The sequence below is a fragment of the Vicia villosa genome, unplaced genomic scaffold, assembly GCF_029867415.1.
Source record: "Vicia villosa cultivar HV-30 ecotype Madison, WI unplaced genomic scaffold, Vvil1.0 ctg.000253F_1_1, whole genome shotgun sequence".
NCBI classification, from domain to species: Eukaryota; Viridiplantae; Streptophyta; class Magnoliopsida; order Fabales; family Fabaceae; genus Vicia; species Vicia villosa.
This window is the reverse complement of record NW_026705106.1, coordinates 410,008-482,096: the sequence shown is the minus strand read 5'-3', so window position 1 is coordinate 482,096 and position 72,089 is coordinate 410,008. Positions and strand designations below refer to the sequence as shown.

The 72,089-nt window shown below is 38.2% G+C and overlaps 2 protein-coding genes and 1 non-coding gene across 3 annotated transcripts; 2 read left to right on the top strand and 1 right to left on the bottom strand.

The window, feature by feature from the left end:
* Positions 1-57,226: 57,226 nt before the first annotated feature.
* On the bottom strand, positions 57,227-62,906 carry LOC131625990 (mitochondrial fission protein ELM1-like). The gene is made up of 10 exons (XM_058896819.1): positions 62,530-62,906; positions 60,819-61,051; positions 60,206-60,302; positions 58,736-58,885; positions 58,494-58,620; positions 58,256-58,368; positions 58,098-58,161; positions 57,900-57,993; positions 57,685-57,793; positions 57,227-57,575 (listed from the first exon to the last, which is right to left on the bottom strand). Exons 1-10 carry the CDS (start codon positions 62,716-62,718, stop codon positions 57,474-57,476), a joined length of 1,278 nt encoding a protein of 425 aa, XP_058752802.1. The 5' UTR covers positions 62,719-62,906; the 3' UTR covers positions 57,227-57,473.
* A 359-nt stretch (positions 62,907-63,265) lies between these two features.
* On the top strand, positions 63,266-64,381 carry LOC131626009 (protein MAIN-LIKE 1-like). Its single transcript, XM_058896835.1, has 3 exons — positions 63,266-63,296; positions 63,523-63,719; positions 63,797-64,381. Exons 1-3 carry the CDS (start codon positions 63,266-63,268, stop codon positions 64,379-64,381), a joined length of 813 nt encoding a protein of 270 aa, XP_058752818.1.
* Positions 64,382-71,436: 7,055 nt separating this feature from the next.
* Positions 71,437-71,509, top strand: LOC131626018 (small nucleolar RNA SNORD61). The gene has a single exon (XR_009291011.1). It is a non-coding gene; the product is annotated as a small nucleolar RNA SNORD61 (small nucleolar RNA).
* The last annotated feature ends 580 nt before the right edge of the window (positions 71,510-72,089 follow it).

Sequence of the window (72,089 nt, the reverse complement as noted above, 5' to 3'; positions counted from 1 at the left end):
GGTGTAGACCCTAGTCTGTTTCTTTACTACTTTCCTTAGTGGGAGAGAAGCGAGTGGGGTGTAGACCCTAGTATGTTTCTCTACTACTTATATACTTTTTGTATGATTCAAGTCACAAATCTTTCCCTTAAAAAACAAATAACCAAAAAACACCTGAAACACCTAATAAATACTCAGTGACGCGAGGCTAGTAGTGGGTCTCGTTCATCATTGATTTATATCAAAAAAATACAAACCAATTCATTTTTCTTTTCTTTTAAGAACATACTATTTCCTTTCCAAGAATTAGGCGTATAAGTCTCCCAAGGTTGAGCATCGGTGGAATGCGAACTTAGTATCGTTCACTTAAAAAGCATAAAACAAATGGAAACTATTGAGACGAACTATGGCGCTCTAATTCCTCAAAAGGGATACATAGGCATCAAGTCGTGGGGCTTGAACGAGAAAAATTTTGTAAATATTCCTTCTTTTCCCCGTGTTTTCTTTTCTCTCTTTTTGCATGCATTTCCCTTTGGCAGTATGCTTTAGACATAAGTAGACACCCATTGATTAGAAACAAACATTGGATGATCCCTTCGAGTACGAAGGATGTGAGGGATGCTAATACCTTCCCCTCGCGTAACCGACTCCCGTACCATGTTCTCTGGTCGTAAGACCTTGTTCTTGTTCTTGTTAGGTTTTTTGACATTCCTTTCCCTTTATGGGATAAATATGTTAGTGGCGACTCTGTTATTTTTCGCAGTAGCGACAATCCTTTGAAATATTCCTTGCTTTGCTTTTGCTTTTAGTTTGTTAGTATTAATCCCTATTTAGTTAATTTCTATTGTATTTGATCACGGTATTTTAAAAAACATTAGATTTTAAATTTTTCAATATTAGTGACTTAAAGACAAAAATCAAATACTCGATATATTACATACATTAATACAAAAATACAAAGGATAAAAAGATGTGTAAGTACCAAAACCAAACAAATAAACATACATGGACTTAACCCAAATAATTTTGTATTTGCAAGGTAAAATAACCAAATTAAGTCAATTATTAATTATTAACTCCATGTTACCATCTGAGAAATATTAAATATGTTTAAATTTAAAGTCTAATCCAAATTTGAGTGGTGTTGGTGAGGGCATGTGGGCTCATACCAACAAGTCTAAGGATAAAAAATAGGTTTGACAAAAAAATTATTTATTTTATTTATTTTAAATATATATTACTAAACAAAAATAATCTTACTGGTTGATCAGAATCTGAAGTGGGCCAAAGACTTCGTCTACAATGCTAGAATCAAGGAGGAGGGGTTGTACCTTTAAGGCACTCTGATGCTAAAGTCAATGAAAGTGCAAAGATACGCGAGAGTATTTTTAGGGATAAGATGTTGATTACCTGACCCTCTCAAGAGAGAGGGTATTAATAGTGCCCCCAGTGCATGGCTATTGGTCCCTATTTTGGGTTGAGCATCCAGGATGCAGGCCCAAAATAGGTGACTTCCAGGAATTATATGTGAAAGCAGGGAAGAGAAGCTCGTGCTCGCCATCCTAGAAGGCTTCCCAGTGAAAACTAGAAATTGGTGCGTGCAGGGATGCAGGTAAGGGCATCAGTGATTTAGATAGCCTTGGGACCAACTGACCACTCGTGACCAGCCGAGGAGCAGAAAGAGGAACATTCTTTTCCTTTGTCCCACAGATTAGGCCATGCTCGGCCATTGGACCAGTCCAGAACAAAAAATATTACCAATGCTCTTTACTGAATGTTTTTTTTATAAACATATGTCCAAGTGGACAAAAGAAAAATTGCATAAACATAAACATGGTGAATGCAAAATAAAAAGGCATAAAGTATAAAAATAAAGGCAATATAATAAAGAGAATAAAGTAAAGTTAATTGTTAATTGTTAATTGTTAGTAATTGGTGATCAATGGTGAGTGATTAATGAACTTGGGTTCAAAGTCAATGAAAACTCATCAGAAGATTGATAGAATCAAAACTTCTACACGATAAGTTTCAAAAGTCTTGAACCAATTATCATACAATCTCTGCCATTTGATCTTTTTTCTTATACGAGACATAATGTAGCGCTATGTTAAGCAATCGCCAAGTAACTTATATAGAAGTCACCCTACAACGAGGTCGGTCAATAACAATTTATGTGTTTAACAACAAGTTAGAGAGATGATATAGAAGATCATCCTCCTAAAACTTGCAACACATATAAAATAACAATAAAAAACAAGAATGGGATTTTGATAAAGAGGGAGGGGAATGGATTGAAATTTAAAACCAAAAGTAACTAGATGAATTTCTTTTGATTTTTATGGAGTATCATTTTGATGATTCATTAGAGGATTGATAGAATCAAAACCTCTACACAATAAAGTCAAACAAGACTTACACCCACTAATAAAAAAGAAAGGGAGATGTAGGAGATAAGTATCATAAAAAAACCAACAAAAACTTAGACTATCATTAATATCATTCATCTAATATTATGGATTTGGTTCTTTCAAACCTATCAACATCCTAGATCTAATGATATTAATGAAGTTAAGTCAATATATCACAAAATATTCACAAAGTCAGAAGAAAATATAACGGAAATAAAAGGACTAGTTAAAGCACATAAAAAGGATTTTAAAATGGTCTTAAATAAGAAATTATTGATGAAATACTTAAGTGGTATCCAAACACCAAATAAATTTCTCTCAAGACCATAATAAAATCAAAAAAACTATATATGATTTTTAGAAAAAGGTTTCATAATTTTTCATAAACTTAAAATTATTTAAAAATGACCAAAAATGATTAATTAATGGGAAATTTGGGTGAAATACAAAAATGGTATCATAACATCAAACAAAAATCCCACAAATTAACCATAGGTCAAATACAAGTCAACAAGTGTTGACAAATTTATTTTATAATTTTTAAAAGTCAGAAAACAATTTTTAACCAATTAAAACAAAGCTAACAAAGCAAAAATCAAGAAAAATATCAAATCTCAAAATAAAATTCCACAAAAATATTCATTAAATCAAAAAATAATCAAGGAATTTTAAGAATTTTTTGGGAACTTTTAAATGTGACTTGGTATTTTAAAATGAATTAAAAAGCAAAAGGGATTTTAAAAAAAGTAAATAAAACAAAATATCAGATCCAGTGGACTGAGTCACACCATAAAGAGATGCGCTCATCAATACAAGCCTTCAGATCCATTCATTAATACGCTAGCAAGATCTCAGCATAGGGTGCATCATGGACCCTAGTCAAAACGCGTGCAAAAGCATTAAAAGGGTCATGCCAATAAAAATATTTCAAGTGGCGTGCTATCATTGGCTGGATGATAGGCTATGATACAACCCCGGTAGGACCGACCAAGCACGCACGCCCCCGGTACGAGCGCTGCGTAATGATACGAAACGAAAGGCAAGATAACACTCATATAACGAGCAAGTCCCCTGCCCGGCGGGAAACCCTCAATTGAGCTCCACCGCCGTTGTAACATGCTGGTAGAATCCCCAAGTCATGATGGGCCTTTCATGCCGAGGAACTCGGACCAAGAACGAGGAGTCGAGCACCCCTAACATATCCTAGAAACTTAATTCGGTCACCTTGACTGTTCCCCACACTGTCAAGACAATAAACTAAATCGAGCAAACTTCCAAACATTAAAATGACAGATATGCACAACCCTTCGACGGGCACGAAAAACTCTTAGAAATAATCAAAACATACACGGTCCTCCGGCGGACGAGCAAAACAATAAAAAAGTTAAACATCGGCATAATAAACCGGCCACAAGGGCCATTGTACTTGGTTACACCAAAAGGGGCTGAAGCCCCAGCAGAAATTAAAAAAGTGGTCGCAAAGGCCATAAAAGTAAGAGGATTACATCAACGAACCCCAACAAGATTACAAAATATGACACGCAGGTCGAACAGAAATTGGCAGAGTTATTGGGAAGAAGGTTGGTGCTCCTCGACGATGGGCTAGATGATCTGGTCATTCAGTTCCTCACCGCCTAAACCTTGCTGAGCCACATCCTTGAGCCCAAGGTCTTCGGCAATAGTAGCAAGGGAATCCTCCGCAATTGCTGAGTCCTGGAGATACACGAAGATCACCACTTGTCCCTCGACCACAGTGTAGGCAAAATTACATCCCTCGGTCCGAAAAGTAACCTCAGGGTTTAGGATCCTCAACTTAGAAATCGCATTCAAAAAGATGGCCTCAGTGTTGACCAGGCCATCATCGAAGGCCACCCGATAGCAATGGACCAGATCAGCATGAGCTTATGTTCCTTTGAGATCTTCAGGCTCATCCTCGATAGGAGCAGCATCCGCCTCCTGATTAGCAATCCGCTCCTTGAGGGCCCGCTTCTGAGAACGACAAGTTTTGAGGTCCTCCTCAGATTTGGCAAGAGCCTCCTTTGCCTTGGAGGAACCCTCGAGGTCGGCTTCAACTTTCTTCAGCTTTGCTTCAGCATCACTCAAGGATGACTTAACCCTGCGCAGTTTGAGCTCTAAGGAGGTCTCCCCGTTGGCATAAACGAAGGCGATGCCAATGAGCCTCATTCCAGCAACAGCGTCTAAGGCCAACAAGAGCTTCCTCGACGGCTTGTGCATCTCCTCCTTATGGGGAGACTCTGCCCGAACAAAATCCAGGGAGCAACCTTCAAACAAATTTGGCTAATGAAAGACAAGAGGCACACTAAACTTCGACTTCGGCCGCTTCATGGTCAGGTCGACCAGATCACTGTTAGGACGCGACCTCTTCAACCTCGAGGACGTGGATTGCGGGGAAGGTTGCCCGAGTTGAGGAGCAATGGAAGATCCCCCATAACCACTGTTGGTGACATCCGCTGCCTTGAACTTTATGACCTTCTTCTTGGACTTGGCCGCCAAGTTCCTTTGCATCCTCTCGTGTGGGTTTGACATCTCACCTGAAACACAAAAAGAAAATAAAATCAGTATAAACAAGGAAAAACCGCCCAAATCATCGATCGAATTAAAGAAAACAAATCAGCTACCCAAATAAGCCCGGATCTCCTCGGTCGTCTTGCACTCGAGAAGCTCCTTAACGCTAATCAATACTTTTTCAACCAAGGGGTTCCCATCCTTGTCGAGCAATGGAAGACCCTCATACCAACTCTCTATACGACCCCTAAACTCTCAACAAAAGGTACAAGTTGTTAGAACAAGAATTGTTCTGATCAATAATCTTAGTTTTGATGATAACAATGTATATGAATTTTGCTCAAGATAATGTGGTACTCTAATCCTATGCAATTTCCTTTTCAGGAAATATATAAAGAGTATGCACAAATCAGCGCTAAGAAGCTTTGACTCAGAAGGTTCAGTATGCAACTTCAGCACATGGTCTGGCAAGACATCAGAAGATGGTCAAGCAGAATCAGAACATGGTCTATTAGAAGCATCAGAAGAACTTGAGTTCAGAAGCAGAAGCACTGAAGTCATGGAATCACACTCAGAAGCATATCAAGATCAGAAGATCAGAAGATGCTCTGCACCAAGCTGTTTGTACTCTGATGATTTTCAACGTAGTATTTACAAAGAACAAATCAGAATCAAGTACTAGATGGCAGGCTACGCTGACTGACAAAAGGAACGTTAGAAGCTATTAAAGGCAATGTCAGTGGTCACAGCTAAAGCAAGGCTCGAGGTAGTTGACAAAACAGTGAAACATTAAATGCAATGCTGTACGGAATACGCAAAGCATTAAATGCTCCCAACGGTCATCTTCTCAAACGCCTATATAAATGAAGTTCTGATGAGAAGCAAGGTTACCGATTCTTAACAATTTTTGTGAATATTAACTTGCTGAAACGCTGTTCAACTCAAAGCTCAGAAACTTCATCTTCAACCTCACTACATTACTGTTGTAATACTTTAGTGAGTATAAGCTTAAATCTGTAAGAGAAATATCACAGTTTGTGATTATCGCTTTTAAGAAGCAATTGTAATACTCTTAGAATTTGTTTACATTAATTTGTAAAGGACTAGAGTGATCGGGTTGTGATCAGTATACTCTAGAGAAGTCTTAGAAGGTCTCTAAGCAGTTGTTCCTAGAGTGATCAAGTTGTGATCAGAAGACTCTAGAAGACTTAGAAGTTGTCTAAGTGGAAAACCATTGTAATCTCGTGTGATTAGTGGATTAAATCCTTAGTTGAGGTAAATCACCTTGTATAGGGTGGACTGGAGTAGTTTAGTTAACAACGAACCAGGATAAAAATACTTGTGCAAATTATTTTTATCTTACGAGTTTTGAAACTACACTTATTCAACCCCCCCCCCTTTCTAAGTGTTTTTCTATCCTTCAATTGGTATCAGAGCGCCGGTTCTAAGGTGCAAGCACTTAACCGTGTTTAGAAAAGATTCAGGAAGAGAAAAACGCTTCAGTAAAAGATGGCTGGTGAAATTTCAACAAATACATCTACATCTACATCTGGCTCTGCTGAGCAATACAATGGTAATGGTAACAATGGTTACACTAGACCACCAATATTCGATGGTGAAAACTTTTAATATTGGAGAGATAAATTGGAAAGTTACTTTCTTGGTCTGGATGCTGATCTATGGGATCTTCTGTTGGATGGTTACAAACATCCTGTTAAAACTACTGGTGTACGGCTCACGAGAAGCGAAATGACTGATGATCAAAAGAAAGATTTCAAAAATCATCACAAATGCAGGACTGTTTTGCTGAATGCTATCTCTCATGCTGAGTATGAGAAGATATCTAACAGGGAAACGGCTCATGACATATATGAGTCCTTGAAAATGACTCATGAAGGAAATGCTCAAGTCAAGGAGACCAAAGCTCTTGCACTAATCCAGAAGTACGAAGCCTTCAAGATGGAGGATGATGAAGACATTGAGAAGATGTTTTCAAGATTTCAAACTCTGACTGCTGGATTAAGAGTTCTGGACAAAGGCTACACCAAGGCTGATCATGTAAAGAAGATCATCAGAAGCTTGCCCAGAAGATGGGGCCCAATGGTGACTGCATTCAAGATCGCGAAGAATCTGAATGAAGTTTCGTTGGAAGAGCTTATCAGTGCCTTGAGAAGCCATGAAATAGAGCTGGATGCAATCGAACCTCAGAAGAAAGGTAAGTCTGTTGCATTAAAATCTAATTTTAAAAAATGCACTAACGCTTTTCAGGCTGAAGAAGAAGATTCTGAAGAATCAGAATCAGAAGAAGAAGAAGAAGATGAACTGTCTATGATTTCCAGAAGAGTCAATCAACTCTGGAAAAGCAAGCAAAGGAAGTTCAGGAGCTTCAAAAGCTCAAAGAAGCCTGAAAGAGGAGAATCTTCTGGAGGCAGAAGATATGACAAGAAAAAGGTTGTGTGCTATGAGTGCAATGAGCCAGGACACTTCAAAAGTGAGTGCCCAAAACTTCAGAAGGAAAATCCCAAGAAGAAATTTCATAAGAAGAAAGGTCTTATGGCAACATGGGATGATTCAGAATCAGAATCAGACTCTGAAGATGAGCAGGCAAATCTGGCACTAATGGCCACAATGGATGATGGATCACAATCTACATCAGAATCAGATTCTGAAGAGGTATTTTCTGAACTATCTAGAGAAGAGTTAGTTTCCAGTTTAACAGAACTTCTGGAACTCAAGGCTCATCTTAGTATCAAATACAAAAAGCTGAAGAAGCAGTTTGAATTTGAAACTAAGAAGCTGGAAGTGGAAAATTCTGAACTGAAGGAAAAAGTTTAAAATCTATCCAAAGATAGTGGATCTCCTTCTGAAACAGAAAAATCCATTCCTAGCATGAATCATATTCTGAAAGAATATGACTCGAGCTTCAGAAAGTTCTTATCTAGAAGTATTGGCAGAAGTCATCTTGCTTCTATGATATATGGTGTTTCTGGAAGAAGAAGGTTTGGTTTTGGCTATGAGGGTGATACCTCACATAAATTTGAACCTATTGATGATCTGAAGATCACATACAAGCCATTGTATGATCAGTTCAAATATGGCCATGCACATTGTTTTAGGCTCACTTCACATGCACAGAAGTTTAACACTGTTCACACCAAGAAGCATGTGACACATCCTAAGAAATATCATGCTGACAAACCTAAAGAATATCATGTTGTTCCTCCTGTTAAATATTTTGCTAAACCCAAGTTCAATCAGAACTTGAGGAGAACTAACAAGAAAGGACCCAAGAAATTGTGGGTACCTAAGGAAAAGATTATTCCTATTGCAGATATCCTTGGCTGCAAAGAAGGAAAAGCACAACATGTCATGGTACCTGGACTTTGGATGCTCGCGACACATGACAAGAAGAAGGTCTATGTTCCAAGACCTGGTGCTTAAATCTGTTGGAGAAGTGAAGTTTGGAGGAGATCAGAAGGGCAAAATTATTGGCTCAGGAACTATAAAGTCTGGTAACTCTCCTTCTATTTCTAATGTTCTTCTAAGTAGATGGATTAGCTCATAACCTATTGTCCATAAGTCAATTAAGTGACAATGGTTATGACATGATCTTTAATCAAAAGTCTTGCAAGGCTGTAAGTCAGAAGGATGGCTCAATCCTATTTACATGCAAGAGAAAGAACAACATTTATAAGACAGATCTTCAGGATCTTAAGAATCAGAAGGTGACTTGTCTTATGTCTGTTTCTGAAGAGCAATGGGTCTGGCACAGGAGATTAGGACATGCTAGTTTGAGAAAAATTTCTCAGATTAACAAACTAAATCTTGTCAGAGGACTCCCTAATCTGAAATACAAATCAGATGCTCTTTGTGAAGCATGTCAGAAGGGCAAGTTCTCGAAACCTGCATTCAAGTCTAAGAATGTTGTCTCTTCCTCAAGGCCGTTAGAACTTTTGCACATTGATCTGTTTGGCCCAGTAAAAACAGCATCTGTCAAAGGGAAGAAATATGGATTAGTCATCGTTGATGATTATAGCCGCTGGACATGGGTAAAGTTCTTGAAACACAAGGATGAGTCTCATTCAGTGTTCTTTGAATTCTGCACTCAGATTCAAACTGAGAAGGAGTGTAAAATCATAAAGGTCAGAAGTGATCATGATGGTGAATTTGAGAACAAATTCTTTGAGGAGTTCTTCAAAGAAAATGGTATTGCCCATGATTTCTCTTGTCCTAGAACTCCACAGCAAAATGGAGTTGTAGAACGAAAGAATAGGACTCTACAAGAAATGGCCAGAACCATGATCAACGAAACCAATATGGCTAAGCACTTCTGGGCAGAAGCAATAAACACTGCATGTTATATTCAGAATAGAATCTCTATAAGACCTATTCTAAATAAGACTCCTTATGAATTGTGGAAGAACAGAAAGCCCAATATTTCATATTTTCATCCTTTTGGATGTGTTTGTTTTATTCTGAACACTAAAGATCATCTTGGTAAGTTTGATTCTAAGGCACAAAAATGTTTCCTTCTTGGATATTCTGAACGCTCTAAAGGCTACAGAGTATACAATACTGAAACGTTGATTCTAGAAGAATCAATCAATATCAGGTTTGATGATAAGCTTGGTCTTGAAAAGCCAAAGCAGTTTGAGAATTTTGCAGATATTGATATTGATATTGTTGAAAGTATTTGTGGGTAAATATTTTCGGTAATATATCGTATCCACAGGGATTGGTTAATATCACTGCCGTTCTATAGTTGTTTATTTTGAGTTAAGAAATTTGGTTTGGTTTGTTTTATACTAATAATAATATCAAAAGCAAATAATAAAATAAAAGCAAGTAAAGGACTTTGTGTTGACAATTAAAGAAAGATGTTGAGTCTTTAGGGTTCATCAACCTAATCCTATACAATTATCAATTAATTCTCAATAGAACAATCCTTTGAATCATTATCTTCACTTATCCTCAAATAAGATTCCATGTCTGCAAATCAAATTAGATAACTTTTACCGGTATGAGATTCGATCTCTCCAAATCACAATAACGATAATAGTAATTAAGAACGATAATTATGAAAACCCAATTACAATTCCATCTCTGCAAATTGCAATTGAATCAATATAGTAACCTAGGGCAAAAGTTAAATCCTTTCTTTCGATCAAAGATTCAACAATGATGTAAATTAAAAGCAAGGTTTCTTATTGATAATAAATTCAAACAATTGTTCACAGGAATTAATCAATGGTAATGTATATTCATAGGTTAACTACTACCTTAGACTCAACAAGAGGGATTTAGCTCTCCATAGACATGAAGAACATACAAGAATCAATGGAGGAATTCATCTTCATCAATAGAATGTCTTCGATTGGTAAAGAATCCACCTTCAATTGTTGTTCTCAGCTTCAGAATCAGATAGCTCTCTTAATTTCGCTCCCACAAAGTATATCTCACCACTTGGAAAACTAGGGCTTTAAAACAGAACTTTTGGGCTTTTAACGCCGAGGCCGCGGCGCGGCAACGGGCTGGCGCGGCGCGCCCCTCAAACAGAAGTATTTTCGCGGCGCGCCTAGGAACTCTCGCGGCGCGCCCTTTGTACTTTCCATCTTTTTCTTCAGCCTTTGAGACTTCCAGCTTTCTTTCCTCCTCATGTTCTTCTTAAGTTCTTATTCAGCTCAAAACCTGCAACAATAACACCCACAAGTGATTCGATTTGCTTTACGCACGAACTAAACTTATTCAGTTCAATTCTTAATAAAAACCTATGGATTCATCACATTTTTGCATTGTTTTAGAGAAGAAATCACTTATATTAACACATGAATTTACCATTAATTTACTCCTAACAAACTCTCCCCAACTTAGAGTTTTGTTTGTCCCTAAACAAAATTACTTACCTCCAGCAAAGTTTACCGACAATCAAGCAACAAGTTTTTCAAAAAGTTTTTCTCAAGTGGTTCAATCCAGTAACTAAGTCAAATACTCCTCTTCTACCTGCAAACTCAGAATATACACATGAAACAAACGTTGAAAGCAAATTACCTCCAGAAGTTCAAAACACTACACAATTGTAATTGAATCAGCACTAATCACTCTCATCAAAAAGTATGATGAATAAAAGAGGGGTTAAACACTCATCCAAACAATTAAATCAACAAAGATCCATATCATACGTTCACCAAATTGCTCGCATCAAGTCTTGTGGAATCTGAGAATCAGAAGGTCTTTCTATGGTTGTAATGTGGTTTAGATTCAAAGAAAAGAAGATAATCAAGGGTTGTTCCTAATATAGGGAAGCATCCAATTCATAACTTATTTCTTTTTCTCTAAAACTCTACTTCCTTTACCTGTCCATCTTTTTTCATTCGTAGCTTGGTTTTTCTTTTTCACTTTTTTTCAGCAACCGTTATATTCTAACGTTGTTACTTCTCTTTTTTTTTTTTTTTTTCAAGCTACGACTTCTTTTATCTTTCACCGATTACCATAAGTACTTACTCTTCTTTTGAATGTGACTCTCCCCAACTTGGAGATCAACCTGTATTCAGATTATATGAATGCTCCCCTACTTTCTAAAAAGGTCAAAGAGAAAACGCATCACCAAATTTTATGGTTGATGGTCCAAAACAAAACTTTTTATTGAGATCAAACTCACCAGGTATTTCCTTGGTGCATATTATGATACTTACCTTGACCTCAGGCTCAAAGAATGGTTAGCAAAGGATCACACTCTCACAGAAGCAAATAAGTTTTTTCATTGGAATAGGCTAAAAGAACTCTCAGATTCAAACAAGTGCCTCAATCACTTTCACAGATTTCCACAAACGATGCAACAAACGGTTTAGCATGATACAAACACGTCAAAATAATTGATGGTCTCCTGCATATAGTAAACAATGGAAAGCTTTCCTCACAATGGTTAAGGCTAAGCCGATCCAACAAACAATGTACCATAAAGAACTTCTGTTAAGAATTTACTAACACCTTAAGTTTCATTGCACACATTAAGAGTTTGAGTTCAAAAATTCATACCTGCTTTGTTACTTATTGAAAAAGAAAGTGAAAGTGAAAAATTTTTGAACATTCACTTCCTACCACTTTTCATACATGTTGCTTCCTTGTTGATACTTCGCTTGAGATTCTCGCTTTGTTATGGGACTACTTACTCTAACTGGGAGAAAAAAAAAAACTAAAACTGAAAGAAACAACGAATTGCAAAACTTACCAAAACTTAATTCAAACAAAACAAGTCATAGTGACCACTACGGTTCACTAGAGTCTAGATCAGATAAACAGAAAGCAAAACAGCAGTCTTATCATCAACTCAATTACCAACACAAAACAATTTTTCACTCACTCGTACATCTCCTCTCAACTCTCAAACAAACATGGCATCAATATCATTATCAATATCCACCTCATTATCCTGGCCTTGGTTATTAGCCCCAGCAGTACCACCTGCATCTGCACCTGTACCCGTACCTGCATCCCCCCCAACAGGAAAAGGGTTGGTCTCCGGCCAACCACAGTAAGTGAAGTAGCTTTCCCTGGTTGGGAAAGTTCTCTCTTCAGGAGCTACAGACAGGTTCCTGAATTGTTGCTGCATAGCATCGTGCAGAAAGATCTGGGACCTCTGATTTGCTTCAAACATAGCAGAATAATACTGATGGGCTACCAGAGGGTCAAAAGGGGCTGCACTACCCTGAGGGGGTGCTGCAGAAACAGAAGGTCCAGCTGGAGGAGGATCGGTTGCTTGATCCCTGTAGTATGGCTTTGCACAAAACCTGTCAATATAAACATCATCAATAAAAGTGTTAATAACGTGATGTCCCTGTCCAGGAATTTCCACTCCGGCTTCTTTACAAAGCCCCATAATCAATCCAGGTAGTGGCAACACACATTTGGCATTAATGCCATGTTGTGTGTCACTCAATGCAGCTCGGCGCAGTTCATTCGAAAGAATGAAGGCAACATCAACAGTGTTCTCGGTCATGATGGCGGTTATCAGGAATGCCAAGTCGAGCGGAACCGTGGTGACATGTGTCCTTGGCCTGATGTTGTACAGGATCACTGACAAAATGCCCCTTGCATGAATGCTCAGATCCTTCCTGTTGTAGTGGGTTGGATTTCCTTGCCGGCTAAGCTCTGGTCCTCAAGACATCAGCTCCACAAGATTGACGCAGTTAGTTACATTTTGTCTGTAGAAACACCTCTCATTGTCCGTCAATTGGAGGGGTTCCCCTAAAAATTCATTGATTGAAGCTCTATCAAATGCCACAGTTTTTCCTCTTACATAGGATTGATATGTGTAGGCTACTGATTCATCGGTGGTTTTGATAGCGTTTGCATAGAATTCCTTTACTATGTCATAGTCAATGACGGTGTGTGGTTCGAACACACGTTGCCAGTTCCTATTCTCAAGAAAATCCCACATAGCAGCAAAAGGACCCCCTCCTTGTCCTAGGGGGACAACCACTTTCTCAGTTAAAATGGTGCGGGAACCCAGATTCTTGAACCTGTCTGCTTGGGCCCGACCTAGAAATCTATCAGCTTGGTTTGCAGTAGCACGGGATCCTCTGGGACCAGAGCTTGTGGACTTGGTGCGCACTCTCTTGGCTGGATTCATCTTGCTGTAGATTGAGTAATTATGGGCAAAAATAGCGAACTGGGTGATTGATTGGAGCTCTGAACCGGAGGTTGCGCTTTTGGACTTGGAAGTTGTAAAAGATAGAATGAGGGGGAAGTGAGGGTTTTCAAAATAAAACCTATTTTTAGCCTTGTACCGCGGCGCGCAAGCGTACCTCCGCGGCGCGCAAATACTTCTGTTTTGCGTCGCGGCGCGCGCTTAACGCCCGCGGCGCGATCCTTTTTTAAAAAAAAATTCTTTTGTTCCTTGTTCCCCCACTTCGCTCTTTTGCAACTTCCCTTGTGCTGATGGCACTGATTGATGATAACTGAATAAACTAAAAAGATAAAAGAAAATTACTTAAATTGAAAGATGCTTACTCTGTTGGGTTGCCTCCCAACAAGCGCTTCGTTTAACGTCACATGGCTCGACGGTTAAACCCCTTTGACTAGGAGTTCAACAGGGAGATTGTGCATACTTCTCTATCAAACTCTCTCCCAAGGTAGCTTTTTAACCGTTCTCCATTAACGGTCCAACTGTCTTTGGTCTTACCATCTTCAATAGTAATGGCCCCGTAGGGTTTAATTTCCTTGATTATAAACGGTCCTGACCACTTAGACTTCAATTTGCCTGGGAAGAGCTTGAGTCTGGAGTTGAATAGTAATACAAGGTCGCCTACCTTGAACTCTTTCTTCTTGATTCTCTTATCATGGTACCTTTTCATGTTTTCCTTATACATTTTATTAGACTCATATGCTAGGTACCTGAATTCCTCAAGTTCATGGAGTTGATTCTTTCTCTTCTTATACGCCAAACTATCATCTCTATTGAAGAAACGAAGGGCCCATAGTGCTTTGTGCTCTACCTCCACCGGTAGATGACATGCCTTACCGTAAACCATTTGAAAAGGCGATGCACCCGTTGGTGCTTTGTATGCTGTCCTATATGCCCACAAGGCATCATCTATCCTTACCGACCAGTCTTTACGGGATTCTGACACTGTCTTCTCGAGAATGTTCTTGATTGCTCGATTGGAAATCTCTGCTTGCCCGTTGGTTTGGGGATGATAAGGCGAAGCTATCTTGTGGTTGATATGATATTTGTCCAGCACTTTTGCCACCTGTTCATTAACAAAATGAGATCCACCATCGCTTATGATCACTCTAGGCATGCCAAAACGTGTGAATATGTTACGATTTAAAAATTTTAGCACTGTTTTGGCATCCGCCTTTGGTGTAGCGATGGCTTCAACCCACTTGGAAACATAATCTACTGCAACTAAAATATATTCGTTAGCAAAAGAGGGAAGAAATGGCCCCATAAAATCAATGCCCCAACAATCAAAAACTTCTATTTCAATGATGGTTTGAAGTGGCATCTCATCCCGTTTGCTTATCCCTCCAACTCTTTGGCATTTGTCACAACTCTTTGCATGGTGATGGGCGTCTTTAAAAATTGTTGGCCAGAAAAATCCGGATTGGAGGACCTTTGTTGCTGTCCTCCATCCATTAAAATGACCACCACTTGGTGAATTATGACAATGCCACAAGATTTGTTGGGCTTCTTCTTCAGTCACACATCTTCTTAGAATTCCATCCTTACCTATCTTGAACAAGTATGGGTCGTCCCACACATAGTACTTTGCATCGGCTAACAACTTTTTCTTTTTGTTCCAGTTAAAGTCCTCCGGTATCATACCGGTTGCTTTATGATTAGCCAAATCGGCGAACCATGGTCTTGTTTGTATTTCAAAAAGTTGTTCATCCGGGAATGTCTCATTTATTTCAGCTTCTTGGTTGGTGACATTTACATTGACCAACCGAGATAAATGGTCTGCTACCACATTCTCTGACCCTTTTTTATCCTGGATTTCTATGTCAAATTCTTGTAAGAGAAGGACCCAACGAATGAGTCTTTGCTTCGAATCCGGTTTGGTGAGCAAATATTTTATTGCTGCATGGTCAGTATAAATCACCACTTTTGACCCAATGAGATAGGATCTGAATTTTTCAAGAGCATACACTATAGCTAAAAATTCTTTTTCTGTGGTAGCATAGTTGACTTGAGCGTCATTTAGCACCTTGCTTGCATAGTGTATGACATGAAAAATTTTTCCTTTCCGTTGGCCTAACACCGCACCTATGGCATAGTCGCTAGCATCACACATCAGTTCAAAATGGTTTTTCCAATCTGGTGCTACTATCACAGGTGCGGTGGCTAGCCTTTCTTTCAGGTCATTGAAGGCTTTAACACAAGATTCATCAAAATTAAAACACGTACCTTGGTTGAGTAGATTACTCAAAGGCTTGGCAATCTTGGAAAAATCTTTAACAAACCTTCTGTAGAATCCTGCATGACCTAAAAAGCTTCGTACTCCTTTGACATTGATTGGAGGTGGGAGTTTTGAAATTACCTCCACCTTGGCTTGGTCTACTTCAAGTCCCCTTGAAGATACTTTGTGTCCGAGTACAATTCCTTCTGTTACCATAAAATGGAACTTCTCCCAATTAAGAATCAAGTTGGTCTCAATACACCTTTCAAGTGCCACGTCTAGATTATTCAGGCATGTATCAAATGTCTTTCCGAACACTGAAAAGTCATCCATGAATACCTCAATACTCTTTTCAATAAGGTCAGAGAATATGGCTTGCATGCATCGTTGAAAGGTTGCTGGGGCATTGCATAGTCCAAATGGCATCCTCCTATATGCGAAGATTCCAAATGGACATGTAAATGCTGTCTTCTCATGATCTTCTGGGTTGACTACGATTTGATTGTATCCGGAATATCCATCCAGAAAGCAATAGTAATTCTGCCCCGATAATCTCTCAAGCATTTGATCCATGAATGGTAATGGAAAGTGGTCTTTTCTCGTTGCTTTATTGAGTCTCCGGTAATCTATGCACATGCGCCACCCGGTCACAGTTCTAGATGGTATGAGTTCATTCTTGTCATTCCGGATTACCGTCATGCCTCCCTTCTTTGGAACAACTTGTACCGGACTTACCCATGCACTATCAGAAATTGGGTAAATCATTCCTGCTTCAAGGAGTTTGATTACCTCTTTCCTTACTACCTCTTTCATTGTTGGGTTCAGTCTTCGTTGTGGTTGGGCCACTGGTTTGAAGTCTTCTTCTAACATAATCTTGTGCATGCAATATGCAGGGCTGATACCTTTCAAATCTGCCAATACCCATCCGATTGCTGCTTTATTCTTTTGAAGGATTTGTATGAGTCTTGCCTCTTCGGTCGCATTTAACTTTGAGCTAATAACGACCGGCTTTCTTCCTTCTTCATCTAAAAATACATATTTCAAATGAGTTGGAAGCACTTTTAATTCTAACTTCGACTCTTTCACTTCTTTTTTCAGCTCCAAATCCTCCACTTTGTCTTCTTTGTTGGATGTGTTGCCACCTTTCTCTAATTCTTTTAGAAACAACTCAATTTCTTTTTCTTCTTCTTGAGTGAGTACATTAAATGACTCAACAAGAGACCTCTCTAAAGGGTTAGAAAGATGAATTTGGCTTGCTACTTCTTCGACACTTGTTTCAGTTACATCCATGCGAAAGCAATCATTCTTGTCTTTGGGTTGTTTCATGGCATCAAAGAGGTTAAAACATACCTCTTCATCTTGGACTCTTAGCTTCATTATACCATCATCGATGTCAATCATCATCCGGGCTGTTTTCATGAATGGTCTTCCAAGAATGATAGGTGAGACTTTATCTTCTTCCATATCGATTACCACAAAATCTACCGGAAACAAAAATTTGTCAACTTTCACTAACATGTCTTGTTCAATTCCATATGGGAGAGTGGTAGACTTGTCAGCTAGTTGCAGAGTCATTCTTGTTGCTTTCATCTCAATATTTCCCAGCCGCTTTACTATTGATAAAGGAATTAAATTTATGCTGGATCCGAGATCAATCAATCCATTCCCAATATTTTGATTCCCTATTGTAACCGGTAAAGTGACTCTTCCAGGATCTCTCGCCTTTTGAGGAAGACGCGATATGATAGCACTACATTGTGCATCAAGTATAACAACCTCTTCTTCTTCCGGTCTTTTCTTCTTTGTCAAGATATCTTTCATGAATTTCGCATATTTTGGCATTTGGGCAATAGCTTCAGAGAATGGAATATTAATTTGTAGCTGCTTAAAAATTTCCATAAACCTGGCATATTGTCTAGCGTTGTCTTTCTTTGAAGGAGCATGAGGATATGGCAAATGTTGACTCGGAGTCGTGTTGTTCGCCATCTTATCTTTAGCACTCCTTCTTTTTAATTTCTCCTTCTTGACTTCTCTACTCAAATCTTCCTCTTCATCCCCCTTTCTAATAATTTCATATTCTTCATCTTCTCCATCATGTTTTTCATCTTCTTTTTCTTTATCGTCTTCAACCTCATTAGTTTTCGTTTCATCCTTGCCACCTTTTTGTCCAGACCTTGTTACCACTGCTTTGCAATGTTCTCTTGAGTGTTGGCCGAGAAAGTTGCATTTGATTGATGAGTTGCAATCTGCTTAGCAAGTCGGCCCACTTGAGTTTCTAAACTCTTTATAGCCGCTTCTTGATTCTTCTGATTTATTACTGATGTTTGAATGAACTGATTCACTGTCTCCTCTAACTTGGATTGTCCTCCTTGCTGTTGTTGTGGTGGTTGAGTGTATGGTTGGAATGCTTGTTGTTGATACCCTTGATTCGGTGGCCTTTGTTGGTACCCTTGATTGTTATATCTTGGTGGATAACCTTGTTGGTATGGCTGGTTCTGATATTGATTCTGCCTTTGTCCTTGGTTATTGTTCATGTAATTCACTTCTTCTTCTTGCACTGGTGGACAGAATCCTGTTTGATGATCTCCCTTGCACAATTCGCACTTAGCAACTTGATATGAATTAGATACCCAGTTCAGCTCCTTGATCTGTTGTGGTAATTTAGACATTTGTTGTGTCAAAAGTTCCACTTGTGAAGTTAGCAATTTGTTCTGAGCAAGTAGAGCATCACTGTTGTTCAACTCTAACATTCCGGGTTTCTTATCTCTTACTGTTCGATCATGATTGCCTTGACGATCATTTAGAGCCATTCGCTCTATTATCTGAGTAGCTTCTTCAGGTGTTTTGGACATGAGAGAACCACCAGCTGTGGCGTCCAAAAGTGTCTTGTTTGTAGCTGTGAGACCGTTACGGAACATATGGATTTGGTCAACGTCTGAAAAACCGTGTCCTTTGCACTTTCTCAACATAGCTTTATACCTTTCCCATGCTTCATTCAAAGATTCATTACTACCTTGAGAAAATACTGCTATTGCTGTTTTTGCTTCGAAGAATCGGTTTTGAGAGTAAAACCTTTCCAGAAATTTTTCTTCCAATGTGTTCCAATTTGTCATCACTACCTCGGGTTGATCCAGATACCAATCCTTTGCCTTAGATAGCAAAGAGTGTGGGAACAACCTCTTAAATAATGCTTCCTCATCAGCTTGAGCGACACCCGTAGTACCCGCTAACTCATAGAATCGAGTAAGATGCGTGTACGGGTCTTCATGGTCCAATCCGGCGAAAGGACTTGCACAAATCAATTGTATGATACCGGTCTTCAGTTCTGTCGGTCGCCCGTTGGCGGCAGTTCTCGCGAACTGAGGATTGAGTCTTGGACTATTAGCACATGGACCATTAGCAGCCATGTTGCCAACAGTAGGTTGTATAAAAACTTCCGGTTCTTCCTCCGTGAATAGTTCGTGAAAGAAGAATCCTTCTTGCGACTCGTCAATGGTTTCAAGTTGTTGTGACGATGTCGCGGTTGCGTTGTCTCTTGCTTTTGCTATGTTCGCTCTTTTTCGTGCTTTGCTATTTAACCTCCTAGCGGTCCTTTCGATCTCTGGATCAAAAAGAAGTTGATCGCTAGAAACTTTGCTGCGCATACACAATCTTCTGCAAAACTAGCAAACACGTGAAACAACCAAATAGAGAAAATAAAAATTAAAACTCAAAATAAGAACTATTGCAATGCATGCAATATTGACACCAATCCCCGGCAACGGCGCCAATTTGTTGAAAGTATTTGTGGGTAAATATTTTCGGTAATATATCGTATCCACAGGGATTGGTTAATATCACTGCCGTTCTATAGTTGTTTATTTTGAGTTAAGAAATTTGGTTTGGTTTGTTTTATACTAATAATAATATCAAAAGCAAATAATAAAATAAAAGCAAGTAAAGGACTTTGTGTTGACAATTAAAGAAAGATGTTGAGTCTTTAGGGTTCATCAACCTAATCCTATACAATTATCAATTAATTCTCAATAGAACAATCCTTTGAATCATTATCTTCACTTATCCTCAAATAAGATTCCATGTCTGCAAATCAAATTAGATAACTTTTACCGGTATGAGATTCGATCTCTCCAAATCACAATAACGATAATAGTAATTAAGAACGATAATTATGAAAACCCAATTACAATTCCATCTCTGCAAATTGCAATTGAATCAATATAGTAACCTAGGGCAAAAGTTAAATCCTTTCTTTCGATCAAAGATTCAACAATGATGTAAATTAAAAGCAAGGTTTCTTATTGATAATAAATTCAAACAATTGTTCACAGGAATTAATCAATGGTAATGTATATTCATAGGTTAACTACTACCTTAGACTCAACAAGAGGGATTTAGCTCTCCATAGACATGAAGAACATACAAGAATCAATGGAGGAATTCATCTTCATCAATAGAATGTCTTCGATTGGTAAAGAATCCACCTTCAATTGTTGTTCTCAGCTTCAGAATCAAATAGCTCTCTTAATTTCGCTCCCATAAAGTATATCTCACCACTTGGAAAACTAGGGCTTTAAAACAGAACTTTTGGGCTTTTAACGCCGAGGCCGCGGCGCGGCAACGGGCTGGCGCGGCGCGCCCCTCAAACAGAAGTATTTTCGCGGCGCGCCTAGGAACTCTCGCGGCGCGCCCTTTGTACTTTCCATCTTTTTCTTCAGCCTTTGAGACTTCCAGCTTTCTTTCCTCCTCATGTTCTTCTTAAGTTCTTATTCAGCTCAAAACCTGCAACAATAACACCCACAAGTGATTCGATTTGCTTTACGCACGAACTAAACTTATTCAGTTCAATTCTTAATAAAAACCTATGGATTCATCACATTTTTGCATTGTTTTAGAGAAGAAATCACTTATATTAACACATGAATTTACCATTAATTTACTCCTAACAGATATCTCAGAAGTTGAAGAACCAAGAAGAAAAGTTTCAGAAGCTGAAAACCAAAGCAGCAAAGAATCAGAAGATCAAGTTGCTGCATCCTTGGAAAATCTGAGAATTTCTAAAGAACCAACTATCAGAAGATCACCTAGACTTGCCTCAGCTCACTCAGAAGATGAGATCCTTGGAAAGAAAGATGATCCCATCAGAACAAGGGCATTCCTTAAGAACAATGCAGAATGTCAATTAGGTCTTGTTTCTTTGATCGAGCCAACTTCTGTTGATCAAGCTCTAGAAGATCCAGACTGGATAATTGCCATGCAAGAAGAACTCAATCAGTTTACAAGGAATGATGTATGGGACTTGGTTCCTAGACCAAAAGGATTTAACATCATCGGCACTAAGTGGGTATTCAGAAACAAGCTGAGTGAGAAAGGTGAAGTGGTAAGAAACAAAGCCAGACTGGTGGCTCAGGGCTATAGTCAGCAAGAAGGGATTGACTATACAGAAACCTTTGCACCAGTGGCCAGGTTAGAATCTATTCGTCTATTAATTTCTTTTGCCACTCATCACAACATCACTCTTTATCAGATGGATGTTAAGAGTGCCTTCTTAAATGGTTACATAGATGAAGAAGTTTTTGTCCATCAACCTCCTGGTTTTGAAGACTCCATGTCTCCAAATCATGTTTTTAAATTAAAGAAATCATTATACGGATTGAAACAAGCTCCTAGAGCTTGGTATGAACGTTTGAGTTCTTTCCTTCTGGAAAATGGTTTCACTAGAGGAAAAGTGGACACTACTCTCTTCTGTAAAACATTTAAAAAGGAAATTTTAATTTGTCAAATATATGTTGATGATATTATCTTTGGAACATCTAATGCTACACTTGGAAAGGAGTTTGCTGAGTCTATGCAGGCTGAATTTGAAATGAGCATGATGGGAGAACTCAAGTATTTCCTTGGGATTCAAATCAACCAAACTTCTGACGGAACCTATGTTCATCAAACGAAGTATGTGAAAGAACTTCTGAAGAAGTTTAATCTTTCTGAACGCAAAGAAGCCAAAACTCCTATGCATCCAACATGTGTCCTAGGTAAGGATGAGGTAAGTAAGAAGGTAGATCAGAAGTTGTACAGAGGTATGATTGGATCTCTTCTTTACCTAACTGCTTCTAGACCTGACATTCTTTTCAGTGTTTGTTTGTGCGCTAGATTCCAATCAGATCCAAGAGAATCTCATTTAACTGCGGTTAAGAGAATTCTGAGGTATCTGAAAGGTACTACTAATGTTGGTTTAGTTTACAGAAGATCCAAAGATTACAACTTAGTAGGATTCTGTGATGCTGACTATGCTGGAGATAGAATAGAAAGAAAGAGCACTTGTGGAAGTTGTCAATTTCTTGGAAGTCATCTGATCTCATGGTACAGCAAGAAGCAAGCTACTATTGCCCTCTCAACAACAGAAGCAGAATATGTTGCTGCTGCTGGATGTAGCACACAAATGCTCTGGATGAGAAGTCAGCTAGAAGATTATCAGATATATGAGCGTAACATTCCTATTTTCTGTGATAATACTTCTGCTATATGTTTATCTAAGAATCCTATCTTACATTCAAAAGCTAAACATATTGAGATTAAACATCATTTCATAAGGGACTATGTTCAGAAGGGTGTTATATCTTTAAACTTTGTGGATACAGACCATCAATGGGCTGATATCTTTACAAAACCCCTTGCTGAAGATAGGTTTAAGTTCATTCTGAAGAATATCAGTATGGATTTATGCCCAGAATGAGAAGATGAGAAAATCTTATGTATGGCTATCTTCTGAAATGAGATTGGATTAATGTTTTATAAGAAGTTCTGATCTTAAATCAATTAGACATAGTGACTTGTTTATTACTAACGCTTCATTGTCTAAGTTGATTCAGAATATCTTTTAAAGTAAATACAGATGTATCTAGCTTTCCAGATGGTAACACGTGTCTACCCTATTTGGACAAGCGTGCGTGCAGTTGAGGAGGCGCCTTTCCTAGGTAACTGTTCTATCACTTCATTAGTCATAGTCTCTCTCTCCTCTTGTCACGTAACATTAAAAGCCATTCATCATTTTCTTTATTTTCTTTTTCGTTTTTATATTCGTCAAACGTTTCCCTTCCCTAGAACGTTTCCTTCCCCACATTCCCTCTATTTATTTCTCCATTTCTTTGCATTCTTCAATCAATCTTTGCGCTCTCTCTCTCTTTCTCTCACTTTTCTATGAATATCTTTTGCATAAACTCTAGTTCCTTCTTCATCGATCTAGCGTTCATCATGAATCCTTCGCCTAGTTCCCTTCATCAAAACTTTAAACCAGTTGAAGAAACTAAGTCTTAAAAGTGGCTGATCTATTTGAATAGAACGGATGGAAGGGTTAATAGGCTACAGGATGAGAAACATATCTCGGGATGGCATTCCAAGTTTTTCTCAAGTCAGATCTCTTCTTTGATGCTGTTATCAACATTTGTCCAAAGGAAGAAGACTTTCTTGAGATATTGGATGAAGTTAGGTTCCATAAGGACTTAACTTCTATGTTAAGGGAAAGCCCATCTGAGAATACGCTCTCTCCTGGTGAACTGTTCTCAGTTCCTCCTTTGTATTCATTTACTTCTTTCTCTGGGAGCTGCTAAGGCATGCAGAGTTTCAAGATTTGATGACCAAGCAAGGGCAAGAACAACGCTAGGATTCATGATATACTGGCTTAGATTAGGACTAGGCTAGGGTTGTAGTCTTTGTGTCCTTGTAGTTTTCTTTGCTTGTTGCACTTGTGTATCAGCATACATCTTCTGTAACTCTGTTTGGTTAATCAATGAAAAGCTTTTTCTGCATAACTCTTGTACTTCTGCTTGTTTTATCAATGACTATTTGTTTCTCTTTCCATTTGTCCTGTGCTTACATCTGAATCTTTTACATTCTTTTTGATGCTATGACAAAAAGGGGGAGAAATAGTGATAAATGATTTGATTTATATTAGCAGTTGCCGGAAAGAAGGTCCCCACATTACTAACAGGAGCTGCAAGCTTCATATGTTTCTAAGTTGTGTTGTTGCAGGAAGTGAAGATTCAAGATCAAATAAGCAACAAGATGAATCAAGTTCTTGGATTCTTGAAGCAAGCTGAGTGCTATGAAGCTTCAGAATCAGAAGCAAGAAGGAAGAATGTTCAGATATTCTGGTGATAGAATATGGTTCTGATACATTCTATATGGCTTATATGGCTCTAATACATATTATGTGTTCTGAAACATATTTTATGTTCTGATTCATTCATGCTGACTTTTGTCGTTTAGTTTTGTTCTGTAACATTTCAGGATGTAGAGATGCTCTGATGATGCTCTGGTACATTCAACAATGTTCTGATACAATCTAGCATGAAGTGAGGATCAAAGAAATTCAAGTTCTGAAGCTGTTTGATGGAAGCAGGAATCAGAAGCTGTGAATGTTCTAAGGATCAAAGAAATTCAAGTTCTGAAGCTGTCCGATGGAAGCAGGAATCATAAGCTGTGAATGTTCTGAGGATCTAAAGAAATTCAATGTTCTGAAGCTGTCCTATGGAAGCAGAAATTAGAAGCAGTGAATATTCTGAAGTTCAAGCATATGTGAACGTCTCTACTGAAATACTCAGGGAAGTCTTTTATTTATAAAATTCTTCTAGTATTAATTTCAGGCGGAGATTATTCATCTCAGGGGGAGATTGTTAATCTCAGGGGGAGACACATTCACATTATGTTTATATGCTTATGCTATAACTGTGTAATTGTCTTTTGCCGTCTGTTATTCTGATTGCAAATTCATATCATTTATATATGTTTTTGTCATCATCAATAAGGGGGAGATTGTTAGAACAAGAATTGTTCTGATCAATAATCTTAGTTTTGATGATAACAATGTATATGAATTTTGCTCAAGATAATGTGGTACTCTAATCCTATGCAATTTCCTTTTCAGAAAATATATAAAGAGTATGCACAAATCAGCGCTAAGAAGCTTTGACTCAGAAGGTTCAGTATGCAACTTCAGCACATGGTCTGGCAAGACATCAGAAGATGGTCAAGCAGAATCAGAACATGGTCTATTAGAAGCATCAGTAGAACTTGAGTTCAGAAGCAGAAGCACTGAAGTCATGGAATCACGCTCAGAAGCATATCAAGATCAGAAGATCAGAAGATACTCTGCACCAAGCTGTTTGTACTCTGATGATTTTCAACGTAGTATTTACAAAGAACAAATCAGAATCAAGTACTAGATGGCAGGCTACGCTAACTGACAAAAGGAACGTTAGAAGCTATTAAAGGCAACGTCAGTAGTCACAGCAAAAGCAAGGCTCGAGGTAGTTGACAAAACAGTGAAACATTAAATGCAATGCTGTACGGAATACGCAAAGCATTAAATGCTCCCAACGGTCATCTTCTCAAACGCCTATATAAATGAAGTTCTGATGAGAAGCAAGGTTACCGATTCTTAACAATTTCTGTGAATATTAACTTGCTGAAACGCTGTTCAACTCAAAGCTCAGAAACTTCATCTTCAACCTCACTACATTACTGTTGTAATACTTTAGTGAGTATAAGCTTAAATCTGTAAGAGAAATATCACAGTTTGTGATTATCGCTTTTAAGAAGCAATTGTAATACTCTTAGAATTTGTTTACATTAATTTGTAAAGGACTAGAGTGATCGGGTTGTGATCAGTATACTCTAGAGAAGTCTTAGAAGGTCTCTAAGCAGTTGTTCCTAGAGTGATCAAGTTGTGATCAGAAGACTCTAGAAGACTTAGAAGTTGTCTAAGTGGAAAACCATTGTAATCTCGTGTGATTAGTGGATTAAATCCTTAGTTGAGGTAAATCACCTTGTATAGGGTGGACTGGAGTAGTTTAGTTAACAACGAACCAGGATAAAAATACTTGTGCAAATTATTTTTATCTTACGAGTTTTGAAACTACACTTATTCAAACCCCCCCCCTTTCTAAGTGGTTTTCTATCCTTCACAAGTTTCTCGTAACTGGCCGAATCCTTATCATCCAAGCACTCAGTTTAATAGTGTACGTGTCTGTCCCGTCCACGAAGTGACTCTCGCACCAACTAAAGTTAAACCGTTGGGCCAGCTGGTACCACAGTTCCCTTCCTCGGGATGACCATCAGGACCGAGCAAGGCCTCCAAGTAGAAAGTGTTGAGAAGGGCCTTACTCGAGATCGGCTGAATAAGAAAAACTTGTCTTTGAAACCCCGAACAGATTCAGAGAAGGCCTTGAAAAGATTCCTCGGTTGCTTCAGAGAAACCCATGAATACCGACCGTCAGCAACACCCCTCTGAAGGTGAAAGTAGCTAAAGAACAGGAGAAGAGACGCCCCAATCTCAGATGCTCGCACACCAGCTTGAATGCCTTCATGAAAGCGATGGAATTGAGGTGCAATTAGGAGGGCGCCAAATGCAGATGATGAAATACCCCTATTTGGAGCTCGGTGATGGGCAGACGGAACCCCATCTCTTTGAAAAACACCTCATATATGGAAAACATGTCCTCTGGGTACGCCGTCGATATCCTATCATTCTCCGAAGGGAACTAATAAGTGCCAAATTGTAGTTATTTTGTGTATAGTTTCGCGGCACTTATTTTCTCTTTTTCTTCAATTTAGACGCGTTTTAGTGTATATTACATACAATATGTAGCTTTTGTGTTTAATCGAGTTTTTGATTCATTTATGTACCGACTAATAGTTTTTCATTCAATTTGTAGGTATTTGAGCATTTATTGGAGCACTGAGCAATAAAGCTTCAAGGGTGCAGTTTTGGATCAATAGAGTGCAGACTGGTGTGAGTCGCCCGGCGGAGCAGTTGGCCCGCCGCGCGAGCGTGGAAAATAAATGCCAAGTTTCTGTTTTGGGCCGCCTCATGGTCGCCGGGCGGAAGAAGAAGGTGTCGTCGGGCGAAGCATTTCGTTCGTCGGGCGAAAGAAGATATTTTTGCCAGCTTAATGACGTGGCAGAGGCTGTGTGGCCAGGAATATAGGTTTCGCCGGGCGGAGCAATAGGCTCGCCAGGCGAAAGTCGCGTAGCAGATTTTGTATATAGTTTCATTTTAGAACATTTTAGGTTTTGTGTGGTTGGTTTTGGGGATTTTTGTGCTCCCATGCCAATTTCACCCATTTTCCTCTAGGATTAGCTTAGATAACAACTATGGGTCTTGCATTCGGTGATTCGGAGGTGGATTGCTCATCAACCGGCGCTGACAAACCGGAAGATTTATGGTTTCTTCTCTATTTCTCTCTATGTATTTCCCCTAGTTGGGTTTTGTATGTATATTTACTTTGAACTCATGTATATTTGTCGCCCATGGCGTTATGTAAAGGTTGCTTTACAAATCTTTGTTGATTGTTGTCTTAGATTTTTGCTCTGTGCTAGGGATTTAGGTTGTTTTAGAGATATACTTCTTGAATCCTTATCTAGGATAATTATCTGTTAGTTTCTGGATTTTAGAGGTAGATTTAGAGCTAACAATCTTTATCGGTGTCGAAGCTTAATGCTTTCGTGTTAGTTGTGTCGGTTGAGAGATCGTCGATACGATTGATATGGATGTCTACTGTGTTGTTGAGGTGTGCTGAGAGATCGTCACCGAGATGATATAGTAGTCCTCTCTACTTTGGGTTAGAAATGACTTAGGGTGTGAGCGATGTTGGATGACATTGACGAGTATTGTAGGTTGAGTGTAACTGTTCATAAGTTTAACTTTGTGAGAAATAGATTATATACAATGCTAGATAAGTCTTTTCTATTTGAAGAATGAAATTCTTTTTGTGTTGATATTTACTTTTCCGTTTTCATGCTTTAAACAATTCAATTCAAACTTATAACTTTGGAAACTGTTGAATGGCAGTTTGATATCACTAATCTCTGTGGACACGATAAATTCCCGGATAAATACTTCCAAAACTTTTGTTGCTTTACCGCTTCAACAAAATGGCGCCGTTGCCGGGGATTTAGGTTGTTTTAGAGGTAGACTTCTTGAATCCTTATCTAGGATGATTATCTGTTAGTTTCTGGATTTTAGAGATAGATTTAGAGCTAACAATCTTTATGGGTGTCGAAGCTTAATGCTTTCGTGTTAGTTGTGTCGGTTGAGAGATCGTCGATACGATTGATATGGATGTCTACTGTGTTGTTGAGGTGTGATGAGAGATCGTCACCGAGATGATATAGTAGTCCTCTCTACTTTGGGTTAGAAATGACTTAGGGTGTGAGCGATGTTGGATGACATTGACGAGTACTGTAGGTTGAGTGTAACTGTTCATAAGTTTAAGTTTGTGAGAAATAGATTATATACAATGCTTGATAAGTCTTTTCTATTTGAAGAATGAAATTCTTTTTGTGTTGATATTTACTTTTCTGTTTTCATGCTTTAAACAATTCAATTCAAACTTATAACTTTGGAAACTGTTGAATGGCAGTTTGATATCACTAATCTCTGTGGACACGATAAATTCCCGGATAAATACTTCCAAAACTTTTGTTGCTTTACCGCTTCAACAAAATGGCGCCGTTGCCGGGGATTTAGGTTGTTTTAGAGATAGACTTCTTGAATCCTTATCTAGGATGATTATCTGTTAGTTTCTGGATTTTAGAGATAGATTTAGAGCTAACAATCTTTATGGGTGTTGAAGCTTAATGCTTTCGTGTTAGTTGTGTCGATTGAGAGGTCGTCGATACGATTGATATGGATGTCTACTGTGTTTTTGAGGTGTGCTGAGAGATCGTCACTGAGATGATATAGTAGTCCTCTCTACTTTGGGTTAGAAATGACTTAGGGTGTGAGCGATGCTGGATGACATTGACGAGTACTGTAGGTTGAGTGTAACTGGTCGATAAGTTTATGTTTGTGAGAAATAGATTATATACAATGCTTGATAAGTCTTTTCTATTTGAAAAATGAAATTCTTTTGTGTTGATATTTACTTTTCTGTTTTCATGCTTTAAACAATTCAATTCAAACCCATAACTTTGGAAACTATTGAATGGCAGTTTGATATCACTAATCTCTGTGGACAAGATAAATTCCCGGATAAATACTTCCAAAACTCTTGTTGCTTTACCGCTTCAACAGGAACACCACCCTCAATTTCCTCACGGCCACAGACGGCTTCGCCTCCCCGGTTACAACGGTGAAAGCCTCCTCGGGACGGAGAACAAATTCAGAAGGAGTGAAATTGGGCTCATCGGCCACCCAGGCGCCCCCGGAAGTAGTAACCTCCTTCGCCGAAGCAGGGTTCTCCCCTCGATCGGCAGACGTCCGGTCAGAGGAAGACCTTTGCGAAAACAGAGAAGTCGTCGAGCTGCCCACACTCTCGGTGGGATCCTCACTCATGGTGTACTCGTCAGAACGGCTAGACATGTACCTGAAAAGCAGTAGAGAACAGTGAATTCAACTTCAAAAAAACAAATCCACCCTTTCACCGCTAATCAAGTGAAAGGGTGTGCGCCTAGGCAACAAGGACGATGTCCTCGGCCAGAGCCCTTAACTCAAAACAGCGAACAAAGGTGTCGGGGAAACACCTTCAACAACAAACGAAGGCATCTACGAACGCCATTGGTTACGTGTAGGTTAAGAGCACTACCCATTAATACCCAGATACCGGTGGGGCCCTGTCATACCCCAAAATTTGCCCATACTATTTCTCTTATACAAATTCAAATCAATACATAAAGCTCCAAGACACATTCTCTTATACAAGGCTCAGAAACTGGGGTTTGGTTTGTTCAAAGGAAAATCAATGAATCAATGTCTCCAAGGCATCCCATATGGCTCAAAATATCTCACATTACCTCTATGACAAGTATCAAGTCTCAGCTTAAAAGATTGGTCACTCAAATGTTCAGAAACAGTCGACTGGGTTGACCTGAAAGTCAACTGGGGTCAAAGTAAAGTCAAAACCCCTGATTTTTTGTCAAGATCCTCATATTGAAGTATCATTCACCATTTGATCAAGAATTGATCATGGTTCATCAAGGAAATATCAAAAATCAACAAATCAAAAAGTTTCTAAATTAGGGTTTGTATAGGAGAAAGTCAACTGAACTTTGACCAGCCATAACTCCTACATGGAACATCATAAATTTTCCATTCAAAGCTTATTTTGAAGGAAATTTGATTCTCTACAACTTTGTCTCTCACATGTCAAGTCTAAAAATGCTCCATTTGAGAGATATGGACCAAAACATTATAGGTCCTTTTCAAAAGTCAACAAAAAGTCACTTTTTTCAAAAGGACATATAAGGAGCATGGAAAATTATTTTAATATGAGACCAAATACATTGGTTAGAGGACTCTTTAAGGTTTCTAAAATATCCTAGAACACTTCCATACCTCAAAAATTAAGGGAGATAGGCCTTGTCAAAGTTGGACTATTTTGGAGGGAAAAATGTGAAAGAATTGGAATATTTTTGCAAATGGGCCCAAGTTCTTTTATTCTAATCTTGATACCCAAGTACCCAAGAGCCCAAAATCTCTTTGCCACAAAAATATATGATTTATTTATTTTGATTTTTTATTTCAATTAAAAAAGAATTAAAATCACATAAATCAAAAGAAAATCAAATATTTGGCAAGAGATGTGATTTGGATCTATTTTAATCATCAAATATACTTCAAAATCAATATAATTTCGTGCACATGGTGATTGTAAGAAGATTGATTCAATTAGGGCAAAAATAGAGAGATTCCATAATATATTTTCAATCAAATTTCCAAAACCTTCAATTCAAGATTCAAAAGAGATTTGGTTCAATTTTGTTGCCCTAATCCATTCACTATAAGTGCCAAACAAAGCTTGATGCAAGGGTTACACGAATTCTGCAGTCAAGAACACCAAATCCGAGCTCTAACAACCAAGAAAAATTCAAACCTCAACTCCAAGTTATAGCTCAATTCAGGCCAAGAGAAGAATTCCAATCAATCCCTAGGCGTTTTTTGGACGAGAACATACCCGTACCAACACTCAGAACTCCCAGAATCGCCCCCATTCGTTCACGGTTTGAGCCATTTTTTTTTGTTTTCGATTTCGCGATTTCATGCATCATATATGAATTTAAAATGCATATTATGGTTTGTTTTGATGTTTAGAATGTTTCTGTGTTATCAATTCGCTTGTTACATGCTTATATCATGGATTTCCATTCGCGACTATTAGGGTTTCAAATTGGGGCTTTTAATTCTAGGAAAAATTAAGGTTAATCGTGGTTATCAGTGAAATCGTCGCATCTGGACGATCATAATGGTATGATCGCGAAAGATTTTTGCTGCGTTTTGGATGTTGTTTGTGTTCGCAGGTGTAAAAGGGCAAGGACCTATTATAGCGCTTTAGAAAAGTGCGCTGTAAAATCGTTTCTGCAAGTTCTCAAGGAAGGAGATGGAGACGTGGCGTGCTGGCATTGGTCCGATTCAAAAACCAAGAAGCGCGCGTTTTTCTTCTTTCACGTCTTGATCCGGTGCATCACGTACTCGCGCGTGTGAGATGGAACTCATAACCCAGCCATCTTATCATCATCATCCTCAATCCAACGTTCATAAAGATGCAGGTGCATCATACTCCCTTGCGCGCTGCAGCACCAGATCCAAATTAAGTTTTTTTATATATTTTATTACATAGTCTATTTTATTTTTATTTATATACATATATATATATATATATATATATATATATATATATATATCATTTTATTTCTTTTCTTTTCCTTAATAATAATAAAACTATATATATGTTTTTATTTTCAAATTTCTTTTTATATATAATATTATTTATTTATTTATTTTATTTAATACTTATATTATATGTTTTTCTTTATATATTTATTTATTTATCTATCATATTTATTTATTCAATTATTATATTCTATTTATTTATTTTCTTATTTATTTATTTTCTTATTTATTTATTTATATATTTAATGTTTATTATTTACATTTATTTTAATTATATGATTGTCTATTTTTCTTTTATTTAAATTATATTTAATTATATATTTATTCAAATATTCATATTTATTTTGTTTTAACTCTAAAAAATTCCTAAAAAATACCTGTGTGTCCGATTTTATTTTTTTTTTCTCGATTTAATTAATTAGGTCGCGAGACCAATAATTAATTAAATGATTTATGTTTCTTATTCAATTCATACCCTCATCAGGGTTTACGACGAACATTCCATACACTGAAAAGATTCCTTTTTTTTCTGTGCCTTTTTTCAGGGTTATTCTTTGAGTACACTTCGACTACGCGCCTGACCATCATCCGAAGCTAAGTATTCAATTTAATTTTTAAGTCTATTTTGTTTCCTTTTATTTTAAGGTTTACCTTTTGAACGCCGCATACACTCACATCTATTTTTTGCCTTTGCCTTTGCCATTTTTCAGGGTTAACCCCGAGGTTTCCTCCGACTGCCAACCATACCAGATCAAATTCAAAGCTAAGTCTTTATCCATTAATTTTAATTTCATTTGTCTTTTTATTTGTGATTAAGATTAGTCGTATTTGCCTCTGAACCGATAATATACTCACATATATTTTGCCTTTTATTTTTCCCACCTTTTCAGGGTTTGCCAATTGCCAAAGCTACGAATAGTCGGTAACCCTAAACCCTGATCTTAATTATTACTTGTGTTAGACCTATAGCATTATTATCCCGCTGGTTTCATTTTCCCTTTCTCCCCGCTGGTTTCATTTTCCCTTTCCCCATTATTATTTTAATTGTTAATATTAATTGTTGTGGTTAGTAATTCTAGGGAGTGCAAGCCTGTAATCAACTTAGAATAATTAATTATAAGATAAATAACTGAATCAAATCACGTGATTGGTGCACACACGCACACTTTTGGGGTAACCTCTCTGTTGCCTGTTGCCTTGTTGCCTGTTGCCTTGTGTTTCTTGCAGAATAGCCATGTCCCTCGAATACGAGGATACCTCAGCCATGTTGCATCGGTTATGCAAAGGCCATACGACCCTAATGATGCTGCCTTCGATACACCAATATGACCTCGACCCTCGAAAGTTGCCTACAAAAAGGCTGAGGTATCCTCTGGCTGCCTACGAAAGGCTATTCTGGTTCTTCCATTAGACTACCTGCCTCTCCATGGCATGGGACACTCTTATGGTGAACGAACTCTCGATGACCCTTCAACCTCCAAATGAAAGGCTTCCTGCCCTCTTATGGTGTGGATAGATCCTTTCACCCTGAAAGGCTAAAAGAATCTTTTTATCAAATAACCAGGTAATTGCCCCTAATTGCTTTGCCTTGCTCTAAAAATCTTTTCATATTCTTTCTCATAAACCTTCAAAAAGCTACGCTTATTTACAAGCTAAAGTCTTATTTCTTTTCTACACTTTTTTCCTTCAAAAGAGCAAAGCAATTAAGAGCCCATGGAAAACCATGGATGCAAAAGGTGCCTTACACCTTCCCTTTGCATAATTACCCCCCGAACCCTGTTTTTATTTAAAAGGTTTTTCCTGTTCTTTTAGCCTTTCTAATTAATTTAGATAAAATAAAAGTCGGTGGCGACTCTTGCTTGCCGCAATATTTCGATAAAAGTCAATTCACCGTATTACAGGCCCCCCTCTCACGCAAACGCAGCTGCCTTCTCAAAAACAGCACAAACAGTGGAGTAACGACGAGGCAACAAATAGTCCCCACCTAGACAGTGGCGCTGGAGTTCCAAAACTGACTAAACTGCTGTCTACCACCAATACGCTACCTGAAAAGTCCTAGAACTATGTTTCTCCTATCCTAAACCACATACATTTCACCTAATAACAAAGGCAAAGCATAGAAAATTATAAGAGTAAGCAAATTACATGTTCAGACAGTAAGCGAAGGCTGGTCAGAAGCGGTAGACGACGGCGAACGGCGGCAGGGAACTCGGAGCAAGCTTCGAGCAGAGATTCAAAGAAGAGAGAGAAACAAAAAGTGTTAAAATGGTGGGCTCCCCTATTTATATAAGGGTCCCTCAGCGCGTGGTCAAACGCGCGCCTAGTCTACTTCCATCTTAGCCATCATTACACCGTAGTATCTGCACACGTCTCGAGGCACACATGCGACGTCACCTTTTCACATCCCATCAACTGCTCAGTTCCTCAGAACAGCGTTTGCTCTCCCCGAATACCAACCTCCTCGAATTAACATGAAACACTCGTTCCTACAAAGCTCAGGTTGCCTTAAGTCATCACTCCTATGCTCAGAGCAACGACTGGGGGGCTCCTGTTCTGGACTTGCCCGACACTAAGAAATGACCCAATCCGCGTCCACCTTTGAGGCATCCCAAATGACCTAGGCCCAATCCCTCGCGGGCAGGGAAAGCGCTCTTCCCCATGCCCGACACCAAGCACGACGCCACCCAGCCTTCCCTAAGCGGCCATTCAGCTCCCGTGTCTCACTCTGTGTCGACCAGGATCGCCCCTCTGCTCGCCTAACGGCTAGTGTCGAGCAGTCCCCTAGGATTCCTAGGCTTACTCCTATAATCCTGGTAGTCACGATTTTTGAGCCTAAGTCCACGGCCTAGCCCAAAACTCATATCGTTATCCACGCGTTAGGGGTATTATATAAACTCTCTCGCTTGAGAGGGTCAGGTAACACAATTTTTCATAATCCTAAACACTTACTCGTATCTGTGACCGTACTGACTTGATCGTCAGAGTATCTTGTAGGTACACCCCCCTCTCCTCCTCCTCGACATCGTGTAAGACGTTTGTGGCCCTTTCTGGTTCTGATCTCTAGGTCAGTACACCACTATTATTTTTTCATATTTCAAATTTTTAACACTCTTTTATTTGAAAATGAGTCATTAAAAATATCGTTGAATACAATGAAAAAAATTGTCATAATCAAACAGTTAATTTATTATTATATACTTTCTAATTAAAAATTATAATACTTATAATATATTTATCATAATTTAACATTATAAAAATATACATGATTGTTGAATAATTAATTAATTAAATTTAATATATTTTGTTTGCAAATCATAAATCAATTAATGAAAAAAATTGATATCGTAAGATTGGACGTCATTACTATTGTTTGAATCATGGACTTCACGGTAGAGTGTATGTGGGTTTTCATGATGAAAGTGACCTCATCTTTGTTGGATTGAAATTGGACCTCACGGTAGAGTGTATGTGAGTTTTCAAAAAAAACATGTCAATCTTTGGAGAACTTAACTTGCCACCCCATTTTTTATACCTACCACTGCCCAGTTTTATTTAATCCAATTTTACCCTTGTTAAAAAAATGTGAGAAACAAAGAATTTCCGAAGCAAATTTCCGATATGCACCTCAAAATTGCCGAAGCAAATTGTCATACCCCAAAATTTGCCTCCCATATTTCAGTCACATTGGTTTAAAAGCTCAAGAGATTCATCAAGTCATTCTCCTGAGCAAGAGTCTCCTAAAGCTAGGGTTTGGTACTCTCCTGAGGGAATTAGCAAACCAAGGTCTCTAATGAAGTTTTCCATGGCCCATTAGGATCCAAGATACCTCTATCTCAAAAGTCAAGGCCCAATCCCAAAGATTACTCATTCACTAGCTCAGATGATCCACAGTCAACTGGTTTGACCTAAAAGTCAACAATGGTCAAAGTTCAGTCAAAGCTCCTAACTTTTGGTCAACATCAAGTATGGAAGAATATATCCATCATTTGATCAAAGATTGATCATGATTCATCAATAGAAACTCAGAAATGAACAAATGCAAAAAGGTTCAAATTAGGGTTTCTTTAGGAGAAAGTCAACTCAACTTTGACTGGCCATAACTTTCACATGGAACATCAGAAATTCCTCACTCAAAGCCTATTTGGAAGGAAATTGGATTCTCTACAACTTTGTCTCTCACAAGCCAAGGCCATAAATGCTTCATTTGGGAGATATGGCACAAAAGATTATAGGTCCTTTTCAAAAGTCAACCAAAAACAGTTTTTTGTCAAAGGACATATCATCAAGATAAAGTCTCAAAATGAAAAATATGTTCCAAAGTGGCTTATAGAGGATATCTTGAGGTTTACAAAAAATCCTAGAACTCCTTCATAGCTTAAAAATTGAGGGAGATATGCCTTGTCAAAGTTGGGTAATTTTGGAGGTAAAATGTGAAATAAAAGAGGTTCAAATTGGAATTTTTTGCAAATGGACCTATCTTTTTAAGACTTGACCTTGGTCCACAAATTACCTGTGTTATTCAAACCATGTGCCACGAATTTTAGCCTTTTATTTGATTTTATACAATTTTTATTTCATTTAAATGATGATTTAAAATTATATAAATCAAAGGAAATCAAATATTTGGTAAAATGCCACATAATAACCAATATCAATCAGCATTTACACCACATTACAATATAATTTTCTTGCATAAATGATTGGGAAATATTGGTGCAAGATTGGATCAAAATAGAAAGTGAATAAAATCAAATTTTCTCAAAACTTCAAGATTGGATGCAAGAGATATTTGGACTATTTTGTAAACCTAATTCACTCCCTATAAGTAGAGGACATAAGGCATACGAATAAGGGTTGAACATTATGCTCAGAAGCATATATTCAAGAACCAAAATTTCTTCAAGAAACTCAAACTCGATTTCAGAGATTGGGAGTGTTTCATAAGGATTTGAGCATTGCTACACGTTCGTGGGATCACTCTGAAGCTACCTGGACACTTGTATAGAATCAACACCCCCAGAACAATCTCCTATAAGCTGAGGTAGGTCGTTCTGAACTTTGGATCGATTGGCATAATTTGCGCATCCTCGTGTGAATTTGTTTGCGTATTATGATTTATATGATTGCTGTGAACGTTTCTAGATCATTCAATTGAAGTTTGCGTGGTTCAATCGTGTTTTGCCATTAACGGCCGAACCAGGGTTTTTTATTTCAATTTGGGGCTTTTTGTTAGGGTTAAAATTAGGTTGAAACAAGGATAGGGTTGAGATCGTATGGCCTAGACGAAGCGTTTTGAGGGGGTGCGAAATATTTATTGATAGGTATATGCTAATCGTTATTACCCAGGTCAAAAAGCTAGGAGCGTATTCGTAGCTAAATCGTAGCTAAATATCCAGGGTTTTGCAGGTTCTGTTGGGGAAGATGATTTCGTGGCACTACGCCACTGGTCTGTTTGAATATTCGCGCCAGTTTCCATGCGTTTCTTTTAATATTATATATAATATATTGTTAGCGTTATTCAAACGATTGAATAACATAGATGGAATGGTGGGGGCGCTTGTGTGTGTCCTTGAGGTCCAGGGTTCGATCCCTGGCCCTTTTCTATATTTTTTTACAAAATTTTCTTTGTTATCCCATGCGTGTCTAGCCATAGGACGCACCATGGTCCCTCAGATCTGACCCATTAGTTCACTAACCCTTTAGATCTAATGCCCAGAATTTGTTCCCTATACCATGTATCCTTGTGACAACTACGCTGAATCAAAACCTCTAATAACTTATTAATTTTAATTATTATTATTATTTAAATATTTTCTTAAATTACTTTAATATTTACTTATATAATAATAAATTATTTTCTTAAATAAATTAATATATATTATAAATATTAAATCTTAATTTATTATTCGTTCCGATTAAATCCATTAATCGTGATGAGTAATAATCGATTTTCTTAAATATTTATTTAATTAAAATAAAAAGTTTTATTTGGCTAAAGGGTTTCAACCATTTTTATTGGTTGTGATGATTAGCCTATTTTTTTCCATTAAAATTCATTATTATTTATAATCGAATCAATCGATTACGAGGGATAATGATACAAATTAAATATTCAAATTTCTAAAAAAAAATACTCTTATTTATTATTAGTGATAATTGAATCCATCAATTAAAATTGGTAATAATACACTACTAATCTTTTAACTATGGTGATCGAATCTATTGATCATTGCGGTTAATAGTACATATTAAAATCAGGGTTGTACGCCCAAACCTTAAAACATTTCCCAAACCTTTTCAAACTACGATTTATCATAACTACGATAAGGCAACTCAAAAAGCCTTCAAACCATATCAAATAAAATTTTAACTCTAAGGGCGTACAACCCTTAACCCGAACTACGTTGACTCTGATTCTCCATAAGGAGATACGTAGGCACTTGGATAACCAAGGCGAGTCCCCTTCCCTAAAATCTCACTTTTCACCCTTTTCATTTCCTTAGCTATTAAACCTGAATATTTAGCCATAAAACTGTACCTTAGACTTAAAACCTTAGGAAAGGGTTGAGGGTGCCTAACACCTTCCCTCGACCTGATTATAATAATCTTACCCCGATCTCTTAACTGAGTAGGTTTCTTATTCGCCCTGATAAAATAGGTGGCGACTCTAAAATCTTTAATTTTTAGGGCAGGTTGCTACAGCTGGCGACTCTGCTGGGGATTCCTTAAAATGGTGAATACTATGCTCCTATAGGTTTTGGCAGGGTTTAGGTTTGGCATATTTTTAGGGTTTGGCTAATTTGCCATTTTTAGGGTTTGGCTAATTCGCCATTTTTAGGGTTTGTGTTTTTATTAATCTTTTTTGTTTATTTTATTTTATTTATTTATTTATTTTTGGCTGAAAATATTTTATTTGTTTATGTTTATATATTTGTATTTAATTGCATAACTGTTACAGTATATGCACTGCTGGGTATATTATGTTGTGTTAAAACCTAAGTGTGGGAGTTATCCTTGAGACCAGGGGGGACTTGAATCGCCTACGAGTCTCATTGATAACACCACTCGGAGTGGGTTAATTAATCGGAAATGTTCAAAACGAGGCTTGACTTTGTTGAGGGCAGGACTGGGTATTTAGCTGATCTCTCCGAGAACCTACCCCAAAAATTCGAACCTCGTGGATAAAATGAGTTGTTCTAAAATCCAAAGAGACAAAAAGTCTCGGAGGCTACAAACGACCCCATGAGACCTTCTAGAACATTCCCATGGAAAAGGGTAGGCTCCCTAGAGCCGCTACGTCAAACCTATGAACCTAGGATTTATGTGATTATGTGATTTAATTTGTATTATCATTTTTGCTATTTTTGTTTTTTCTCTTGTTATTATTAATTTTTTTTTTGTGTTTGCATGCATCATTCTTCATATGCATTTTTATCATGTCTTATCCACAGAAAAAAAATATAAAAAAAATATATATATAAAAATATATTCTATTAGTGAATATGTAGGAAGGATGAGTACTAAGAAGCCCATTATCCACTTTGCTGTTTCTACTCCAGACATCAAGAAACTAAAAATAATCAAGGAAAATTTGCCATCAAGTGCTTTGGATAGGTTTGTGATCCGCTATGGAAATATCTTGGATTTGCTAAGGGTAAAGGTTCAAGAAGAAGCTATCACCGCTTTGGTTCAGTTCTATGATCCGCCGCTTAGATGTTTCACTTTTCAGGTTTTCAGTTGGCTCCAACTTTGGAGGAGATGGATGCTATGTTAGGTTTTTCAAGGACAAAAAAGGAATTTTACACAGGGGTTGGTAAAGAAGTGGACTTTTCAGATTTGGCAAAAGCTTTGGGGGTATCCGCTACGGATTTGAAATCTAATTATAAAACTGATGGTGATGTACATTGGATCAAAAGATCTTAGTTAGAAACTCAAGCTTTAAGTTATGCTCAAAGGAAACAATGGGACACTTGTGGACATTTTCTGGCTCTTTTAATTTTTGGTGTTGTCTTATTGCCTAAAAATGTTGATTATGTTGATCCCGCTGCAATTCATGCTTTCACTTCTTTTAGGATTTTTGATAAGGATCCAACTCCCACCATCCTTGCTAACATTTATTATGCTATCCATATGCGGTGTGAAAAGAAGAAAGGGATGCTATTTTGTTGTGTTCACTTATTATACTCTTGGTTGACTTCTCATCTTTACAAGGCTAGTTGTTTGATTAAAGATTTGACTAGATATGATTGGTCTCAAAAATTGAGGGCTCTCCAAGCAGATTCTATCTTATGGTATGCAAAGAAATTAAATTCTGAAAAGATTATTTACAAATGTGGAGAATTCAACAATGTGCCTTTAATGGGGACTTTAGGTTGTATTAATTATAACCCCGTGTTAGCATTGCGCCAATTGGGTCATTCTATGGATTGTGAGCCTTCCAAACAACAAGTGGAAGAATTAATTTTGCATGACAACTGGAAAGGTGAACCAAGGACATTGAAGAAGACAATTCAAGCTTGGAAACATGTTCAAGGAAAGGATTTTGGGCCAAAGAATGTGATTGCTAGAGAGCCTTACACCAAATGGGTTCAAGAAAGAGTTGGGAAAATTTTGCTTCCTTTTGTTGTGGATCCCGCATACAAGCCTAATTCTCCTAATCCAGTTCCTCTATCCATCGAAGAGATAGAAGGGATCAGGGCTGCCCTAGAGGTGTCCCGAAAGGAAAAAGAAAGATTAGAGCTTGATTTACATCAACTTACCAACGAAAGGAGCCAACTACGCTTTGACCTTAAAGAGAAGAACCAAGAGCTTCAAGCAATGAAGGAAGAGAATGATAGACAAAGGAGTAAAAGAAAACGTGCAACCGAAGGAGTCCTAAGTGCTAATTATAATTTAGAAGCACATAATGAAAGGTTGGAACAAGCGAGTGTGGAAATTGCAAGGTGGAGAAGGCGTTATGAAAAAGCTTCCCATGACAAAGAAGAATCCGAGAAAAATCTAGAAGCTGTAGTCTTTGAATTAACTGATAGGACTAAAGATCAAGAGGTGGAAATAAGGAATCTCAAGTTTGATCTTCAAGAAGCTCGCCAATTCGGACAAGAAGAGCGCGCAAGAAGATTAACTACGGAAGAAGCACTTTTACAGCGCACCGGTGAGTACAATAAAGCACTTCTAGCTATGGCCTCACTTAGGAAAGTGTTCGTAAGGCAAAGAGAAATATATGAGGAAACCATGGATGAAAGAGATTATTGGAGGAGACAATTTATAATTGTTTCTACGGCAAGTGAACATGTGAGCATGGTTCCTAAGATGCTTGAAGACTGTGAAAAATGTCGTGATAATTATGATAAGCTAGTCTTTTTGTGTAATGATTTGATCCAAGATATTCCAAAGAGTTTGGAAAAAGCGGAATCTTCTCCCATCATCCTTTCCCGAAGCGGTAAAAGAGTTCATGGAGCTGTGTAGAGATATGGTGGACAAGTTCAAAGTGGATATCCAAAGGCGTTCTTAGATTTTATTCTATTTCCTTGTTGCATTTATTTTAAGTATTTTAATTTTCAGTTTCTATTTGTAAACCAACAATGAAGTGATATTTTAATTTTTCAATTAATAAAGTGTGTTTTTTTTTTTGCATTACTCATTGTTCCTATAATATTCACCAAAGGATTATTTTTTTTTTTAAAAAGTATATATAAAAAAAAGGAAAAAATATATATTAAAAAGAATATATATGTGGATAAGACATGAACATAGCATAAGCATAACATTCATAACATGCATGCCATATTTATTTTCAAAACATTAAGAGAAAAAAAAACTATCTTTATCTCCAGTCACACCATTGGAGAAGACAACCAAGCAACCGCACCACCATATCAAACCCGGTCTCAGAAGAAGAAAGCAATGGAACAGCTAGAGCAGAATCAAGCCGCCCTTCATGAAGAAGTAACCTAACTGAAAGGTACTGTGGAGGAAATTAAGGGAGGAATGACTCAGATGCTAAGTTTCATGAAAGACCTCATGGACAAACAAGAAAAGGCTAAGGAAGTTCAGGATCAGTATGAAGAAATACCAAACGATGGCAACCCGCTGTTAGGATTTGTCCGAGGCTTTGACCCTCACAAGTCAAATGCCCACTCCTCTAAGAGAGTTATCAGAACCCATGAAGAGGGAGAAGCTTCCCATGAAGGATTCATTCCTACCACTCAGAAAGAGGGGGCACCTCGCATTGTTTGCATCCCTACTAACAATCCGCCTAAGGACGAGGACTATGTGGATTTCCGATATGGGGACGTGGTTGAAACAAATCAGGGACCCCAGCATAAGCAAACCCAATCTGATTCTGAAGAGAATGCTAGAAATAGCGGACAAATCAAAGCGCTAGAAGAAAGGCTGAAAGTAGTAGAAGGATATGACGTCTTTGATATGGATACCTATGAAATGAGCTTGGTGCCGGATTTAACTATTCCTCATAAGTTCAAGGTACCCAAATTTGAAAAATACAAAGGACTTACATGCCCAAGAAGTCATTTACGCATGTACGTCAGGAAAATGGCTGTTTATGCCCGTGACCAAAAGTTGATGATGCACTTCTTCCAAGACAGTCTAAGTGGAGCATCTGTCGATTGGTACATGCAACTGGAAAAGACACATATCCGAAGCTGGAACGACCTTGCTAATACGTTCCTAAAGCAATACAAGTACAATATGGACATGGCACCCAATCGGATACAATTGCAAAATTTGTCTCAGAAGAAGGAAGAATCGTTCAACGAGTATGCCCAAAGATGGCGAGAGATGGCATCCCGAGTCCAACCTCCTCTGTTAGAAAAAGAACTGGTAGACAGTTTATGAGTACTTTATAAGGACCATACTACGATAAGATGATCGGAAGTGTATCCTCAAGATTCTCATATTTGGTGGTCATTGGAGAAAGGATTGAAAATGGAATCAAAAATGGGAAGATACAAGGAGCATCGTCTAATTCTTATCACTCAAAGAGGCCCACCTCAACCTTCGCTAAAAAGAAGGAAGGGGATACCAATGCGGTAGCGCATCAAGAATCTAGACCTCCTATGTCGTTCCCACCTCAACAAAATAGATTCCAAGGTCCTCAAAGGAGATTTGATCCTTTACCCACTTCCAGAAGCGAGATACTGAAATATTTGATGAGCGAGTCATTGGTGGAGCTCAAACCAATGCCACCTCCTCTCCCCGGAAAGGTTGCACCTAGATTCAACCCTAATGAAAGGTGCGAATATCATGCTAATTCTCCCGGACACACACTGGAAAAATGTTGGGCTTTCAGACACAAGGTTCAAGACTTGATAGAGTCAGGGGCAATCGGCTTCGACAAACCTAATGTGAAAACGAATCCCATGCCTCATCATGATGGCACAGTCAATGCAATTGAAGTCGTTACTGAGCAAGAGTTAGTTCAACAACGGAGCTCCCTCATAGATGCCCTTAAGAGGTATCTACTCGCAAAGGGGTTCATCCTAGAACATAACGAAGCTTTTAAGGACACATTGCAGAGACTCGTGGACCAAGGAGTAATTCAGTTGAAAGAACATCCTGAGGAAGATTATGTGGCTATGCTAGATAGGAATGAGCCATTGATAATACCCAGTCAAGGGGCAAGGAAGCCACTAAGTATTCCTTGTTCTAAAGCACCATTGTTGATACCCACACAAGGGTACACTAGGATCATCCCAGTCAGAGCTCCATACCCTGTGGACAAAATGAAAGCAGTCCCTTGGGAATACAATTCTGGAACTAATGCTGCTGTGACAAACATTGTTGGGCCTGGGGGCATGACTCGCAGCGGTCGCATATTCAAGGCTGCAAAACCTAATGAAAACTTGGCGCAAGCCAGTAGTCAGACCACTGCAATCCCAACTGAAGAAGGCATGTCCAAGGATAAAGAGGCCACCAATAAGGATGCGGAAGAGTTCTTGGCGTTGATCAAAAAGAGTGACTATAGGGTGGTAGACCAGTTGCAACAGACACCGTCGAAAATATCGCTCCTTTCGCTACTAGTACACTCAGAAAAACATTGAGACGCCTTGATAAAGATCCTAAATGCCGCTCATGTAACCAAAGACATCACTGTAAACCAATTCGATGGAATGGTGGCAAATCTCACTGTTGGGGAATGTTTAGGATTCAGTGATCATGAGCTACCTCCACAAGGGAAGGAGCATAACAAAGCCTTGCATATCTCCATACAATGCGGGAAAGCTCACCTATCTAGGGTTCTGATTGATACAGGTTCGTCACTAAATGTGATGCCAAAAGCTACCCTCGATAAAATAGCTTTGGAAGGCCTAGTGGTTAGACCAAGTCGTCTGGTGGTTAAAGCCTTCGATGGATCACAAAGTCCAGTGTTCGGAGAAGTAGACCTCCCTGTTGTAGTCGGTCCTCATACCTTCTGCATCAATTTCCAAGTGATGGAGATTGAACCAGCTTATACTTGCTTATTAGGACGTCCCTGGATTCACGCCGCTGGGGCAGTCATTTCCACCCTTCATCAGAAGATAAAATTCGTGGATGAAAACTCTATAATAAGTGTCAATGGGGAGGAGGACATATTTGTTAGTAATCTGGATTCATACCAATACATTGAGGTCAGAGAAGGGGCATTAGAAACTGTGTTCCAAGCACTAGAAATTGCAACTGCCATCACATTGCCTGTAGAGAAGATACGAAGGGCGGTAACATCCTGGAGAGACCTGCAAGACTTGAGTGCTGAAGGGTGGGGCAAAGTACCAGAAATCCAAGAAAAGAAGGATCGTCTGGGGCTAGGATATTAACTAACAAAGAGAGCTGCAAGGGAGGAACAACGATTCCCCCCGATCATGCAAACTTTTGTTATAGGCGGATATGAGCATGTATCTATGATATCTAGCATGGATCCTAAGGAGGGTACATCCAATTTCATCCGAATGATCAGACCAGGAGAGCAGCTCCAGAATTGGACAAGCCTGGAGATACCGGAGATAGTTTCTATTTCAAAGTAATTTACTTTTGTCGTGTGTTTTATTTCCCTTCAATAAAAAAAATAATGTCGCTCATGCCTCGCCCGAAGCATAAAGTTGGTTTGTAAGGGCCCCATTTATTTTCAAAGTTTGAGTTTATTAATAAAATTTTCGTTTGCATTTGGTATTGAAAACATTGTCTCTTTCTTGCATTTACTTTCTCAAAATGACAAATAACTTTCTTGCATAAAAAAAGGCACAACCATATCTGCATACTAAAAGCAAAACATAAAACATGTGCAGGTCACTTTCTGACACTACCGTTAATAATACTGCTGAAACTCAATATAAACTCGAGGCTCTCGCTAATCAGTCCGAGGAAGAGGATGAGGAAGACGATGAACTTTCGGAAGAATTGTCGAGGTTAATGGACAAAGAGTCCAAAAGCATGCTCCCTCCTCGAGAAGCCATTGAAATCATAAACTTGGGTACAGACAAAGAACCTAAGGAAATCAAGATTGGGGAAACATTGAATGAGGACGTAAAAGCGACGCTGGTCAAACTTTTCCACGACTATGCAGAAATATTTGCTTGGTCATATCGTGACATGCCAGGGTTGGATACAGACATCGTCGTGCACAGGTTACCGCTCAAAGAAGGTTGTGCACCCGTCAGACAAAAGCGCAGAAGAGTTCGACTTGACATGGATAACAAAATCCAAGAAGAGGTACTCAAGAAATTCAACGCAGGATTTCTTGCCGTAGTTGACTATCCACCATGGATTGCCAACATAGTGCCAGTTCCTAAAAAGGACGGGAAGGTACGCATGTGCGTGGATTACAGGGATCTAAACAAAGCAAGTCCGAAAGACGACTTTCCACTACCCCACATAGATATACTAGTGGACAATACGGCACAAGCTTCGGTGTTCTCCTTCATGGATGGGTTCTCTGGGTATAATCAAATCAAAATGGCTCCCGAAGACATGGAGAAAACAACCTTCATGACATCTTGGGGCACTTTCTGCAACAAGGTAATGCCTTTTGGGTTACGAAATGCAGGGACAACATATCAACGAGCCATGGTCACACTGTTCCATGACATGATTCACAAGGAAGTCGAGGTTTATGTGGATGACATGATCGCTAAGTCTTGTACTGAAGAGGAACATATTACACACCTACAAAAGTTATTCAAACGCTTAAAGAAGTTCAAGCTGAGGTTGAACCCAAACAAGTGTACGTTTGGTGTAAGGTCAGGAAAGCTGTTAGGATCCATTGTGAGCCAACGAGGCATAGAGGTAGACCCCGACAAAGTGAAGGCTATATAAGAAATTCCTGTTCTAAGGACAGAGAAAGAGGTTCGTGGGTTCTTGGGTCGTTTGAACTACATATCAAGGTTCATCTTGCATCTTACAGCCACGTGTGAGCCTATATTCAAACTACTAAGAAAAGATCAGCCGATCAAGTGGAATGACGATTGTCAGGTAGCCTTCGAAACCATGAAGAGTTACTTACAAGAACCACCAATACTCGTACCTCCCGTCCCAGGAAAACCGCTGATCATGTATCTCACAGTCCTCGAAAGGTCTATGGGATGTGTATTGGGGCAACAAGATGAAACAGGCAGAAAAGAGCACGCCATTTACTACCTCAGCAAGAAATTCACGGATTGCGAATCTCGGTATTCACCATTGGAAAAGACATGTTGCGCCCTAGCATGGGCCTCCAAACGTCTACGGAAATATATGCTGAACCATTCCACATGGTTAATATCGAGGATGGATCCTCTGAAATACGTGTTCGAAAAACAGGCTCTCACGGGAAGAATCGCTAGATGGCAAATGTTACTGTCAGAATACGACATTCAATACGTCACTCAAAAGGCGATAAAAGGAAGTGTACTGGCAGAACATCTAGCTCACCAACCCATCGAAGAATATCAGTCTATGAAATTCAACTTCCCTGACGAAGATATCATGTTGGTAAGAGACTACGAAATACCAGGACCCGATGAAGGACCCGAACCAGGGGCAATATGGACACTTATGTTCGATGGGGCCTCAAATGCACTAGGACATGGTATAGGGGCAGTTTTGACATCTCCTGACAATAGGCACATACCCTTTACTGCAAGACTATGTTTCGACTGCACCAACAATATTGCAGAATACGAAGCGTGCATATTGGGGTTAGAAGCTGCAATCGATCTAAGGATCAAACTACTCGAGGTGTATGGGGATTCAGCACTGGTAATCCACCAAGTCAATAAAGAATGGGACACTCGAGATGCGAAGCTAATCCCATATCGAGACCTCATACTGGAGTTAATGGCCGAGTTTAAGACCATCACTTTTACTCATATCCCGAGGGAAGAAAATCAAATGGCTGATGCGTTGGCGACACTTTCCTCCATGTTCAAAGTGACGTGGCCAAACCACAAACCTCGGATAACGGTTAGACACTTTGACGAGCCTGCTTATTGTCTCACAATCGAGGAACAACCCGATGACAAACCCTGGTATCATGATATCAAGAGGTACCTGGAAAAACAGGAGTACCCAGAGAACGCCTCTACAATTGACAAAAAGACACTAAGGAGGTTGGCATCCAAGTTCTTCCTAAGCGGAAACATCCTGTACAAGCAGAATTACGACTCGATGTTACTAAGGTTTGTAGATAAAAACGAGGCCAGGGAGATTGTCAGAGAGGTACACGAAGGGACCTTCGGAACCCATGCAAATGGACACTCAATGGCGAGAAAAATATTACGAGCAGGGTACTACTGGTTAACAATGGAGGCTGATTGTTTCCAATACGCAAGAACATGTCACAAATGTCAAATATACGCTGACAAAGTACACGTACCGCCAAATCCGTTGAACGTACTGAGTTCACTGTGGCCATTGGCAATGTGGGGGATTGACATGATAGGGATGATCGAACCAAAAGCTTCTAATGGACACCGATTCATATTAGTTGCCATAGACTACTTCACCAAATGGGTCTAAGCTGCTTCCTACACCAACGTGACAAGACAAGTGGTCACCCGGTTCATCAAGCATAACATCATATACCGGTATGGGGTTCCGAATAGGATCATCACTGACAATGGGTCGAACTTAAACAACAACATGATGAGGGAGCTGTGCGAGGAGTTCAAAATCGAACACCACAATTCTTCACCATACAGGCCTAAGATGAATGGCGTTGTCGAAGCTGCGAATAAGAACATCAAAAAGATAATACAAAAGATGGTGAAAACATACAAGGATTGGCACGAAATGCTTCCCTTCGCCCTACACGGTTACAGAACCTCGGTGCGCACATCCACAGGGGCAACCCCTTTCTCTTTAGTTTATGGTATGGAAGTAGTCCTCCCCCATCGAGGTGGAGATTCCATCTTTAAGAGTCCTAGCTGACACAAAGTTAGAAGAATCGGAATGGGTAAAAACTCATTTTGATCAGCTTAATCTCATTGAAGAAAAGCGACTGACAGCTTTGTGTCACGGGCAGCTCTATCAGAAAAGGATGAAAAGGGCGTTCGATAAAAAGGTCCGCCCTCGAACTTATAAAGAAGGAGATCTCGTCCTCAAGAAAATCTTACTACCTCGACTCGACGCCCGCGGAAAGTGGACACCCAACTACAAAGGTCCATATGTCGTAAAAACGGTATTCTCAAGAGGAGCACTCGTCCTCACTACCATGGGTGGGGACGAGCTACCACATCCAATCAATTCAGATGCGGTCAAGAAGTACTATGCCTAGCAAAGGCAAGATCCTAAGCCATGAATCCAAAACAATTCGTAAAGGATAAGGAGTCGTGCAATCATCAATTTCTGATGTCAAAGGATTACTGGGGCCCTCGATAGCAAAATAGCAACAGCAGTATTAATATCATTTCTATTTGTCATTTTCCTTTTTCGCACTTTTTGTACATTTTCCAATTCAAGGCAACATCAATAAAAGCTTTTTTTTTCATACTACGCCTTCTCATCAATTTCAGTACCATGAGGAAAGAATAATTTATTTTTCATAAACTTTAAACATTGAACTTAAAGTGAGAAACTTACAAATTGTTAAACAAGAATAAAGGAAATGAAACCACGACATCTCCGGCAGGCAATATACGCCTCACGCTGCGATCATTCTGAAACCCCACAATCTCTCCTACTAGGGATATTCCCAGTAGATCACTCTGGACGAACCAAACTAAGATTTACAAAACTGCTCGAAGGGGTTAAACAAATCCAATGGGTGACAAAGAGATAAAACATCAAAGACACCATACATACATATTCGCTTGCATAAACATTCATACACACAACATTTGCATACAACATTCATGCGCCTACAACAAGATCATAAGCATACGCATTTTCAAAACAATCATCTATACAGGTAAACTTGTCCAAAAGGGTAAGAAGGTCCCACCAGCTTGCTAGAGTGATAGCAAATGGCCCTTTTGGGATTAATCAAACTACGATAGTGAGTAGGTATGACCGCCCACGACGACTTACTAGTACGATAGTAAATGGGTCATACCATCTACGATAAACTCACTCCAACTACGATAGCAAGGAGGTATGGCTAACTACGACGACTTACTAGAGCTATAGTAAGTGGGCCACACCATAAACTTGCTCCAACTACGATAGTAAGCAGGTACGGCCGACCACGACGACTTACTAGAACTATTAGTAAGTGGGCCCTACCATCTACGATAAGCTTACTCAAACTACGATAATGAGTAGGTATGACCGCCCGCGACGACTTACTAGTACTATAGTAAGTGGGTCATACCATCTACGATAAGCTCACTCCAACTACGATAGCAAGGAGGTATGGCTAACTGCGACGACTTACTAGAGCTGTAGTAAGTGGGCCACACCATAAACTTGCTCCAACTACGATAGTAAGCAGGTACGGCCGACCACGACGACTTACTAGAACTATAGTAAGTGGGCCCTACCATCTACGATAAGCTTACTCAAACTACGATAGTGAGTAGGTATGACCGCCCGCGACGACTTACTAGTACTATAGTAAGTGGGTCATACCATCTACGATAAGCTCACTCCAACTACGATAGCAAGGAGGTATGGCTAACTGCGACGACTTACTAGAGCTATAGTAAGTGGGCCACACCATAAACTTGCTCCAACAATGATAGTAAGCAGGTACGGCCGACCACGGCGACTTACTAGAACTATAGTAAGTGGGCCCTACCATCTACGATAAGCTTACTCAAACTACGATAGGGAGTGGGTATACCAACCGCGACGACTTACTAGGGCTATAGAAAGTGGGTTACCTACGAACTGCAAACCCTTGCTAGCACCATAGCAAGGTAAATTCCTTCTACACAACGAAACTTCAAGTCCTCGCTATGTATGTCTCTGGCGTTAGCAAGGCAATTCCTTTCTTCACTACTAGGTACAAGGCAAACTCAAGGGGTCTTCCATTATTTAATAACTCTTCGATCTGAAAAACGTGAGAACTGCGTATCCTCACGCCCTTCAAATCCAAGGTAATTAAATAGGGGCAGCTGTCATACCCTAAAATTTGTCTCCCATATTTCAGTCACATTGGTTCAAAAGCTCGAGAGATTCATCAAGTCATTCTCCTGAGCAAGAGTCTCCTAAAGCTAGGGTTTGGTACTCTCCTGAGGGAAATAGCAAAACAAGGTCTCTAATAAAGTTTTACATGGCCCATTACGATCCAAGATACCTCTATGTCAAAAGTCAAGGCCTAATCCCAAAGATTACTCATTCACTAGCTCAGATGATCCACAGTCAACTGGTTTGACCTAAAAGTCAACCATGGTCAAAGTTCAGTCAAAGCTCCTGACTTTTGGTCAACATCAAGTATGGAAGAATATATCCATCATTTGACCAAAGATTGATCATGATTCATCAATAGAAACTCAGAAATGAACAAATGCAAAAAGGTTCAAATTAGGGTTTCTTTAGGAGAAAGTTAACTCAAGTTTGACTGGCCATAACTTTCACATGGAACATCATAAATTCCTCACTCAAAGCCTATTTGGAAGGAAATTGGATTCTCTACAACTTTGTCTCTCACAAGCCAAGGCCAGAAATGCTTCATTTGGGAGATATGGCACAAAAGATTATAGGTCCTTTTCAAAAGTCAACCAAAGACAGTTTTTTGTCAAAGGACATATCATCAAGATAAAATCTCCAAATGAAAAATATGTTCCAAAGTGGCTTATATAGGATATCTTGAGGTTTCCAAAAAGTCCTAGAACTCCTTCATAGCTTAAAAATTGAGGGAGATATGCCTTGTCAAAGTTGGGTAATTTTTGAGGTAAAATGTGAAATAAAAGAGGTTCAAATTGGAATTTTTTGCAAATGGGCCTATCTTTTTAAGACTTGACCTTGGTCCACAAGTTACCTATGTTATTCAAACCATGTGCCACGAATTTTAGCCTTTTATTTGATTTTATACAATTTTTATTTCATTTAAATGATGATTTAAAATTATATAAATCAAAGGAAATCAAATATTTGGTAAAAGGCCACATAATAACCAATATCAATCAGCATTTACACCACATTACAATATAATTTTCGTGCATAAATGATTGGGAAATATTGGTGCAAGATTGGATCAAAATAGAAAGTGAATAAAATCAAATTTTCTCAAAACTTCAAGATTGGATGCAAGAGATATTTGGACTATTTTGTAAACCTAATTCACTCCCTATAAGTAGAGGACATAAGGCATACTAATAAGGGTTGAACATTATGCTCAGAAGCATATATTCAAGAACCAAAATTTCTTCAAGAAACTCAAACTCGATTTCAGAGATTGGGAGTGTTTCAGAAGGATTTGAGCATTGCTACACATTCGTGGGATCACTCTGAAGCTACCTGGACACTTGTATAGCATCAACACCCCCAGAACAATCTCCTATAAGTTGAGGTAGGTCGTTCTGAACTTTGGATCGATTGGCATAATTTGCGCATCCTCGTGTGAATTTGTTTGCGTATTATGATTTATATGATTGCTGTGAACGTTTCTAGATCATTCAATTGAAGTTTGCGTGGTTCATTCGTGTTTTTCCATTAACGGCCGAACTAGGGTTTTTGATTTCAATTTGGGGCTTTTTGTTAGGGTTAAAATTAGGTTGAAACAAGGGTAGGGTTGAGATCGTATGGCCTAGACGAAGCGTTTTGAGGGGGTGCGAAACATTTATTGATAGGTATATGCTAATCGTTATTACCCAGGTCAAAAAGCTAGGAGCGTATTCGTAGCTAAATCGTAGCTAAATATCCAGGGTTTTTGCAGGTTCTGTTGGGGAAGATGATTCTGTGGCACTACGCCACTGGTCTGTTTGAATATTCGCGCGAGTTTCCATGCGTTTCTTTTAATATTATATATAATATATTGTTAGCGTTATTCAAACGATTGAATAACATAGCTGGAATGGTGGGGGCGCTTGTGTGTGTCCTTGGGGTCCAGGGTTCGATCCTTGGCCCTTTTCTATATTTTTTTACAAAATTTTCTTTGTTATCCCATGCGTGTCTAGCCATAGGACGCACCATGGTCCCTCAGATCTGACCCATTAGTTCACTAACCCTTTAGATCTAATGCCCAGAATTTGTTCCCTATACCATGTATCCTAGTGACAAATACACTGAATCAAAACCTCTACTAACTTATTAATTTTAATTATTATTATTATTATTTAAATATTTTCTTAAATTACTTTTAATATTTACTTATATAATAATAAATTATTTTCTTAAATAAATTAATATATTATAAATATTAAATCTTAATTTATTATTCGTTCCGATTAAATCCATTAATCGTGATGAGTAATAATCGAGTTTCTTAAATATTTATTTAATTAAAATAAAAAGTTTTATTTGGTTAAAGGGTATCAACCATTTTTATTGGTTGTGATGATTAGCCTATTTTTTTCCATTAAAATTCATTATTATTTATAATCGAATCAATCGATTACGAGGGATAATGATACAAATTAAATATTAAAATTTCTATAAAAAAAATACTCTTATTTATTATTAGTGATAATTGAATCCATCAATTAAAATTGGTAATAATACACTACTAATCTTTTAACTATGGTGATCGAATCTATTGATCATTGCGGTTAATAGTACATATTAAAATCAGGGTTGTACGCCCAAACCTTAAAACATTTCCCAAACCTTTTCAAACTACGATTTATCATAACTACGATAAGGCAACTCAAAAAGCCTTCAAACCATATCAAATCAAATTTTAACTCTAAGGGCGCACAACCCTTAGCCCGAACTACGTTGACTCTGATTCTCCATAAGGAGATACGTAGGCACTTGGATAACCAAGGCGAGACCCCTTCCCTAAAATCTCACTTTTCACCCTTTTCATTTCCTTAGCTATTAAACCTGAATATTTAGCCATAAAACTGTACCTTAGACTTAAAACCTTTGGAAAGGGTTGAGGGTGCCTAACACCTTCCTCGACCTGATTATAATAATCTTACCCCGATCTCTTAACTGCGTAGGGTTTCCTATTCGCCCTGGTAGAATAGGTGGCGACTCTAAAATCTTTAATTTTTAGGGCAGGTTGCTACACAAATTTTCAAATTTTCGGCATACCGAAAATTTCAAATTAACTAAATTTTCGGTATGTTGTAATTTTTGGTTTTTTAAACGGTTGAGATTTTGCCGACACTTTTGGAGGGTCCTGATTGCATCGATACATTTGTGTGGTCTAGAATGCACCACCATTTGTATAAATAGGAGTCTTAGGGTTATCGGATAACACATCATTTCAACAAAATGCCTCTTCCTCAGTATTTTATTAAAGTATCTGTGCATTTCAATGGCCGCAACCCTTCTGTTCAAACCAAGATTCCAGAAGACGCTGAATCCTTTGCCACCTTGAAAGAAATGTTGAACAATTTTCTTCTTGATTCTGATAATAGAAGAGTGACAAAGATCGGGTTTCGGGAGGACTAGATTGATACAAATGGAAGGGTGAAATACAACTTAATCGAGTTGAAGAATGGTGAAGATGTGAAGGCCATGTGAAAATCCTTTCGCCGTAGGATAACTAAAGGTCCGATCGAGTTGGATGCCCAGATCCAAAGATCCGTTGACAACATAATGAAGTGTCTGATTCGTCCAGAGTCTTCCGGTAGTGCCTAGGTTTTCATGTTTCGGAGTACTGTTTATGCTTGTTGGTTATCATCTGATATTTGTTAACTATGTTTGTTTGTTATTGATGTTATTTTCCTTATCTACTTGAAACATGTACTAGCCAAAAAGATTATGCAATAAATAAGATGTTCGTATAAAATATACAAGTAATACAACCATAACAAAATAAATGTACATAAGTCCTCCACGGGCAACATCCACCAACCTAGCTAAAATACTGTGAACCTCACCATCAGGGTTCACCAAACCCATGAGGCTATCCAAGTGAACTGCGATGTACTGCAGGCGGCTGTCCTGGTCACCAGCGAGAGGTGGGGGTGGGGGTGGTGGTGGTGGTAGTGGTGAAGAAGCCCTGGTACCTGAAGGCACTGGAACATCAGATGTTGCGGAAGATGGGCTGATCCTAGGGTGTGATACACTAAGGAACCACTCCAGGTATCCATCCTAATACTGCCCAGGTTGCTGAACCGCAGCGGCTGTATCAAGGATCTCAAGGGGGAGCTGAGGATGTGACTCTGAAACCAACGATCAATGCCACCAGCTGGAGCCTCTGGCTTGGACGTGGGATGCCCTGTATATAACCAAACTGGTGTAGACACCTCTCATGCAAGTGTCTAGCCACATGGCTCTCCCATCTGACATACCCTGAATATAAAGAAGATACATCAAAAGGAAGACGTTAGCGATGACCTGTATACGGTGTCCAGATGACATCATTCAGCGTCAGAGCATACAACCTCCGTCTGTACTCCATCAAAGGTCTGTCTCCTGGAAGGGTCTGTTTGGCCTTCCACCTCCTCGCACAAGGGTCAGCAGCCGCACAACGCTGGGTATTCCGCTCATAGATGCGAGGGAAGTGCTTGTAGATCCAACACTGCATAAATAAAAATAATCAAGCCCAGGTAAAATATAATAAAACACAAAAAACCATGTAAGAATATATACATGTAACAAGCTCAGATAACCAGCAAGCTGTCTAGTGTCAGGACGAGATGCGGCATCAAGCGCTGTGTAGAGCATCGTCAATGCAGCCACTCTCCAAGCCCAACATGGGGCCTCAAGGTCGCTTAAGAGAGTAAGATAGCGGACATCAATATAAACTCCAGACTTGTCCGCAAAGAGAGTACATGCCACTAGATGTAGCATGTACGCCCTAGCAGCAGCCTGGTACCTCCCTGCATCGACAAGCTCCTGATAAACCCTCCTCAACCAAGACATCCTGAGGTGAAAGCCCTGAGTGTCACCAAACTCCTTGAGCAAAGCTAGCTCATCAACCTCTAAAGCATCCATCACCATATGCACTGCCGTCGCCCGGTCTCTCGGGGAAGTTCTTCAACTTCAACCCATGAGAAGTGAGCTTCAGCACTGGACGCTCCTGTAACAAAAAAAATACAATTAAAAAAATACAATTAAAACACAATAGTATAAATCAAATTGCATAATAAAAATTAAGCACTTAAGCAATGTTACATACCTCGCCTTGCCATATCCTATAAGCGACATGGTTAGCATATCCTGTCAAAACGGAGTCAGAAGGTCCTCCTGGAAAACCTCCATCAGTGTGTACTGATGGCTACGTAGATGCACCTATGGTGGTCTTTGTATCATGCACCACCCGCTCCTTAGCAACCCCCTCCTCAATCACAACCACCCGCTCCTCAATTCTAGGCACCTCCTCATCAGCAACAGGTACCTGCTCCTCAACAACAGCCACCGGCTCCGCAGCAACAGCCGGCTCCCGAACAACAGCCACCGCCTCAACCTCAGCAACCTCATCATGATGCACCTGCTCGTCCACAGCAATGGATGCTCTACCACCCCGGTGGCGAGGTGCACTGAACCCCTACCCACTGCTCAGTCCTCCGTTTTCGGTTAGAACCGGTCAGAGGTCGCGTTCAGCACGTAAGACTGAGGTACCAGCCTCATCAGCAGCCGCCCGAGCACGAGCATCGGCTCTATCAATGGCCCGAACCGCAACAATACCGTCACTGCCTCTAGTCCTCACTAAAAAAAATAAAAATGTAAGAAAATAGCATTTCTTTTTAAATAACAAATACCGGAATTTTCAAATTTTCCAATATGGGAAAAAATACCGAAAATTTCAAAATTTTCCGATATTTTTAGAATTTTATAAATATACCAGAAATTTCATAAATCTACCGGAAACTTACTTATTTTCGCTTACTTATTTTCGCAAAATTTCCAGTACGCTCCTCAAATTTCCGGTATCACCCAAAGATTTAAAAAATCTGGTGTTTCAAGCAAATTTCAGAAAATGTGGTAATAAATTTTTGTTGGACATTTAAGTCATTTCATTCATTTTGAGGGTGTCAAGAATAATTTTGGAAGTGGCAAGTTAATTTCTCCAATTCTTGTTATTCATGACGATGAACATGATATTAAAATGAGACATCATAGTTTTTTTATAATATTAAATATAAATTTTTAATTTTTATTAAATTTTTAATCTTTGTTTAGAATGAAGATAATTATTTTGATCTTATTTAATTTTGAAATGTTCTTCATTTAGCCACATGCATGAAATACCACAAATACTAAAAAAAAAATGTTCTCATTTTTAGATGTATGTCTCTTAAATATTGGATTAATAAATGAAAATTAAAGGAAACTAAAACTGATACATATTTTTCTTTCTTCTTTAAAAAATACTATTTGTTTTTTTTAATGGTTGAATTAATCCAACCGTTCATAATTGCATGAGGGCACAAAATTGGAGAGAATCCAATTACAATTTTTTTTACATAAAGGAACATATAAATTAAAAGATTCCTTAATCTTGTTATGCAGATGAAAACTACTTACTAAATAAAATTTATTTTTTTCATGTTACCATTGCATAATCCATTAATTATATGAAAATTATAAATTCAATATGAATCAATAATCAAAATAGTGAAAAAAAATTCCATGTTACCATTGCATAATCTATTAATTATATGAAAATTATAAATTTAATATGAATCAAAAATCAAAATAGTGCATGCATTGCAAGAGATCTATGATTAAACTTCTAAAATCAGGAATCAAAACTTCTTTTTTTTTTTTTGAAAGTTCCTCCCTAAACCCTAAATATATTAAAGACATTGTAACACGCAATAAAAATTTATTTCAAATAAAAAATTAAGGGAGTTTATATAAATGAAAGTTCCTCCCTCCCGCACTTCCACGGACAGGTTCACAAATATTTCAGTAAATAAATCAATAGAAACCATTCATAATATAATTTTAAAAATAGTTATGTCCAAATGCTTTATACAATTACCACAATATGCAACCAATACCCTTACCATTAGGGTCACACTCTCATATGAAAGAGTATAATTAGGATAAGCAAGAATAAGTAATAGACCTTTTTAATGGTTCATCTCTGCCAATAATGTTAAAAGTTTGACATTTTAGTTCATTATAGAGTGGAAGATGAGCCTGAGGAGGAGAAATTTAGGAAAGTAAAATTAAAGAATTAATTTTTAAATTATAATACATACAATTTCATCAGAAATGGGTGTGACAATAATGTAGAATCCACATCGTCATGTACCTTGACATGTCATATATTTGTTCTTCAGCATATTCGTTTTATTTTCCTCATTCTTTCAAACGCCAAAATCATGTGACTAAACTTATATTACACACATTACATCTTCAAAAATTGCTATGGTGAAAAGAATTAAATATTTCACTTGTATTTCCTATTTGGGGAATTTTGGTTGGCATTATGTTCAAACAATAAACAATGAATGGGAATCCCATTCAATTAAAAAATATATTTGATGAAAAGTATAATAAACCTCGAATTGCATTTTATATCTTCAGCTTCCACCCTCGGGCAGCAAGCGCTTCACGAACTCGGTTAGCTGCATCAGCAGTATCGTTAAGGGGTGGATAGCTCCAACTCTCTGATATCTGGAAATTAAGAAAACATACATCCATTATAAAATATACATACTTGACATCCTTCTACAATAATATTCAATCCTTGCATGGGGAATAAAGGTCATTGAGTTTTACTTACATCCTCAGAACCTGTAAAAGCCCGAACAACTCCCCGCTCTCTCAATGATTTGTGAAAGTCGGCAAACTTCCATTTACAACGCTCAGACCCCACAACGTAAACGGGCTTTCTGTGGAACAAACAATATAATTTATTAACATAATATCAAATACTTGAATCAAGAGAAAGTATATAAAATTAGTGTTAATTATAGAAATATTTATTCACAAACATACCCAGTGCTGCAAGCTTCACTTATCATACTAACTGAATCAGCCGTGACAACAAATGCATCAGCCCAAGCTAGATGGCCCATGTGAGGGTTAGGTCCTGAAATTGGTATATTATTGTCAGGTTATCTAACCACTTAATATCTTTTTAAAAAATTAAATGTTTGAGTAGATAATCTACTTGAAACCTATATAAATTTTTACCTTGCCCATCCCAAATATAAACTTTTGGATTATTTCCAAGTTCTTTCGTTATAATGTTGGCCACCTGTTTAAAAAACCACAGAAGGAAGAAAATGTGAGTAGATAACAAAAGTGTTGCTGGGTGATGATATTTTGAGAAACTTAAGGATTGACCATACTTTTTGAGGAGTCTTCTCTGTAAAGGATATTCTAACACTTCCACAACTAGTAAGAACACTGAGCAAAGAGGCTACTAACTGCTTTGCAAGGTCTCCACCATATCTACAGTTACCTAAATCAATTAGGGAAATTAGTCAAATAATCAAAAAATATTGGCCACTGTGGTTACGAAAGCTTAAATCCTTTTCCTCCAAGTTTTACAACATATCAAAGGATTAAATTCAAAATGGAAATTACTTGTTGGTCCTCCAATGTTGACAGCGAGCAAGGGCCTGCGAACATGTGCAAATTCGTCATGCCAAGTAGCAGCAGCACTACGTATTGAAGTGAAATCTATTTGATGTAAGGCTCCAGTTGTGAGAACCTGAGTGTACATTAAAGTTTTAGCAATTAACAGGGGCCAAGATAACGTAAAACCATAGTTTCTCCGTCAAAGTAACAAGCTATTTATAGCCATATCATATGCACATTATACATACCACATGACTATCCGGAGGATCACGGGGAGTTATCCAACTTCGAATAAGTCGGGGAACTTGTTCTTGTCCTTGTGGAGTCAGAGGATAATAGTCATGCTTAGGTGCAATCACCATGTCGAACCTATTCAAATGCAATCTTGGATGTTGTATCTGGCCATTAGACATGAACAATGAAAAATAAGATTAAAAATCAGAGCCAATATTTTAGGTAGTAATGAAGCTCAGAGCAAATACATGGGTGCAATAACACAGCACCATATTAACAATGAAATTTAAAACAGAATATAGAGACTAACATTTATTAAAAAAGAGCACATACGTAAGTTTTATTACATTTTGGATCAAACAGAAGACATTATCATTTAATGCTGATTTGATTCATGACTAATTAAGTCTAGGACAAGCATGTCCTCCTGAACTTGATAACTTTACACTAAAAATCACACAATGTTATGCAGTTGCAATATTGTGATTGGAGCAATTGTCGCTGTAAATTATAGAAATCATCAGCCCATATCAGCCAGCAATACGATACAAACACAAGCAGGAGTGGAACTGCAACTTAAACCTTGAATGTGATAATTATCATCCTTAAAGAAAATAAAGTAAAAAAGACAGAATTCAATAAAGGAAAGAGATCACAGAAGTAGTAAACCATTCCCTTAATTTTCTAGCAAGATCATGTCAAGGGTTTGTAAATTAACAGCTTACAGATTGAAAGTAGACACGGAGAATTCCTACTCCATCAAGTCATTTGTTACTCCTAGTGTTATGGAATGCATTCAACGACCCCCCCACTTTTATCAATCACCAGCTAAATGTTACTCTAGGTGAATTTGTAGGCATTAAGCTTATTTTTAATTTCACCTCAGTTTTCATCAAAACTAAAACCAAATTATATAGCATTATTGGAACTGAATCATATGAATATGATTATGAATTATATTCATGAATCAAACAATACCATAATGCAGTATCATGATTCATATCTACAGACAGATCGTTTAATTAAAAATCCTAATTAATGGTTTGCCTTAAAAACATTCATTATTTTCTATCTCTAACTAATGTACTGTCTTCCATCTGAACTATCCTCCTTATCAGTGCATCTGGGGTCTTTTTCAAAGTTCAGACATGTCCAAACCACCTAACATAGGATTCTATCCTCTTTTCCAGAGTAGGAGCTATACCTACTTTTTCTCTAATGATATCATTTCTAATCCCATCTTGATCTTATTTTTTTTTTCTTGGAGTTTTTCAGTCCAACAATCTGTTTCATACAACATAGAATGCAGGTCTTATGGTTGCGTGATAAATTTTTCTTTTGACTTGAGTCATATATTTTAGGCACCTTCGTTTTACTGGTAAATTGTTGTCCTAAATTTTGATGAGTGCACTAAAACACTGCTTAATTTACAAGATATAAGAGTAGAGGTAGATAAAAGAAAAACATGTGTTAAATCTGCAGACCTGAACAACAAAAACATTCTGAGATGCTAAGCTTTTTATGGAACTTGCAGTAGAAATGGTATCTCTTCCACATGCAACCACCAACAAAGGTCCCTCCCTGGACATATTATTAATTATATCATTATTTGTAAGGAGAGAAAGAACTAGATGAAGATACAAGAAAGAGAATACAAGTAACAGGAAGTACTAGAACGTGAATTAGCGAAAAAATTATAATGCTATGAGATTTAGAATACTGACTGAATTTGTGAAGTAGGTCAATTAACTAGTCAAAAAATTAAGTTTCAAAAATTAAGTTTCTGTTCAGCACAAGTGTCGAACATAAATTAACTGGAAGTATAGTACTGCAGCTGTCTTAGTAGTATAAACTAATTACACAAGAAATAAATTGTCAAGGAACTGGTAACAAGCAACACATTTGGTACCATATATATAAAGTAATTTGGTATACTGGTTTTGTTAAAAGGAAATTCACCATTCCGAAGATAATAAATGGTAAAGCCACACAAATATTTGAATCTGTCTTCGTAAAAAATCAAAGTATGCAGCCAAGCCATACACATCATTACAGCTTAATTCAGTTTTGCAGATAAAAGAAAAGGAAAAGAATTACTTCTCATAAGTTTCTTGAGCAAATTTTACTATCTGCTTTGTATCGGCTTCTAAGACACCTAACAAGCCGTCACTGACACCATTTTCTGAAGGCTTGAGCTTCTTTGGTTGAGATCTCAACAGTAGGTGGGAATAATCGCCAACCGTTCTTACAATATAATATATTTTCTTATGGAGGGAGACTGGAAGCCAATGAAGCCACTCATTTACTCCTCCTTTAGGCCTGGTAACCCGCTGTGACAATAATAAAATGAGAAAAATTATTCAGCTGTGAAGTGATCATAAGAAAAAGCATGGACACATATCCTAATTATCAATAGGAGATAAGAGATCCAATGAAATCTGCTATGTGAAACAGCACATAGCGTTCGAGGAGAATATAAAAAGCATTGCTGCATACAAGTAAAAGTTGAATAACTTTCTTTTTAAAAAAAGTGAATTGAGAGGTTTGAAAAAAGATTGTGTGCAGAACCTCGCATGTTGTCTCTGAAAAAACATGAATTAAGAGATTTATAGTCCTTGCTGGTGTTGGATGATAACACGTTGACAGGCAATGGAACCAAAGCACAACTTACATATTGAGAAGTTTACATATTAAGGTGATCATGGGATAGTACTCTCTAACACTAACACTTAAGTTTTCTATTCTAAAAACAGGTTATGTACAGTTCAAACATGAATTTTCAGTTTTATTTTTCAAACCAAAGAAGAAAAAGCCTAAAATTTTTATTTTTTCTGTTATTGCCACTACAACTGTTATGGCCAAAACTGAAATACGACAATTTCCCTAATACAAACTGGTAGTCTTGCAGTTTTCATCATAGATTCTCCAAAATCCTCTATGCTATAGCAGCTATTTCTTCAAACTGACAAATAGGTCTCTTGTCCATAAGAATAACTTATTATCTTCCTCCGTTAATATGTCACAAATGCATTTTTCCCCAATCAAATGTCAAAATGTAACAACATATTATTAATCCTATATAGTAAATAAGTAGTGTGACTCAATTCTATTGCTTACTGTTTAATGTACTAAATAACATATGGCGGAACAATAGAAAATTGTTCGAATTCAGCAACACTGAGGCCATTGCCTCTATTTGAGAACATTATTCAAGGAACTTCACCCGCATAGAGGTGTCAGATTTGGATATGACACCAATAATATAACAATTGTTGGAGTTTTGCACTCCATAGTACCATTCTCTATTAATGAAATCTTCCGGATGCAAGAACAAACCTAGCCAAACAGAATCAAACTTCTTTTGCAATTTAAGCTTCTAAACTAAACAGGACAGCACAGACACACGTTGGCACCGGTAATAATTTTAAAAAATTAATAAATTAAACTTAATTAATCACAAGAGCTAGTGTCTGGCACCAAAACCTACACACCTTTTTTCAGAAGTGTCGGACCTACAGACCTATTTACTCATTTTACACTTTCTACATTGGCAAAATTCAATCTCATAATTATCATCTAACAACAACACTGCATGCTAGAATACTTGTAATTGAATGATCAAATTCACCGTTTAGGTTTTCATACTCCAATTTCTACAATCCAAATCACAGTTACTATAATAATAATAATAATAATCATACGATTAAGTTCAAACCTAGTAATAATCATACAATTAAGTTCAAAACTAGTTTAACAAAATAGCTATAATGAAACAATAAAGCAGAGAGAGAGGTTGTTATATGCTTACATATAAGAAATAGTTATCAGAGAAGCCAAGTGCGCGAACCAATCCGATACTCTGATTCTCGGAGGCGGAGAAACCGTTTCCGATAACGACGGCGCGTCGGACGAAGGTATGAACTCCGGATTCGAAGATATCAGGAGTACCTCTATGGGCGGTAGGGCTCGGCGGTTCAGGAAGTTGAATTGGTCTCATCGATTTGATTGAGCGTGTAAGACGAACACTAGTTTCAGTTCAAGAATTTGGGCGCATGGATTTTCTTGGGAAAAGGGGAGAAAGTTTTGAGGAAAATTGGGATTCTGGTGAGAGCAATACGGTGTAATGGCTTGGCTGGTTGCGAAAGAGGCGTAAGTCTTAAGACTGTAACCGGCGAGTTGGCAAGACAACTACCCTTTTTTTGTTTTTCTTTTTTTTTTTTTTGAATGAACATAATTCTTGGGGTAAAAGAAACTAGAAGGCTAAGGCCCATGGGCCAGAATCTCATTCTTGGAAAATTATACCCTATACCCCAACTTTTATCCCAATACCCCTACCAAAAACAATTTCGGACAAATTTATCCCTGTATAAATAGTGAAAATTACCAAATTTTTCACTTTTTTACTCATTTTCACGTTTGCACAATGGTTCTGAAGAGGGAAATTTTTTGACCAAAAACCGGATAACCCAGCCTCGTGAGTTCCGGTTCAGCATTCATTGAAAAAGTAAGTTTTTTTTAAAAATTCTCAGCCGGATAACCCAGCTATGGGGTTTCCGGTTCTGTTTGTTTTCTTACGTATATAGCCGGATAACCCAATGATGGGGTTTCCGGTTCATTTTGTCTCAGCCGGATAACCCAACAAGGGGGTTTCCGGTTCTTCTAGACCTCAGCCGGATAACCCAGCCTTTGGGTATCCGGTTCCTATTTTTTTTTTTTAGTTTTTTTTTTTGTTTTTAATATCATATATTATTTTTAATAACATTTTATTTAATTGTTAACTATTTTATTTTTTATTTTTTAGTGGTTCGAAGAAGAGGAGGTGCGATCGACGGAATGCGTCAAAGAGGAAGACAACGTCGAGAGGCTGATGGCGAGGGACAGCAGGGAGCTGCTCCTGAGGTTGGTCCGCACCATCCGGCATTTCCCGGAGGACCTACTGATACATCATTATTGGTTAGATATCAGAGGCACGTTGCATGTCATTTATGGTTGGGCGAGGTACGTAAATATTTTCTTAAATGTTTTTTTAAATTACATGTACTTATATATTAACATATATTACAAATTATTTTCAGGAGAGACGACCAAAGCCGACCTTAAAGGTTGCTGCACATGGCAGCAAATTAATAGGATGGGTTCCGGCAATGCTCCCAAGGGAGATGGAAAATTGGTTAGTTGCATCTGGCCTTTCATCTTTGCAGCATACTAGTTTGTCGAGGGTAGATACGCATCTATTATTTGCTTTTGTTGAGAGATGGCATCCTGAAACATCGTCATTTCATATGCCGTTCGCCGAGATGACCATCACGCTAGACGATGTTTCTTGTCTTCTTCATGTACCGATTAGGGGCCAGCTGGTTGACCCCGATGTTGTTGTCACCGATTATGATGCTATCCATCTAGTTGTTGAGTTGTTTGGTGTTTCGCTGAGTGATGCAACTACAGAGGCTTCTGCTGTAAGGGGTCCTTACTATAAATTGGATTGGTTGAAGCAAGTTTTTGAGCAACAAAGAGCTGCGAATAACTTTACAGGCGCTATGAGAGCATACATGATGTTGCTATTAGGTTGTACCATTCTTGTCAACAAGACTTTTACTCTTGTCGAGGCAAAATATCTTCCACTTTTGAGAGATTTGGATACTTGTGGAAGCTATTGCTAGGGGGCAGCTGCACTGGTTACTCTGTACAGATACTTAGGGGATGCCTCATTTTATTCATGCAAGCAGCTTGGCGGTTATGCCTCTCTTCTTCAGGTTTAAAATTTTACTTATTATTTAATTATACTTAATATCTAATATTTTAGTTTAATTTAGTTTATTATAATTTAGTTTAATTTATAATAGTAACTTTTACTTTTGTTTCAGTGTTGGATTCATGAGTACTTTCCAACTGTTGGAAAGAGAGGTACTTCTGGGTTATTTGGCATTGATAGTCCGATGGCTAGGGCGATGAAATGGGAATATAGGCAGGGGACGCAAAAAGTGTTAGATCAGTTGACTCCTTTCTGTTTGTATCGGGGTGGTTTAAAGTGGTTTGGTACTGTAGTTCTATATTTACCTGACAGATGCTTGCGTCAGTTTGGATACAGACAGTACATACTGACTGCTCTTCCTAATGTAGACACACTTGATGTGGATGTTGAGTGGGCTACATATAGGCAGAGTGTGTTGCAGGTGACCCGATCCCACGATGATCCCCCAGCTGCGTTTGCCACCATACCATATGAGACAGACGATGATTATTTGGCGTGGTATTATACGGTGTCACATCCTATATTGAGAGCACCAAGAGGTGATCAGCCGATGGAGGTACTAGTGCCTGTCTATGACGAAGGACCGTCAGACCCGAGATTATCATATATATCTCATGAGCTTCATCATTACTTACAGCGTCATCAGGCTGTTCCTGAAGACGAACAGTTTCTGGAGATATTTATGTTAGAACAAGATTTGTTCTGATCAATATTCTTAGTTTTGATGATAACAAGGATATGAATTTTGTGTGAGATAATGTGGTACTATAATACATTGCAATTTCCCTTTCAGGAAATATATAAAGAGTATGCACAAATCAGCGCTCAGAAGCTTTGTCTCAGAAGGTTCAGCATGCAACATCAGAACATGGTCTGGCAAGACATCAGAAGATGGTCAAGGCAGAATCAGAACATGGGTCTATGGAAGCATCAGAAGAACTTGAGATCAGAAGCAGAAGCACTGAAGTTCTGATGGTATCACGCTCAGAAGCACTTCAAGGTCAGAAGACAAGAAGATGCTTTGCACCAAGCTGTTTGACTCTGATGATATTCAAATATTTTATTCACAAACATCAGATCAGAAGAAAGTACAAGTGGCAGGCTACGCTGACTGACAAAAGGAACGTTGGAAGCTATTAAAGGCAACGTCAGTAGACACAGCGTGAACAAGGCTCGAGGTAGTTGACAAAAGCGTGAAACATTAAATGCAAAGCTGTACGGAACACGCAAAGCATTAAATGTGCCCAACGGTCATCTTCTCAAACGCCTATAAATATGAAGTTCTGATGAAACAACTCTTTACCAACTCTGAAACAACTCTTTACCAATTCTGAACGAAAGTATTCTGAAAGACTTGCTGAAACGCTGTTCAAATTCAAAGCTCAGAAACTTCATCTTCATCAAAGCTCACTACATTACTGCTGTAATATATTAGTGAGATTAAGCTTAAACGTTAAGAGAAATATCACTGTTGTGATTATAGCTTTTAAGAAGCATTGTAAAACTCTTATTGGATTACATTAATTTGTAAGTAACTAGAGTGATCAAGTGTTGATCAGGATACTCTAGGAAGTCTTAGCTTGTGTCTAAGCAGTTGTAATTAGAGTGATCACGTGGTGGTCAGGATACTCTAAGAAAGTCTTAGCTTGTGTCTAAGCATTTGTTCCTGGAGTGATCAGGTTGTGATCAGGATACTCTAGAAGACTTAGTCGCAGACTAAGTGGAAAACCATTGTAATCTGTTGCGATTAGTGGATTAAATCCTCAGGTGAGGTAAATCACTCCGTGGGGGTGGACTGGAGTAGTTTAGTTAACAACGAACCAGGATAAAAATAACTGTGCATATTGTTTTTATCGTTCAAGTTTTTAGACTACACTTATTCAAATCCCCCCTTTCTAAGTGTTTTTCTATCCTTCAATTGGCATCGGAGCGCCGGTTCTAAGGTGCAAGCACTTAACCGTGTTTAGAAAAGATTCAGGAAGAGAAAAACGCTTCAGTAAAAGATGGCTGGCGAAATTCCAACAAATCCAGCTGCATCTACATCTGGCTCTGCTGAGCAATACAACGGTAACAATGGTTATACTAGACCACCAGTATTTGATGGTGAAAACTTTGAATACTGGAAAGATAAACTGGAAAGTTACTTTCTTGGTCTGGATGCTGATCTATGGGATCTTCTGTTGGATGGTTACAAACATCCTGTTAAAGCTACTGGTGTAAGGCTCACGAGAAGCGAAATGAATGATGATCAAAAGAAAGATTTCAAGAATCATCACAAATGCAGGACTGTTTTGCTGAATGCTATCTCTCATGCTGAGTATGAGAAGATATCTAACAGGGAAACGGCCCATGACATATATGAGTCCTTGAAGATGACTCATGAAGGAAATTCTCAAGTCAAGGAGACCAAAGCTCTTGCACTAATCCAGAAGTATGAAGCCTTCAAGATGGAGGATGACGAAGACATTGAAAAGATGTTTTCAAGATTTCAAACTCTGACTGCTGGACTGAGAGTTCTTGACAAAGGCTACACCAAGGCTGATCATGTAAAGAAGATCATCAGAAGTTTGCCCAGAAGATGGGGCCCAATGGTGACTGCATTCAAGATTGCGAAGAATCTGAATGAAGTTTCTTTGGAAGAGCTGATCAGTGCCCTGAGGAGTCATGAGATTGAACTTGACGCTAATGAACCTCAGAAGAAAGGTAAGTCTATTGCATTAAAATCTAATATTAAAAAATACACTAACGCTTTTCAGGCTAGAGAAGAAGATCCTGAAGAATCAGAATCTGAAGAAGAAGATGAACTGTCCATGATCTCCAGAAGGGTAAACCAACTCTGGAAAAGCAAGCAAAGGAAGTTCAGAGGCTTCAGAAGTTCAAAGAGATTTGAACGTGGAGAATCTTCTGGTGACAGAAGATCTGACAAGAAGAAGGCTGTCTGCTATGAGTGCAATGAGCCTGGACATTACAAGAATGAGTGTCTGAAACTTCAGAAGGAGAATCCCAAGAAGAAGTTTCATAAGAAGAAAGGTCTTATGGCAACATGGGATGATTCTGAATCAGAATCAGGATCAGAATCTGAAGGAGAGCAGGCAAACTTTGCGCTGATGGCGACAGAAGATGATGGATCAGAATCTACATCAGAATCAGATTCTGAAGAGGTATTTTCTGAACTATGTAGAGAAGAGTTAGTTTCCAGTCTAACAGAGCTTCTTGAATTAAAAGCTCATCTTAGTATCAAATACAAAAAGCTGAAAAAGCAATTTGAATTTGAAACCAAGAAGCTTGAGTTGGAAAATTCTGAATTAAAAGAAAAAGTTTTAAAATTATCCAATAATGTTGGATCTCCTTCTGATTCAGAAAAATCCACTCCCAGTCTGAATCATATTCTGAAAGAATATGATTTAAGTCTCAGGAAGTTCTTATCTAGAAGTATTGGCAGAAGTCAGCTAGCTTCTATGATATATGCTGTGTCTGGGAACAAGAGAGTTGGCATTGGTTATGAGGGTGAAATCCCATACAAGCTTGAATCTGTGATGATATGAAAATATCATACAAGCCTCTGTATAACCAATTTAAATTTGGCCACTCCCATGATATTAAGCACACATCACATGCACAAAGTTTTCACATAACACACACCAAGAAGCATGTGACACAACCTAAGAAATATCATGGAACTCAGAGTAAGAAGTATCATACTGTTCCTCCTGCTAAATATTTTGCTAAACCCAAGTTCAATCAGAACTTGAGGAGAACTAACAAGAAAGGACCCAAGAAATTGTGGGTACCTAAGGAAAAGATTATTCCTATTGCAGATATCCTTGGTGGCAAAGAGAACAGGAAGCAAAATGTCATGGTACCTGGACTCTGGGTGCTCGCGACACATGACGGGAAGAAGGTTTACATTCCAAGACCTGGTGCTTAAACTAGGTGGAGAAGTCAAGTTTGGAGGAGATCAGAAGGGCAAAATCATCGGCTCTGGAACCATAAGTCTTGGTAACTCTCCTTCCATAACTAATGTACTTCTTGTAGAAGGATTAGCTCATAACTTATTGTCCATAAGTCAATTAAGTGACAATGGTTATGACATAATCTTTAATCAAAAGTCTTGCAAGGCTGTAAGTCAGAAGGATGGCTCAATCCTATTTACAGGCAAGAGGAAGAACAACATTTATAAGATTGATCTTTCTGATCTTGAGAAGCAGAAGGTGACTTGTCTTATGTCTGTTTCTGAAGAGCAATGGATCTGGCACAGAAGATTAGGTCATGCTAGTTTGAGAAAGATTTCTCAGATTAACGAACTAAATCTGGTCAGAGGACTCCCAAATCTGAAATACAAATCGGATGCTCTTTGTGAAGCATGTCAGAAGGGCAAGTTCTCCAGACCTGCATTCAAGTCTAAGAATGTTGTTTCTACCTCAAGGCCGTTAGAACTCTTGCACATTGATCTGTTTGGCCAAGTCAAAACAACATCTGTCAGAGGGAAGAAATATGGATTAGTCATCGTTGATGATTATAGCTGCTGGACATGGGTAAAGTTCTTGAAACACAAGGATGAGTCTCATTCAGTGTTCTTTGAGTTCTGCACTCAGATTCAATCTGAGAAAGAGTGTATAATCATAAAGGAGTTCTGCACTCAGATTCAATCTGAGAAAGAGCGAATTTGAGAACAGATTCTTTGAGGAATTCTTCAAAGAAAATGGTATTGCCCATGATTTCTCTTGCCCCAGAACTCCACAGCAAAATGGAGTTGTAGAGCGAAAGAATAGGACTCTACAAGAAATGGCCAGAACCATGATAAATGAAACCAATATGGCTAAGCATTTCTGGGCAGAAGCAATTAACACTGCATGCTATATTCAGAATAGAATCTCTATCAGACCTATTCTAAATAAGACTCCTTATGAATTGTGGAAGAACAGAAAGCCCAACATTTCATATTTCCATCCTTTTGGATGTGTATGTTTTATTCTGAATACTAAAGATCATCTTGGTAAGTTTGATTCTAAAGCACAAAAGTGTTTCCTTCTTGGATATTCTGAACGCTCTAAAGGCTACAGAGTATACAATACTGAAACATTGATTATAGAAGAATCAATCAATATCAGGTTTGATGATAAGCTTGGTCTTGAAAAACCAAAGCAGTTTGAGAATTTTGCAGATTTTGATATTGATATATCAGAAGTTGAAGAACCAAGAAGCAAAGCTGCAGAAGCTGGCAGTCTCAGAAGCAATGGATCAGAAGATCAAGTTGTTGCATCTTTAGAGAATCTTAGGATTTCTGAAGAACCAACTATCAGAAGATCACCTAGACTTGCTTCAGCTCATTCAGAAGATGTGATCCTTGGAAAGAAAGATGATCCCATCAGAACAAGGGCATTCCTTAAGAACAATGCAGAATGTCAATTAGGTCTTGTCTCTTTGATCGAGCCAACTTCATTTGATCAAGCTCTAGAAGATCCAGACTGGATAATTGCCATGCAAGAAGAACTAAATCAGTTTACAAGGAATGATGTTTGGGACTTGGTTCCTAGACCAAAAGGATTTAACATCATCGGTACTAAGTGGGTTTTCAGAAACAAGCTAAGTGAGAAAGGTGAAGTGGTAAGAAACAAAGCCAGACTGGTTGCTCAGGGTTATAGTCAGCAAGAAGGGATTGATTATACAGAAACCTTTGCACCAGTGGTCAGGTTAGAATCTATTCGTCTATTAATTTCTTTTGCCACTCAACACAACATCACTCTTTATCAGATGGATGTCAAGAGTACCTTCTTAAATGGTTATATAGATGAAGAAGTTTATGTTCACCAACCTCCTGGTTTTGAAGACTCCATGTCTCCAAATCATGTTTTCAAATTAAAGAAATCATTATACGGATTGAAACAAGCTCCCAGAGCTTAGTATGAACGTTTGAGTTCTTTCCTTCTGGAAAATGATTTCACTAGAGGAAAAGTGGACACTACTCTCTTTTGTAAAACATTTAAAAAGGATATTTTAATTTGTCAAATATATGTTGATGATATTATCTTTGGAACATCTAATGCTACACTTGGAAAGGAGTTTGCTGAGTCTATGCAGGATGAATTTGAAATGAGCATGATGGGAGAACTCAAGTATTTCCTTGGGATTCAAATCAACCAAACTTCCGATGGAACCTATGTTCATCAAACGAAGTATGTGAAAGAACTTTTGAAGAAGTTTAATCTTTCTGAAAGCAAAGACTCCAAAACTCCTATGCATCCAACATGTGTACTGGGTAAGGATGAGGTAAGTAAGAAGGTAGATCAGAAGTTGTACAGAGGTATGATTAGATCTCTTCTATATCTAACTGCTTCTAGACCTGACATTCTCTTTAGTGTTTGTTTGTGTGCTCGATTCCAATCAGATCCAAGAGAATCTCATTTAACAGCTGTTAAGAGAATTCTAAGGTATCTGAAAGGTACTACTAATGTTGTTTTAGTTTACAGAAGATCTAAAGATTACAACTTAGTAGGATTCTGTGATGCTGACTATGCTGGAGATAGAATAGAAAGAAAGAGCACTTCTGGAAGTTGTCAATTTCTTGGAAGTCATCTGATCTCATGGTACAGCAAGAAGCAAGCTACTATTGCACTCTCAACAATAGAAGCAGAATATGTTGCTGCTGCTGGTTGTAGCACACAAATGCTCTGGATGAGAAGTCAGCTGGAAGATTATCAGATATATGAGAGTAACATTCCTATTTTCTGTGATAATACTTCTGCTATATGTTTATCTAAGAATCCTATCTTACATTCAAAAGCTAAACATATTGAGATTAAACATCATTTCATAAGGGACTATGTTCAGAAGGGTGTTATATCTTTAAACTTTGTGGATACAGACCATCAATGGGCTGATATCTTTACAAAACCCCTTGCTGAAGATAGGTTTAAGTTCATTCTGAAGAATACCAGTATGGATTTATGCCCAGAATGAGAAGATGAGAAGATCTTATGTATGAGTATCTTCTGAAATGAGATTGGATTAATGTCTTATAAGAAGTTCTGATCTTAAATCAATTAGAAATTGTGATTCAGTTATTACTAACGTTTCATTGTCTAAGTTGATTCAGAATCTCTTTAAAAGCAAAACAGTTGTAACTGGCTATCCAGATGGTAAACACGTGTTCACTATTTCTGGACAAGCGTGCGTGCAGTTGAGGGGACGTCTACTTAGGTAACTGTGCAAATCTCGTCTTTTGTCATTATTATCTCTCCTCACGTCATGTTACATTAAATGCCATTCATCATTTCTTTTATTTTCTTTTTCGTTTTTATATCCGTCAAACGTTTCCCTTCCCTAGAACGTTTCCTTTCCCACATTCCCTCTATTTAATTCTCCATTTCTTTGCATTCTTCAATCAATCTATGAGCTCTCTCTCTCTCTCTCTTTCTCTCACTTTTTTCTATGAATATCTTTAGCATAAACCCTAGTTCATTCTTCATCGATCTAGCGTTCATCATGAATCCTTCGCCTAGTTCCCTTCATCGAAACTTTAAACCAGTTGAAGAAACTAAGTCTCAACAGTGGCTGATCTATTTGAATAGAACGAATGGAAGGGTTAATCGGTTACAGGATGAGAAACATATCTC

Bases quoted from the DNA above. Each gene is read 5' to 3' on its own strand.
- LOC131626009 (XM_058896835.1), top strand. From the start codon at position 63,266: ATGGGGTTTCCGGTTCTGTTTGTTTTCTTAC. The intron at 63,297-63,522 runs GTATATAGCCGG...TTTATTTTTTAG, and splicing joins GGTTCTGTTTGTTTTCTTAC to TGGTTCGAAGAAGAGGAGGT. The intron at 63,720-63,796 runs GTACGTAAATAT...AATTATTTTCAG, and splicing joins GTCATTTATGGTTGGGCGAG to GAGAGACGACCAAAGCCGAC.
- LOC131625990 (XM_058896819.1), bottom strand. From the start codon at position 62,718: ATGAGACCAATTCAACTTCCTGAACCGCCGAGCCCTACCGCCCATAGA. The intron at 60,303-60,818 runs GTAATTCTTTTC...TAATATGTCCAG, and splicing joins GCTCAAGAAACTTATGAGAA to GGAGGGACCTTTGTTGGTGG. The intron at 58,162-58,255 runs GTATGGTCAATC...TTTTTTAAACAG, and splicing joins CAGAGAAGACTCCTCAAAAA to GTGGCCAACATTATAACGAA.